The sequence below is a fragment of the Homo sapiens genome, chromosome 8 (genome assembly GCF_000001405.40).
Source record: "Homo sapiens chromosome 8, GRCh38.p14 Primary Assembly".
Lineage (NCBI taxonomy): Eukaryota > Metazoa > Chordata > Mammalia > Primates > Hominidae > Homo > Homo sapiens.
In genome coordinates, this window is record NC_000008.11 from 54,246,571 (window position 1) to 54,318,659 (window position 72,089).

Below are 72,089 nucleotides of genomic sequence, written 5' to 3' on the forward strand. Positions count from 1 at the left end.
AAGTTCATCCTAAAATTCATATAAGAGCTCAAGGGACCCTAAATACCCAAAATAATTTTGAAAAATAAGAACAAAGGAGGTGAATGCTTCCTGATTTCGTATTACATATTACAAAGCTACAGTAATCAAAACTGTGTGGTACTGGCAAAAGAATAGACCTATAGACCAATGCAATAGAATAGAGAGCCCAGAAATAAACTCTTGTGTATATAGCCAAATGATCTTCAACAAGGGTTCCAAGACCACTTAATGGGGGAAAGAAAGGTCTCTTCAATAAATGGTGTTGGGAAAACAGGATATTCATGTGGAAAAGAATGAAGTTGGACCCTTATTTTACACCATATGCAAAAATGAGCTCAAAATGGATTAAAGACCTAAGTATTAGACTTGAAATCATAAAACTCCTAGAAGAAAACATAGGAAAAAACTTCATCACATTGGATATGGCAATGAGTTATTGGATCTGATACCAAAAGCATAGGCAATAAAAAGCAAAAATAGATGACAGGGCACAGTGGCTCATGCCTGTAATCCCAGCACTTTGGGAGGCCGAGGCAGGAGGATTGCTTGAGCCTAGGAGTTTGAGAACAGCCTGGACAACATGACAAACCTTGTCTCTACCAAAAATACAAAAAATTATCTGGGTATAGTGACAGGTCCCAGTTACTCGGGAGGCTGAGGTGGGAGGATTGCTTAAGCCCAAGAGGCAGAGGTTACAGTGAGCTGAGTTCACTTCACTGCAATCCAGCCTGGGTGACAGAGTGAACCCTGCCTCAAAAAAAAAAAAAAAAAAGTGCAAAAATAGATAAATGACACTACATCAAACTTAAAACCTTTTGTGCATCAAGAGATGCTATTACTAGAGAGAAAAGGCAGCTTATAGAATCATAGAAAATTTTTGCAAATCATGTATCTCATAAGGGGTTTATATCCAGAATATATAAAGGAATCCTACAACTCAACCACAATTAAAAAAAAAAACTCAATTAAAAAATGGGCAGAGAGAGGACTTCTGGACACTGACATCAGGGCTGCACGGGGAAGGGGAGACGTGGAGCAAAGAGTGACCATGATGAAATTAGCACAGTGGCTTTGGGGACTGGCACTCCTGGGCTCCACCTGGGTGGACCGGACCATGGGACCCCTAGGCCTGGAGCTGCCCTCATCCTGCTGGGAGGTCCTGTGGCAACTGCCTGCCTGCTTGCTGGTGTCTGCCAGCTGCTGTACCCTGGGTGCTGGGTGCTATCATGTGACCACTTTCCACAATTGCTGAGAAGGCTGCATTCAAACTGCAGAACAGATCCAGGAGGCCCCAGATGACTCAGCCCTCAGGGGGCTGTGCTTCTGATACCCTAACCTCATTCCCAGCCTGGACAGTCCTTCCCAGTCCCCGTTAAAGAACAAGTTTATTTTCTTAAAAAAAAAAAAAAAGAGAAAAAGACTTGCATAGAAATTTCTCCAAAGAAGAATACAGATGGCCGATAAGCATATGAAAAGATGTTCAACATCATTAATCATCAGGGAAATGCAAATCAAAACCAGCGAGATATCACCTCAAACCCATTAGAATGGCTACTTTAAAAAACAACAACAGAGAATAAGTGTTGGCAATAATGTGGAGAAACTGGAACCCTTACACACCGTTGATGGATTGTGAAATGGTGAAAAACAGCTATGGAAAACGGTGCAGCGGTTCCTCAAAAAATTGAAAATAAAACCACTGTGTGATCCCACAATCCTGCCTCTGGGTATATATCCAAACGAACTGAAAGCAGAGTCTTGAAGAGATCTTTGCCGTGGTCACAGCAGCACTGTTCACAATCGCCAAGAGCTGGGTGGAAGTTACCCAAGTGTCTGTAGATGGATGAATGGATCAGCAACATTTGGTATAGACATACAAAGGAATGTGATTCAGTCTTAAAAAGGAAGAAAATTCTGACATGTGCTGCAACCTGGAAGAACCTTGAGGACATTATGCAAAGTGAAATAAGCCAAACATGAAAAGACAAATACTGTATGATTCCATGTATGTGAGGTTCCTAGAGCAGTCAATTCCACAGGTACAGAAACTGGAATCCTGGTTACCAGGGGCTGGGGGAAGGGGAACAGGGAGTCATTGTTTAATGGGTACAGAGCTTCAGTTTTGCAAGATGAAAAAGTTCTGGAAATGGATAGAGGTGACGGTTGCTTAATAACGTGAGTGTACTAAACCATTGAACTACACGCTTAAAAATGACTAAGATAATAACAGGATTGAGAGGATAACAGGACTAATTCTTTGACAAGACTGAGCACCCAGGTTGCTCTGAAAGCACTCAAAGTGCATCTGAATCAATCCTAGGGATGCCAGAAAACTTCCCAAAGTAGGTGACTGAAGCTGACTCAAAAGTACAAGTATTGTATTTTTTTCAATGCTAATATGTATGCTTTTCTACCTTTTTACATCTCTGACATCGGGATGTGTCTTACAGTGCATGGTAAGTCATTGTGTGGCTGGGTGCATTTTTTCTTTGTCAGTAGTGCATAAAATAATGATGCATCTTGGGCTTGTTCAAATGTGGTGCCCAAGCCAGAGCCTGCCCTTTCCAGAAATCTGCACAGCCCTAATAGTCACCAAATCTTACAGATTCCACCTGCATAACACACTCCTCTGCATTTCTACAACCACTATTCCCTACTGCAAGCGATTTCAGCAGCCTTGTTCTTTTCCCTCTGCTCCAAAGCTTGTCTTCTGCTAGCATAATCCACCCTTCAACCAGGCTGATCTTTTCAGAAACAAAATTTGGTTACATTACTTTCCTTCAAGACAAAGTCTGAGCTCAACTGAGCAGCATCCAAGGCCTTTTACAATCTAGTCTGTATTGGCTGCTGTGATCTAGTCTCTACTGGCTGCTCCAGGCTGTTTCCCCACCTCCTGACCCTTGCTCTTGGCTAACTCCTGGCTTATTCTATGGAATCTGATGGTGTGTCACACCTTTCTTTTAGGGAAAATTAAGAAAGAAAAATGGACTCCCAATCAAACTGTGACATGCTGACTTAAGCCGGTTCCTCTGATTAGGTGATCTGAGTGCAGGTTGATAGGGAAGAGCACCCCAGAACAATGCCTGGATGGGAGTGAGGGCAGAGGGCGGGGCAGCGGGAGGAGTGAGCTGCGCTGAACAGGGAGGGGCCTCAGCAGAGCCACGGGGACGCTGCAGTCGGAGCGCTTCAAAGACGTCTGCCACGAGGGCTCGGGAGCCAGAACTTTGTGCCCGTGCACAGACTTGTCACTGGATGTGGGGTGCGGCTTTCTCCAACAGCAGGCAACTCTCTGAAAGGGTCACCCAGCTAAGAGCTGTCCTCTGTCAACACTCCAGGAAGACGGACTTGGAGGGGGATCAGGGCAGCATCCACCTCCACCTTATCCACTGTAAATGTCATCAGCTGGGAGATGAAGTCTAGTACTAGACATGCTAGGGTGTGAAAAGGTGTACATCTTATCATCAATAAAATATGATCTATCTGTGACTGGTTCCTCTTCTGCTCCTGCTGCTTGTGGTGACGGCCAATGGCCCCGACTTGACCTTCTGCATCTGCAGGAAGTGGGCCCACTAGCCAGGGAAGTCAAAGAGGACCAAGGTAGGCTAGCAGGAGAAGGCCACCACGTGGGAATCGCGTCTGTCCCTACCTTTGGCACTCGAGCCACACCAGGCGGGGCAAGGGTCCGCCTCCTCCCTTGGCTCTGCATGCTGCTGTTCCTTGAAGGATTCGTTGTGTATATTACATTTCAATTGTAGTGGGCTCCCGTATGCCCTTTTTTCTTGGTTCGTCCCCTTGTTTTACTGCATAACACACCCTCTGATAGCACCCAAGAGGGCTTACATGAGAGCTCAGTTTTCTGATTCTTTGTACATTTTTATTCTATCCTCACAATTCACTAATTGCTTGACTGGGTATAAAATTCTGTTTGAATTTCAAAGTTCTGTAACATCCAGCTTGGCTGTTAAGAAATTTGATGGCATTTGGATTCCTTTTCCTTTGTTTGTCACCTGGCTTACTTTTCTTCCTTCTGTTCACATATAGGGAGACAAAATTTTCAACGATATGTCTTTGCATGAATTAAAAAAAAATTGTGGAGGGTATTTGGTGGATTTTTTCAAACTGCTAAATATTACCTAATTCCACTTATTGTGGAAATTATTCAGATATTATTTGTTATGATCGAACTCCCTCATTTTTTCTGGTTTCTTTATATGGAATGCTATTTATCAGATGTTACAACTTTTGGATCCACCTATTAAATATTTTACTTATTTCCTATTTATAATCTACATTTATTTGATTTTAATATTCAACATTCCATTGATTTTTAAAATTTCAAATCTGATATTCATGCGACCCATGGTCTTTTTCTTCTTTAATCCTTTCCATATCTCAGATATGTATATGTGCATATATATATATATATACACACACACACACACACACACACACACACACACACACTTCCCATCATCTTTCTTTGAAGGTGTTATGGTTCCTTCTATTCTCTGCACTGTCTTTGCTTCTTCTGGTCCCCCCCTTCCTGTGCTTCTCTGTTTGTTTTGGTCTGCTGATGAATATCTTCCATTTGTCCTCCCAGTCTACACTCCAGCCCCGCCGGCCCCACCCTTCTGCTTTTTGCTATGGTGACTTTTGCCTCTAGCAGCTTCTTTTGCCTCTAGTGTGTTTGGGTTGTGCTTGTGGCAGAGTGGGACGGGGAGAGGGGATCAGAGTATGGGTTCCCCCAGGCTCCTCCTAGCCAGGGAAGCTAGATTCTTCCCTGACAGTCCAGTGTTCCAGGTGAGTGGCCTCTCCACAGTGACATTCTGCAGATGTTGGCAGCTGCTCCTTGTGGCTCAGCAGACTTTGTTGCTAGCCTCTGAGCACTGCTTGCTTTTGTGGACTGTTCCTCCAGTAAACTGACTTTAAATTTCCAAGTTTTAGTATGCCGGCCATTTTTCTCAGAACCTTAGCTCATACTCTTTTTCATGTAAGAAGCTTTCTTCAAATGTAGAATGATCTGCAGCTGTGTCTTTGCATCTAAGAGTGAGGCAGTCAAATGCTCACTGGGACCCTGGCATGTTGCAGGGGCTTGCTACCTGGCAAGCTTCACGGTAAGACATGCAGGACAGACAATCGCTTCACTGGGGAACTCTCAGATGTCACCATCTGGATATATTTTCTCTGGGACTTTCTTGGGTGAACAATAATGCTCTATTTTCTACCTGATGGGGGAGGAGGTAGAGGTGGCTGCTGGTACCTCTGAGCAGGACAGAGAGCCAGACTCCAAAGGTGCATAGGTGGACCAGTAGGGAAGTATCCTGTGTGAGTTGTCCTCTCAATCCTGCCCTCTTCTGGCTCTGGTCTTGGAAAAGAGGGAGGGGATGAGAATGGGGATAGAAAGGAAGTTGCTGCCAGCTGTGGGTGATGTCAGGGCCGACCTAGGATCTAGGTCTTCTTTGTCCGGTTTCACACGATTCTCTGGTTTGTATGGCACCTCCTCCTTCCTTCCAGGATACGCTGTCCTTGAGAGTCTGGGAATGAATTGCTGGCCTCTCAGCTCCCTCAGGCACATGCTTAGATTGGGCTAAGTCAGCTACCATGCCTCCTTCTACTTTGTGTCTACGCAATTTACTGAATTTTTTTTTTTAACTTTGATTGTCTCCTCTTCCCTTCTTTTTATAATTTTGAGTCAATATCTTATGTTATTCCTTTACTGTCACTTTGGCAGGGTTTTTGAATAAAGAAGAGATGAATGTGGCCAGATGCCATGGCTCACACCTGTAATGCCAGCACTTTGGGAAGGATTAGTGAGGGAGGCTGAGACAGGAGGATCGCTTGAACCTAGGAGTTCAAGACCAGCCTGGACAACATGATGAAACCCCGTCTCTACAAAAAATACAAAAATTAGCCAGGCATGGTTGTGTGTGCTTGTAGTTTCAGCTACTCGGGAGGCTGAGGTGGGAGGATCGCTTGAGCCCAGGAGGTTGAGGCTGCTGTGAGCTGTGATCACACCACTGCACTCCAGCCTGGGCAACAGAGCAAGACCCTGTCTCAAAAAAAAAAAAAAAGGAAAAGAAAAAGAAGAGATGAATATGTGTACATGTTACTTTTAGGAACAAAGGAAAAGAAGAAGAAACTTTTTCTTAGTAAGCAAAAGTAAGAGATAGTCTATCCTTGGATTCTGAGCCATTTTGTGACTTTATTTCCTTCCTGGTAAATAGCAGAAGAGTGTAAGAATAACACTTTCTTTAAAGAATTTCCAGGAAGATTGAATTAGTTACTATAAAGTGCTGAAAACAACATGGGTTACATAGTTAGCACTACCTGTAAAGGACAGTACAACACATTTGATTTTAAAATGTTCTGTTGTGGCCGGGCATAGTGGCCCGCGCCTATAATCTCAGCACTTTGGGAGGCCAAGGCAGAAAGATTGCTTGAGCCCAGGAGTTCAAGACCAGCCCAGGCAACAGAGTGAGACCTCTCTAGAAAATATAATAATAATGATAATAATAAATTACCCGGGTACAGTGGCATGCATCTGTAGTCCCAGCTACTCGGGAGACAGTTTGAGGTTGCAATGAGGTATGATAGTGCCACAGCACTCCAGCCTGGGTAACAGAATGAGATGCTGTCTCAAATAAATAATAAATAAATAAATAAAATCTCTGTTGAGAGCAATAGAACTCTGGTATAGGGTCCTGAGATTCCTTGGCATGAGTCCACCAGAAGCTGATTCTACCAGGAGCTGGGGCTTGGCTGGCCCAAGGACTGAGATCATCTGGGGTCACAGTGTGAAGCTTGCAAGGGATTTGGGGAGCCAGAAGAGGGAGATGGCAGAAGATGGAGGAGGGGCATTGGGAATGTGCAGCCCTCTTTGACCCACCAGCCACTCCCATCCTGCTGGGTTGGGCTCAGGCTGGGATATGCAATTTATGCACCGTTACAACCTGGAAGAATAGGAATCTGCCCAGAATACCTTGGAAGAACTCATCAGGAGACTGACTGCAGGAATAGGAAATAATGATGCACTTGAAAGACATACTGCTGTAAGCAATACTGTGAAAAACACGGAAAAAGGATTTAGAGAAAATCAATCAACACATGTGTAGGCTGTACCAAGCATTTGAAATAAATCAGGGAAGTCTTTTATTAATTTTAATTTTTAATATTTCATGTATTTATTTATTTACATATATATTTTTTAATAAGATGAGGTCTTGCCATATTGTCCATACTGGTCTCGAACTCCTAGGCTGAGGCAATCCTCCCGCCTCGGCCTCTCATGGTGCTGGGATTACAGGCGTGAGACACCACTCTTGGCCCAGGGAACTCTTAATAGAAGACAAAACCTAGTGTTCTTATAAAATCCTGATCTAATTGTCTTATTTGCCCATTCATTCAGTATTTATTGAGCACCAACTCTATGAAAGATGGCATTAAAATATTACAAAGAAAAATCGAGCACCACCCTTTTCCTCTAGAGTTTTCCATCTAAGTGAGACATTGTAAAAATCACTACATTAAAGTAGCATGTGATGAGAAGTAAAGTTTGATCCTATTATGAGGGTCAAGGAAGGCTACACACTTCCAGTTCCCCCTCGTCATTCTCCTGCCATCTCTTTAATAGGTGTTCTAGAATTCAGTGGAAGAAGAAACAACCATAAGCTGAAGATGGCCAGTGAAAATATGGGAGGGAGGCTCCGAGCTTGGGTCTTGGTCTTTCTGCTTCTGGAGCCTGGTTGCTGGTTCATCCTCACCCTAGACTCTGCATAGCAGTGCTGAAATACATGTGTCCTCATGCAGGTCACACTGTATCTCCCAGCAGCCTGATAGCAGCAAATCATTTCCTTGGAATGCTCTTCCTCAACCAAGAGAAAGGTCTCTGGGTGGCTAATGGCTGGTTGCTCTGCAACCTTTAAACATCTTTGATGCCAACTTTTCTGGGGGCCTCTGTGACCACCTGTGACTTAGTCAGGGGCGTTTTCCCCATTTTGTAAAATAATTTAACATATGCCAGCCAAATAGAGTATTTGTATCTTTATTCAATTCAATTCAAACATATCAGGCTGAGCGCGGTGGCTCATGCCTGCAATCCCAGCATTTTGGGAGGCCAGGGCAGGTGGATTGCTTGAGGCCAAGGGTTTGAGACCAGCCTGACCAACATGGCGAAACCCCATCTCCACTAAAAACACAAAATTAACCGAGTGTGGTGGAGCGCACCTATAATCCCAGCTACTCGGGAGGCTGAGGCACGAGACTCGCTTGAACTCAGGGCGGTGGAGGTTGCAGTGTGCCGAGATCGTGCCACTGCAATCCAGCCTGGGTGAAAGAGCAAGACTCTGACTCAAAACCAACCAACCAACCAACCAACCAACCATATCTGCCAGTGTACTATGGAACTACAGTCCCACAACTGAGGCAATGCAAGGGAAGGCTCGATATGCTGATTCCTCAGCTCTTAGTAAACCATGCGTGGTGTAAGGGGTGTCCAGAACCCCTATCTACCGTGGGTGACTGCATCTCCATGGTGTAGCTGAAGGGACAGCTCTGAGCCATGACATGAAATGGATTTCCAGTAAACCTTTGTGAGAGAAGGTGAGAAATGACATCTAGCATAGATTAACACTCTCTGAAATGTCAGGGGAGTTTTGTACGGAGTCTTCTAGAGCCCCTGCTTGTCCCACTGCGTGGCTCAGCATCCTGCCTTGTAATCAGCCCTCATTACTGTATCTCCTTGTGGCAGGTCTTGCAGACAGTTGTGTTCCCAGCACCTGGTACTGAACACTTACACTTTTGTAGATGGAGTGTGGCTGGGGAGGCAAGAAGAATAGCGAAAGGAACTTGCAGAAGGGATTTGCAAGTGTGTGCATGTCTGTGGGGAGAGGAAAAAGTTTGCTTCTTGTTCACTGGGAATGACTACTCCAGTGAGCTTTACTGGGCTCCCGCAGACACAGGCAAGAGGGCAGACAATGCACGGTCTCAGCCTGCAGACTAAGGGGGCGCTCCTTTGCTTTAAAATTCCTCTACCTCCATCCTTGCTGAGAAAAGTGTAGTCTGAGGACCCGTGGCATCAGCATTAGCTGGGAGGTTGTTAGAACTGAAGACTCTCAGCCCCACCAAGGTCCACTGGATGAGCCAACATCTTCCCAAGATTCCCCAGGTGATTCAAGAGCACCTTAAATTGTAAGAAGCACGCTTCATTTGATGCCAAGATTTTCCCAATTTTACTAACTTTACTTGAAATTTTGTCCAGTAACTCCTTACTTCAATACTCAATACCTTTTCATTGATTGAATTTCTTCTTTTTTTTTTTTTTTGAGATAGGGTCTCACTCTGTCACCCAGGCTGGAGTGCAGTGGTGCAATCTCAGTTCACTTCCACCTCTGCCTCCTGGGCTCAAATGATCCTTCCACCTGTTTCCCAAGTAGCTGGGACCACAGGTCTGCGCCACCACACCTGGCTAATTTTTGTATTTTGTGTAGAGACAGGGTTTTGTCATGTTGCCCAGGCTGGTCTTGAACTCTTGGGCTCAAGTGATCTGTCACCTTGGCCTCCCAAGATGCTGTGCGAGCCACTGTGCCAGGCCCAATATTGAATTTCTAATAGCCTCTTGTGAATTGTTGAAAAAATGTTGAAAACGAGAAAATAATTTCCACACAGAAAGCAAAGCCTCTTCTCAACACCACACCTTGAGTCCTTGCGAAGGACTGCATGGTATAACCACAGGATGGTCAAGGTCCACTGGCAGGATCTGGACACACATCGATTGGTGACATGAAAGCTTGTTGACTTCTAGCTCCATGAATTTCCTGCAATAGCATCAGTCCATGTCTTTCATCTTTCCTCACGAAGATGAAATAGAATTTATTGAGGGATAAGCATATTAACTTATTCTTTAATAAACTTTTATTTTTATTTTTATTTTTATTTTTTTGAGATGGAGTCTTGCTCTGTCGCCAGGCTGGAGTGCAGTGGCACCATCTCGGCTCACTGTAACCTCCACCTCCTGGGTTCAAGTGATTCTCCTGCCTCAGCTTCCCGAGTAGCTGGGATTATAGGCACCTGCCACCATGCCCAGCTAATTTTTGTATTTTTAGTAGAGACTGTATTTCACCATGTTGGCCAGGATGGTCTTGAACTCCTGACCTCCCGTGATCCACCCACCTCAGCCTCCTAAAGTGCTGGGATTACAGGCATGAGCTACTGCGCCTGGCCTCTTTAAGAAAATTTAAATCTTAGAATAGTTTTAAATTTACAGAAATGTTGTGAAGATAATGCAGAGAGTTCCCATATACACCTACCCCAGTTTCCTCATTGTTAGCATCTTACATTAGTAGAGTGCATTTGTCACAATGAATGAACTAATATTGACACATTATCACAAACTGAAGTCTATACTTTCTTCAGATTTCCTTAGTTTTTCCTCATATCCTTTCTTGGTTCCAGGATCATGCAGGATCTCACACTATGTTTAGTTGTCATGTCCCCTTAGGCTCCCTTTGGCTGTAACGATTTCTCAGACTTTTCTTGTTTTTCAATATATTAATTTTAAAAACTCTTTTTTATTTTGGAATGCTCTTCCTTCCCCTAGCAGAGCAGAATCCTACTAAATGAGTTCCTATCACACTTTAAATCAGATTTAAGAAAATAAATATCCACTTAAGAGCTCCTGGAGGGTGGGGCTGGATTATTTTAATCAATCTGCTGCTCCAGAATCCAGCACTGGTCCTGTTTCTGGCACAAATAGGTGTTCAGTAAATTATGTAGTCGGTTTCTTGGTTGATTCTTTACTGTTCCCTTGCTGGCATAGTTGGTTGATCTTTACTGGGCTTATAATGATCAATGGGATAAGATTTCTGCTTTTTGTTGTGTTTTTAAGACAGGGTCTTGCTCTGTTGCCCAGGCTGGAGTGCAAGTGGCACGATCTTGGCTCATTGCAGCCTCAACCTCTTGGGATCAAGTGATCCTCCTGCCTCAGCCTCCCAAGTGGCTAAGACTACAGGCACACACCACCATACCCAGCTAATATTTGTACTTAAGATCCCTGTTCTTAAAGATCTTAGAGGCTGGATGACAGAGACAGCTGTAGAGAAAACTAAGTAGAATGAAACATTGTTTATGTTGTTTATTGTTTATCTGGGGAGCTCTGCTGGACCCATATACAGAGTTGGGAGAGAGGGTAATCCTTTTCCTGGAGACCATTCCCAAATGTCAGTTGCACAGTATTAATCCATACCTGTGTTAATTGCAAACCTCTTATTGGGAAGCCTTTGGTGCAGACAGATAATCATAACTGTGCAGTGTATACAATGCCTTCCAAAATGATCTCCAGTGTGTTCACAGAACAATTTCTACACAACTACCTTTGCAGGCAGGAGTCAACCAGGCTGGCAGTATTCCAGGCACTTAAGCAAAATGCCTTGAAAAACATTTTTAAAAAGAAGTTTTTCCAGGGTCATATTCCCCTTGATACTAAAGACCTTCAATATTTCAAGGAAATTATATCTCATCTGTTCTTAAGCCATTTTTTCCTCCACTGAAACCAGTTGTCTTGTTAAACTGTAATGCCCAGTAGCTCTTTCTTAGCACTCTAAGGCTGCATGGTCCAGGATGATAGACACTAGTCATATATGGCTTTCTAAATGTAAATAATTAAATTTTAATAAAATTTACAAGTCAGTTCCTCAGTCATGCTCGCCACATTGAAAGTGCCCAGTAGCTGTACATGGCTAGTGGCTACCATGTTAGACATCACAGGCATAGTACACACTGTCATCAAGGAAATGTCTGTTACGCAGCTCTGCTTAAAAGACAATTTTCTTTTTTTCTTTTTTTTTTGGGACACTCTCTTGCCCAGACTGGAGTGCAGTGGCGTGATGTCGGCTCACCACAACCTCCGCCTCCCAGGCTCAAGTGGTTCTCCTGCCTCAGCCTCCTGAGCAGCTGGGAATATAGGCGTGTGCCACCACACCCGGCTAATTTTTGCATTTCTAGTAGAGATGGGGTTTCATCATGTTGGCCAGGCTGGTCTTGAACTCCTGACCTCAAATGATCCACCTGACGCGGCCTCCCAAAGTACTGGGATTACAGGCCTGAGCCACCGCACCCAGCTGACAACTTTCTTTTTATTTTTCCTTCTTCTTTTAATCAGAAAGCTACATTTTTCCATTTTAAAAGAATGCAATTTAAAGGAATACAATGAATACAATTGGGGGTGAACAAAATTCTTACAAAAATGCATATATCATAGGGAATAAGGAAAATGTCACAAAAACCTGATTTTTGAAGGCTTAAGGGGTCCAAAAGTTTTTTTTACCAGGAGAGTAAGGGTTTTCAGGCCTCCCAGCCTTTAAAAATAGAGTCTACAATTTTCAGTCTTATTCTCCTTCCATGGGCGACCTGATTTTGGATTAAATCTTAGGACCTGTGAAGAAATTAGTCATGGTGTATTTTACGTACTATGCGCATTATCCCTAGCCCTTTTCTTACTTCAACAAATGTTGGCACCTTCCTTAATTTATCTCAGTGGGTCTCAGTACGCTGGAGAGGAGCCAGAGGGAGCTTCAGTTGAGACGCACTCACTAGGGCAGGTGTTGGGGAGGAGGAGGGAGAGGGAGAAAGGAAGGGAGAGAGAGGATCTTAGGCAGACAGATAGGGCCCGAGGGAGGAGGAGAGGGCAAGGATGTATAAGGGCAATTTCCTTAACTTTACAAAGGACTTACAAAGATGTAAACATATTTTTGCCTTCCTAGCCGTGTGAACTGTGGGTTTGGATAGGTGAAAGAAGAAAGAAACAGCTGGGTGTGGTGGCTCACGCCTGTAACCCAGCACTTTGGGAGATCAAGGTGGGTGGATCACCTGAAGTCAGGAGTTCGTGACCAGCCTGGCCTACATGGCAAAACCCTTTCTCCGCTAAAAATACAAAAATTAGCTGGGTGTGGTGGTGGGCCCCTGTAATCCCAGCTACTGGGGAGGCTGAGGCAGGAGAATCACTTGAACCCTGGAGGTGGAGGTTGCAGTGAGCTGAGATCGTGCCATTGCACTCCAGCCTGGGTGAAAAGAGCGAAACTCCCTGTCTCAATGAAAAAAAAAAAAAAAAAAGGAAAGAAACTGACTTTTCGCAGTTTATCTTGCTCTTTCTTTCAAACTTTGTTCTATGTGCAAGTATTACCTATTAAAATAATTGCATTTAAAATCATTAAATTTAAAACAGAGGGCATGAAAAGCCATTCCACTGTTAGCAACTCTTGAATTACTCAAAGTAAGTATAGACTTACTTCAAAAAATAAGCCATCTTATTTCTCCCCAGAGCTAGAAATCATCTCTCTTTCTTTCTGATGTATTCCTGTGACTTTTCCTATCTTCACAGCTATTGTGCACTTGATTTCATTTCCAAAGCTCTCTGATCCTGCTGTTTGCTTCTCCACTGTGTTACAGCTGGGGCTGAACAATGGACCTGCCCAGTGCTGTTAGCATTACATTTTCATACAATGTCTCCCTGCCAGCATTGAGCAACACTTGGCTTGGTAAATCTTGTGGTATGATACTTATCAGGTGTTCCTTAACTGTAGCTGCCAGAATACCAGCAAAGTCTAACAGCAACACACCTTCTATATGTTAAATTTCTAATTTCTAAAGTTTTAATTTCTTGGAACTATGGTTGATGCAACAGTGCCCCAATAAAGTAAAAGAATTTATACAGTACTCTAGCTTCTATGCCTCTTTTGGGAGCACTTCAAGTAGTCTTTTGATCCATTTTTCACTTTACATTTCCTAAAAGTAAGCCAGACTTATTTAGTGAAGGACTTCAAGATTTTCTAATCTTGTAAATGAACCAATTGCTATTGTAGACATAATAATGACTGAGTAACATCAAAATAAGAAAGCTCAACTTTGGCAAATAAATCCATTATTTTCCAAACTATGGGAAATTTCTGATGAATAGCTTGTGAGAAACCAAAGCCATGAACTTATATATAAAGATGCTACTTGAATTAATCCCAGCTATACATAAATATGCCATTACCGAAATTTTACTTCTCACAAGGGACAGGAAATTAGAAAGAAAGAGAAGTGCTTAGATGTTTAGACTTAACTAGAGATTTACTCAAGACAAACCATGGGTAGAATGGTTGAAGGACGCAAACCTTGGGATGACAGTTTCTACAAATTATTACTATTATTATTATTATTTTTTGAGACGGAGCTTGCTCTGTCACCCAGGCTGGAGTGCAGTGGCTCAATCTCGGCTCACTGCAACCTCTGCCTCCTGGATTCAAGCGATTCTCCTGCCTCAGCCTCCTGAGGAGCTGGGATTACAGGCGCAAGCCACCATGCCCAGCTAAGTTTTGTATTTTTAGTAGAGCTGGGGTTTCGCCATGTTGGTCAGGCTGGTCTCGAACTTGTGACCTTGTGATCCTCCTGCCTCAGCCTCCCAAAGTGCTGGGATTACAGGCATGAGCCACCGTGCCTGGCCAGTTTCTACAAATTAATTTTGAAAGCCATAAATTACATGAAAGTTTTCATGAGTGATACAATGAACATCCGTATACCCCTTACACAGATTCGCCAGTTGTTAATGCCCTGTTACATTTGCTCTCTCTCCCTCTCCCATACTCCTAAATGTTTCAGCATTCGTGTCCTAGAAATGAGTCCATTTCCTGCAAATCCCAATACCATTTTTTTTTTGAGACGGAGTCTTGCTCTGTTGCCCAGGCTGGAGTGCAGTGGCACGATCTTGGCTCACTGCAACCTCTACCTCCTGGGTTCAAGCGATTCTCCTGCCTCAGCCTCCTGAGTAGCTAGGATTACAGGCGCCCGCCACCGCGCCTGGCTGATTTTTGTATTTTTAGTAGAGACGAGGTTTCACCATGTTGGCCAGGCTGGCCTCAAACTCCTGACCTCAGGCGATCTGCCTGCCTTGGCCTCCCAAAGTGCTGGGATTACATGGGTGAGCCACCGCGCCCATCCCCAATATCATTACATCTGAGAGAAGAAACATTCATTCCACAATCTTATCTAATCTATGATTCATATTTTAAATTCTTCACTTGTCTTCCAAATGTCCTTTCAAGCTGCTATTTTTTTCCAATTCAGAACCCAATCAAAGTTTACCCATTACCTGTGGCTGTACCTTCTCTTAAGTCATGTTGCCTGGAAAATTTACTAATGAGACTGTAGTGACCACCTACATGAGCCAAGTTCTCTGTGATTTTGCAACAGAAAGGCTCACAGCCAATGTAAGATGCTCGAGTCACCTGGTTTAGTCAATTAAAACATACCACAAACAACAAGGTGACACACCACCTGAGTCCTGGGTCAGGCTTCACCTTTCTGGCTGATGGTGTGGATCAGAAATGGGGTTTCAGCCAGCAGGCACCACAGTGGGAGATTTCCAGAGAGACCTGGGCCAAACTGCTCTGGCAACAGCGGAGGCTGGCCAGTTAGCCAGATGCGCAGTTAGCCTAGGGATGAACATCACCAATGAAGGGCCGAATTTAAGACCTGATGGATATTGGGTGCCTGATGTACCCCTTCTGTATATTTAGCAGGAACATCCAGTGCTTTTGGGGTTTCCATCTTTTTCTATCTGTGCACATTTGGGCTGCATTTAGTCTTCAGGCATGTTCTCAGAGGTTACTAACTTATTTATCTTACTTGGCATCTCTTATGGATTCTTCCTGGGCTGCACAAGCTTCTTCCTTCTTCAGTTACTTTCTCTACCCTCCTTAGGTGCTTTCTTGTGTCTATAATAGATCAACATTCTCAAGTAATACGGCATACACACATGACAATTATTTATTATTATTATTATTATTTTATTTTTGAGACAGAATCCTGCTCTGTCACCCAGGCTGGAGTGCAGTGGTGCCATCTCAGCTCACTGCAACCTCCGCCTCCTGGGTTCAAGTGATTCTCCTGCCTCAGCCTCCCAAGTAGCTGGGACTACAGGTGCCCATCACCAGGCCTGGCTAATGTTTGTATTTTTAGTAGAGACGGGGTTTCGCCATGTTGGCCAGGCTGGTCTTAAACTCCTGACCTCAGGTTATCTGCCCACCTCAGCCTCCCAAAGTGCTGGGATTACAAGCATGAGCCACCGTGCCCAGCCGACAACTATTTTTTAATCTAGAGCAGTTCCCTCTCCCTTGGGTTTTCCTTGCGTTGAATTTTTGAGGGTCTAGAGCAGCTATCCTGTAGAATATTCCATATTCTGGATTTTTGATTTGTCTGATCATTTCTTTTTGAATAAATTCAGGGTTAAATATTTTGGCAAGTATTCTTCATAGGTGCATCACACCAAGTGGCACATAATGTGAAGCTGTCCCATGACAGTGAATTTTTTTCACTTCGTTAAAGCTGTCACTGTCAATCACTCTATAGTGAAGACAAAATTTCCCTATTGCATTAATAGGGAGATTTGTAGGGTGCCCCACCCTTTTTTTTTGAGACAGGGTCACACTCTGTCACCCAGGCTGGAGTGCAGTGGCTCCATCTCAGCTCACTGCAACCTCTGCCTCCCGGGTTCAAGTGATTCTCCTCTCTCAGCCTCCCAAGTAGCTGGGATTACAGGCACCTGCCACTACGCCTGGCTAATTTTTGTATTTTTAGTAGAGATGGGGTTTCACCATGTTAGCCAGAGTGGTCTTGAACTCCTGACCTCAGGTGATCTGCCCACCTCACTTCCTAAAGTGCTGGGATTACAGGCGTGAGCCACTGCTCCCGGCCAGGGTGCCACTTTTAAGCTTTATAAATAACCTATTAATGGAATTGGGCGTGCTGGTCAAAGTGTATAATTTTGTTAGATATTGCAAAATTCCCTTTTATATGGTTAGTGCTGTTTTCTACTCCCACCCTCAATTTAATAGCAGGCTTATCTTTCCGTATGCTTACAAAGACAGTGCATTTTCAAACTTAAAGTTTTTAGGAATGTGATAGGTTAGACATGGAATCTCAGGGTGCATTTTACTTATGAATTAAGTTGAGCATGTTTTATTTTTATTTTTTTGAGACAGAGTCTTGCTGTGTCACTCAGGCTGTAATGCAGCCGTGCAATATTGGCTCACTGCAGCCTCGACCTCCTGGGCTCAAGTGATCCTCCCATCTCAGCCTCTCTAGTAGCTGGGACTATAGGTGTGCGCCACCACACCCGGCTAATTTTTGTACTTTTTGTAGAGACGGGGTTTTGCCATGTTAGCTAGGCTGGTCTCAAACTCTGAGCCTCAAGTGATCTGCTTGCCTTGGCCTCCCAGAGTGCTGTGATTACAGGCATGAGCCACTGCACCCAGCTTGAGCGTATTTTAATATGGTCAAGTGCCATTATCTTTCTCTGTGAACTGCTATTCTTGTCTTTTTTCTATAAACTTTTAACTTTTCCCCTCGATATTTAAAGTGCATTGTAAATCAGAGAGATTATCCCTTTATCTGGGATATAAACTGCACATACTCTCTCCTAGGTTGTCATTGCCTGGTAATATTCCTTGTGGGGATTTGTTGTCATCATTATTATGGAAAAGTTTTAAAATTTTTACGACGTCAAATTCATGAAACTTTACTGTTATTGCTTTTTGATTTTTTTATGAGACATGGTTTAAAGGCTGCCCTACATCTAGTTTATAAAGGAATTCACCAGTTTAAGTGTTTTGTATTATTGCATTTCCTACATTTGTATTTCTTATCCATTTGGAGCTTATTTTGGTGTAAGGCCTGAGGAAATTTAATTTCTAAATGAAATCATACTATATTACCTCCCCAAGAAAGCCAATTTTAAAGTGAAATTTAACAGACAAAGCAGTATGTTTAAGACATGTAAAGAACAATAAATCAGGCCAGGTGTGGTGGCTCACGCCTATAATCCCAGCACTTTGGGAGGCCGAGGTGGGCAGATCACCTGAGATCAGGAGTTTGAGACCAGCCTGGCCAACAGGGTGAAACCCTCTCTCTACTAAAACTATAAAAATTAGCCAGGTATGGTGTCACACTCCTGTAATCCCAGCTGCTCAGGAGGCTGAGGCAGGAGAAATGCTTGAACCTGGGAGGTGGAGGTTGCAGTGAGCCGAGATCATGCCACTGCACTCCAGCCTGGGCTACAGAGTGAAACTCTGTCTCAAAAAAAAAAAAAAAAAAGAACAATAAATCAACAAAATAGGGAAGACAACTCAGTGTCATAGGCAAGAGAAGTTGAAAAGGTATTTCACAAAAGAGGGAGTCCAGCTGTCCAATAAGCATATGAAGCAGTGCCTGCCAATCACACCACAGTGGTGAGATACTCTACACCCTCACCAGAGAGAGGGGAAAAAAAACCCAGCAACATCAAGTTTTGGCAAGGACAATGGACACTGTCTGAGAATGTGCTGTGGAAGACTCTGTGGCAGGAATTATTACACTTCAGGATGCGCCTTCCTCATGACCCAGGAATTCTGCTGCTGGGTGTGTAATCAAAGGAACTGAGTGGTGTGTTCCCCAGGTGATGTGTGCATGTTCATTGCAGCATTACTTTTTTTTTCGTTTTTTTTTTTGAGACGGAGTCTCACTCTGTCACCCAGGCTGGAGTGCAATGGTGTGATCTTGGTTCACGGCAACCTCCACCTACTGAGTTCAAGCGATTTTCCTTTCTCAGCCTCCTGAGTAGCTGTAACAACAGGCACGCACCACCACACCTGGCTAATTTTTTGTATTTTTCGTAGAAATGGGGTTTCACCACGTTGGCCAGGCTGGTCTCGTACTCCTGAGCTCAGGCAATCTGCCTGCCTCAGCCTCCCAAAGTGCTGGGATTACAGGTGTGAGCCACCTCGCCTGGCCACAGCATTACTTTTATAATTGCCTAGTTAGAAACAACCCAAATGCCTTTCAACACTAGAATGGATGAATAAATTTATAAGATGGGATATGTTATATTTATAAGATGGAATATGCTCTTGAAATGAGAATGAATAGGGCTACATCCAACAGCCTGAACGAACCTCACACAGGCAATGTTGAGCAAAAGATGTCAGATACAAGACTATTTGTCATACGACTTCATTCATATAAAGTTTCATGGCAGTTGTAACTAAGCTATAATGCTAGGTTGAAGACTTTGCTGGTAAAACTACAAAGAAATGCTACGAAGTCATTACCATTAAAGTCAAAATATTGGTTATTTTGGAGGGCAAGGAGGGGTTTGTGATTGGGAAGAGGCAGACAAAGAGCTTCTGAGATGGGTGCAAGATTCTGTCTACTGACCTAAATGGTAGTTTCAGGGTTTTTGTTTTCTAAAAAATGGTTAAGTTGCTCATTTATATTTTAGACACTTGTGTATCCAGATAGCTCCTGCCTTTCCTTCAAGCCCCTGCCTGGAAATTGTTGGATTATCTAAAAGGGTGCCTCCTACTCTTAAGAAAAACATTTTTATTCTCGGATATTGTAAGGTTCCTGAAAAAGTGTGAGTTGGCTATCCGGTTCTTTTCTTTTTCAGTAGGTAGAAATGAGCAGATGCAGTTTATATGGTATCTTGGATTTTTGCTTTCGTAAGCTAAATAGATTTGCAATCTAAGAGATTTCAGGATAGCAGAATACTATTAACAATTATAGCTGCTGGGGAGAGGGGAGGGTAGGACAACATTCCAAATAGGATGCTGGAAAAACATCCTATTTTAAAAGTTCTGTTTTGCTTGAAATTTTGCAAAAGCATGATTATTTTTCTATGAGAATAACTAAAAAGGGTGACTGAGGCCAGATGTGACGGCTCATGCCTGTAATCTCCCAGCACTTTGGGAGGCTAAGGCGGCGGATCACTTGAGCCCAGGAGTTCGAGACCAGCTTGGGCAACATGGCGAAATCCTGTCTCTACAAAAAATACAAATTAGCCAGGTGTGGTGGTGCATACCTGTGGTTCCAGTTACTTGGGAGGCTGAGGTGGGAGAATCACGAGCACAGGAGGTCAAGGCTGCAGTGAGCCGTAATCACACCATTGCACTCCAGTCTGGGTGACAGAGGGAGATGCAGGTCTCAAAAAAAAAAAGTGACCGAATCTGTTTTATTAGTGGAGAATAACATAATGACATGTCTTATGGTCACTTAAACCTTTAATTTTTACAACCATTTAACCATTTTTAAATTCTCAGAATTACTTAACCATATGTGTTTCATCCCCATTTGATAGATGGAGAGATTGACACACAAAACAGCCAGTAACTTGTCTTAAGACATCAAATTAGTGATGAAGCCAGAACTAGAACTTGGGTCTTCTGTATTCTAGCTGAATTACACATTTTCCTAGATCCCACTGATCTTCAGGTGTTCATTAAATTCTTCACCTAAGAAGAAAACAATCGCAGGAATTTTAAAGTTCCTGGAAGTTATTTGGAATGAACACCTTCCCTCCTCCACAGTGTCCTGTCCAAATTTAGACTATATGAGTAAAATTTATTAACATATTTTTACTCTGTGCTTTAATGCAATTGTTAAAATTTTCCTGTACTTTCAAAAGTGATTTCTGGTTTGCCATTTATCATCACCAAGATGTAAAAGTAAAAAGATTTTTAGACCGGGCGTGGTGGCTCACTCCTGTAATCCCAGCAATTTGGAAGGCCGAGGCGGGCGAATCACCTGAGGTCAGGAGTTCAAGACCAGCCAGTCCAACATGGCAAAACCCCGTCTCTACTAAAAATCCCCAAATTAGCTGAGTGTGGTGGTGCACGTCTGTAATCCCAACTACACCGGAGGGTGAGGCAGGAGAATTGCTTGAACCTGGGAGGCAGAGGTTGGAGTGAGCCGAGATGGTGCCACTGCACTCCAGCCTGGGCGACAGAGGGAGACGCAGTCTCAAAAAAAAAAAAAAAAAAAAGATTTTTAGGTCTGCATGATTTATTACAGAATTAAATAGCCAAACCAAAATATAAAAGGTTATAAAAATCCTATATAATCTGTATGCATTTTTGAATAGAGAATCGGAGGCAGATATACATTTCATGCTGATTTGTTGGATGTAGATTTCTGGTTCCAGGTATGTGTTAGCCTGAGTCCTGGGCTGGCTGAGAACACAGGCATAAGGTGTGTTGTGTACCTGTCATAGATTGATTTCTTAGGTAGTCAAAAGCCACACGCTGAGAAACCGGAAATAATACCTCACATACAGAATGCCAGGCTTGCTTCTAAGCGCTTAGTATATAGTCACCTAATTCATCTTCCAACAAAGCTAGGCACTATTATTATTCTTATTTGATAGATGGGGAACTGTGGCCTAGAGTGAGGAAGTGACATGTCACTGCACACAGCCTGGGAGTCCTGCTCTCAATCACCTCACTCTATCACCTCCACAAGGTTGACACAAATTTCTGTTATTTTGGATAGTTCTCTCATAATTAATTTCAAGCTTTTGTTTGGCTTCACAGTTTGGGCAGTGTCGCCTGCATCTCGGGGGTCAGTGCACAGTTGAGCATTCCAAAGCGATGCTGACTCTGTGTTGTTGCCTCTCTTGGTAATCAGTGACTTTTAGTGCCTGGTTTATTTTCATTCACTCAGAAGTCAAATTTCAAATATGCTAAGTTGATAAGATGCTACATGAAAGGAGGCTGTTTGGATGGTTTCAAATCTGCAAGCTATGAGTCCTGCCACCGCCCCCAACTCCAAAAATGTCCCCAACACTGGGAAGGTGCTCCCAGTGAGGGCCCACTCAGATGCAAATTTCTGGCTTCTAGTTAGTTTGTTTTGCATCTATCACCCAGCCTTGAGTCTCCGGAAGGACCCTCCACTGCCAAAGACAAAGCACTTCACATTCACACCCATGAGCTAGTGATGAAGGCAGGATAAGAGGCCCTTTCAGGATGAGATATGGGGCAGGGTCTCAGACCACACATTTCTGGAGGCCTTGTTTTGTATAAGGCAATTGCAAAGAGCAGTCTCCTCTCAGTAAAGGGTGGCAGACTTCTTAAATCCTGCTAATGGAGTTTGACAATGAGGGGATTAGGCTTGAATCTGGGCAAAGTGGAAGAGGCTGGCTAGAGAGGACACTGGGTTTTCCTTGATTCCAAGCAGGTGTAGAATGCCTAAGAGGAAACCTGTTTGTTTCCTCAACCAAGATGTCCCTAACCTGGTTCCCTCTATTTTGGGTTGAGGAAACACCAGGTCTATTTTGGGTCACCCAGACTAATATTAATCATTTAAGACTTCTGTTCAAAGCCTCCAAGGTCACTTTGCTAAATTTCAAGTCTCTGCCTGATTTCACTGCCTAAGGTGTTTGACCATAGGGGAAGAACTGAAATTTTTTTTCTGGCTCTGCCTTTAGAGAAATCCAAATTCATCATTCTTAGGGATTGTGGCACCAATGTCCAGGACGACAGCCCACAGGGGCCCTGGTTTCTCCCACTCTCAGTCCTCAATGCCTGGCAAACTGGCGAACTCAGAATGTTAAGAAATGTGAGCTACTGAAATACAGAACTTGAGAAATGATCCCAGGGAACATGACTCACTGTGTGACTGGTTTCAGCGGTTGCTCTGTGGAAACTGCTCCATCTGTTCCAGCTACAGTGGTTTCCTGCTGTGTCCCGTTGCCTGGCACTCAACACTCTGTGAGGCATGGTCACCACTGCTGGCCAGAGAGGGAGCCCGGGCCTCCCACCCCACACAGAGTGGACCTCCGCCATCTTGGAAGTTGGGTGTTTGCTTTTGGCCTGATTTAGTTGGCCTCAGTGAGATGTTTCTTAGCAGTGTAGGGATTGGGCATTTGCTATAAGAATTGCTGTCATGTTGAGTGTGTGTATGTGTAGGAAATGGGGAGAAAGTTTCATTTTTCAGAGCCTTTGTACTTCTCATCAACTCCATCTTATCCACACTTAGATGTCATTTGTTTTGCTAGCTGAGCCCCTAGAAGCTGATGGGCCTCCTAAACTCAGTTGTAAGTCAAAAGTTGTTATTTTGAAACTAAGTCCTGAAATTACTCTTAAATAGAGGTATTTCACATTTCCCACAAATGTTAATAGGACTGGTTTAAGTGGAGAAGAAATGCAGTTACATTTGTCTGCCAAATAACTCTTGGGAATCACTGAATAGTGCAACTCCCCCTGCTTCTATTATTATTATCATTATCATTATTATTATTGAGACAGGTTCTTGCTCTGTTTCCCAGGCTGGAGTGCATTGGTGCAATCATGGCTCACTGCAACCTTGACCTCCCTGGCTCAAGCAATCCTCCTACCTCAGCTTCCCGAGTAGCTGAGACTGCAGGTGCAGGCCACCACGCCTGGCTAATTTTTGTATGTTTTGTAGAGATGGGGTTATACCATGTTGCCCAGGCTAGTCTCAAATTCCTGAGCTCACGTGATCCTCCTGCCTCAGCCTCCCAAAGTGCTGGGATTACCAGGCCCAGCCTCTGCTTCTATAATTTAGTAAAAATAGAAAGAAAATTTTTACTGACAGTGAATTTTAGAGATATCTTATCCATTTTTGAATAAATTGTTCACGTTTGATTTTTCTCTTTGGAAACTCTTTTCACTTCTTGGGAGACAGGGAGTTGGCTGGGTGCAGTGGCTCAAGCCTGTAATCCCAGCACTTTGAAAGGCCATGGCAGGTGGATCACTCGAGTCCAGGAGTTTGAGACCAGCCTGGGCAACATAGTAGAACTTGTCTCTAAATAAATACATGAAATCAAAGTTAAGTCTCCTAGAAAACATTCTTGTAACTGGAGCCATACATTATAAAATTAGTAGGTTTTAAAATTTTAATTATGGATTTACAGAGATAGAAGAGAAGACAGGTGAGCAGGGGGCAGTGAGCAGGTCACCACTGTGCATGATGACACTCTGGCTGCCTCCACCTGCTGCCCATCTTGAAGCGCCTACCTCGTGAGACTCTCCAGCCTTTCGTCTTTGCCAGTCCAAATCCTCCTCAAAGGCTTCCTCTAGTTTGTATCTTTTAAAATGCAAATTGTTTTCATGCTGCAGTCTCTTGAGTTCTTTTACTCTTCTCCTTTCTTGGTCCATAATAGGAGAAGCTTTCTATCATAAGTAAAATTAGATTTTAGTCTTGTAAAAGTTATATTTGTTTGAGTGTGGTAGCTCATGCCTGTAATCCCAGCACTTTCAGAGGCCCAGACATGAGGATTGCTTGAGCCCAGGAGTTCAAGACCAGCCTGGGCAACATACCAAGACCACATCTCTACAAAAAATTAGCTGGGCGTGGTGGCATGCAGCTGTAGTCCCAGCTACTCAGGAGGCTGAGGTGGGAGGATCGCTTGAGGTTGCCATGAGCTATGATCATGCCACTGCCCTCCAGCCTGGGTGATAGAGTGAGATCCTGTCTCTCTCTGTCTCTCTTTTTTGTTTAAAAGAAGTTGGCCTGGCACGGTGGCTCATGCCTGTAATCCCAGCACTTTGGGAGGCCGAGGCGAGAGGATCACCTGAGGTTGGGAGTTCGAGACCAGCCTGACCAACATGGAGAAACCCTGTCTCTACTAAAAATACAAAATTAGCAGGGCATGGTGGCGCATGCCTGTAATCCCAGCTACTCGGGAGGCTGAGGCAGGTGAATCGCTTGAACCCAGGAGGCAGAGGTTGCAGTGAGCCGAGATTGTGCCATTGCGCTCCAGCCTGGGCAACAAGAGTGAAACTCTGTCACAAAAAAAAAAAAAAAAAAAAGAAGAAGTTATATTTTGCTATAATGTCAATTGCCCCCTCTATCCATTAGGATTTAAGCATGATTAAGTTTTTCCCAACTTAAAAAAAAAACAACAAGAATCCCTCTCCTGTTCCTCTCTACCCCTGCTGCATGCTGTCTTCACTTCTCTTATCTAAGCCTCAACTCAGAGGCTTCTCCACTCCTTGGAATTGAATAATGACCTCTTTCTTGCCAAATTCATGGTACACTTTTCCTTCTTCCCTTGCTACACTCCTGTGGCATTTAACTTGGGTATTAATTCACTCCTTTTTGGCTGAATCTCTCTCTCAGTGGCCCCTGAACACTGCTGGTCCTCTGAACTCTCAATAAACTCTTTTCAGCCTCCTCAGAAGCCTGTCTTCCACTGCACATCCCTGCAAACTTTCTCTTCTGCCCTTCCTGGGGTCTCTGCAGGCTACACAGTCTCTGGGAGCGGGGAGGGTCATCTACTTCAAGCCCAAGCTCTTTAAATTGTCTCTGTGATGGACAGTGCCGGGGGAAAAGAGTCTGTAGGAACCCCTCTCAGTTGAGTCCCTTTCTGGCTCTCAGTGTAAGACAAACTCCTGGCCCAAGGTCATGGCCCTTCCCAAGGGAAGCCACATCCCATGACCTGTTTGAAGGCCCAATTTCTCACCTCAATTCAGGTCAATTCTGAAGGGCCATCTCCACCCACAAAGCTCCCTTTGAGATCAGGGGAAGCCTTTGTTGTGACTGGATCATGGTTCAGCTTCTTCACGTGCCTGAGCTGGCTTCCTTCATTTTCCCACGTGTTGACCCTAAGAGCTTCTCCATGGACAACAACCTCCATCTCGGAATCTTCTTCCCAGAAACTACCTGTGGCCTCTATATGCTGAAGGTCTCCATCTTTACATTTGCAGCCTGAATTTCTTTCCTGAAACCCAGATCCCAACCTCTGTTGTTTGTTGGATATCATTATTTGGGTGTTAAATAGGTTCTTCAAACTCCACAGGTCCCAACCTATGTTCATGTCTTCCTTTCCAGTCCATTCTCTTCTCGGTGGGCTCCTTCTCTCTTTTTTTCAATTTTTTTATTTTTGAGACGGAGTTTTGCTCTTGTCGCCCAGGCTGGAGTGCAGTGGTGCAATCTCGGCTCACTGCAACCTCTGCCTCCCGGGTTCAAGCAATTCTCCTGCCTCAGTCTCCTGATTAGCTAGGATTACAGGTGCCTGCCACCACGCCTGGCTAATTTTTGTATTTTTAGTAGAGACGGGGTTGCACCATGTTGGCCAGGCTGGTCTCGAACTCCTGACCTCAGGTTATCCATCTGCCTCGGCCTCCCAAAGTGCTGGGATTACAGGTGTGAGCCACGGTGCCCGGCCTTTCTCTTAATAAAGTGGTTCAAGCCAGATACCTAGAAGTTACCCTTGGTCTTTTCCTCGCTGTTCCCATTCAATCCATCACCAAGTCTTGTTGATTCCTCATTTCCACTTCCTTGTGATAAATATTTCCCAGATGTATCTAGTCTTCCATTCTCTTTGCTGTTACCTTATCTCATGTCTCCACCATCACTTATTCCAATTTTCTCCTTTGCCTCCAACTGCCTCCTGAGTAATTTCCTTGGAATGTAAGTATTTTCATGCCGTTGCTCTGCTTAAACCTTTCAAGGGATTCCTATCGCCCTTCTGTCAAGTCCAAAGTTCTTGGCCAGGCATGGAGATTCGTGATTTGTCATTAGGCCCTTGCTAACCTGCATGGCCTCCCTCCTATCTTGCCATTGCAGCGCTGGTCCCCAGGACTAGCCATGTAAGTCTTTGAGGAGTGATCAAAAAAGTCATTAGCTGCAAAAGCCTTTTTTTATAGATGTTTTTTCTTTCTATCTGTTACTTTCTTCTCTCTCTCTCTCTTTTTTTTTTTTTTTGGTTATCCTTCCTACTAAACTGTATGTTCCCTGAAGGGTATAGAAAGCATACTGAGTGAGTGCTTGTAGAATGGATAAAAAAAAGTGTGAAAAGTGAGATTTGAATCAGTGAAAAATGAATGGAATTTGTAAGCAATAGAATACACTGAAAACATCCCAGGGGTCTAATGAGTGGGCTTAAATCCTGTGTAGGGATTTGGATTGCAGAAGAGAAAGAAAGTATACATGTGACTCTAAGAAGCCAGTGCATTTGGGAACCAGGCAAAAAAAAGATCTTGCTTCCCCCATGATGAGGACAGTTCTAGTTTGGATGGGAGTGTTGGGGGTGGGTTGATAGGAGCTAGAGATGGACACCAAGCTAATTTGTGAATGGACCTGTGCCAAGCAGAGCTGAGGAGTTTCAATTTGTGATTATTTCAGTTGTAGATGGTTGTACTTCAAGAAACTTCCACAATGTGTTAGAAAATGTTTTCACTTTGAACACTAGCAGATAAATATTCTGCTAATGGGTAAATATTCTAAAAATGATGTAGTAGAAGATGAATGGAGAAAAAGACGCGATTTCAGAAGCTTTATCTTAAGCAGATAGTTCTGTCCCTCTAACTGGTAACAGAAGTATACTACCGAAGTGGCAGGATGAATTAGGGCTCAGAGAGGAGAAGAAAGGGAGAGAAAAGAGAGAGTCCAAGGACGTTGCGAATAAAATTCCAAATGCCCTGCTCCCAGAGCTCTGGAAGGAAAGCTGTTCTTGCCCTCTGGCTAATGCAGGATTTAAGCTGATCTGGGTCAGTGCTGGTAAGCGCCATCATTTTGGGGGTCTCCTTTGGGAGACTTACTAAAAGTATCCTCTCTTGCATTCTAGACGGTCTTCTGAGGGTTATGTCCTCTGTATCTGTGATGTCGTCGGAGCCTGAACTCTGGATCCATATTTTAACATAGAGCTAACAAAGCCCTTTACCTCTGATGACTTGTTTTGTTTTGTGTTTAGCAGGTGTCAAAAATTTCCAAAACAAAAGATATATTATTTGTTACTTCAGTAAACAAACAACACCCCCTATGATCACTTGATTTTTTGACTTGTTTTTGTGCTTACCAATAACCCTCTTCACAGCAATTTTAATATGCCTTCTGCTTTCCTACTTTAAAGGAAGGGCAGAGATGTTTAGATTAGCCTTGGGGTAAAATTCTAAGGTGTCCGATAACTTGAGGGATCTTCTTTTTTTTTTTTTTCTTCTGGGTAACAGAGGTGTTGTTTTACCTTTTTTGGGTTATGGTCCAGTATTGCTTGAACTATTTTTTAAAACAAAATTTCTTAGGCCGGGCGCAGTGGCTCACACCTGTAATCTCCAGCACTTTGGAAGGCTGAGGTGGGTGGATCACCTGAGGTTGGGAGTTCGACACCAGCCTGGCCAACATGGGAAAACCCCGTCTTTACTAAAAATACAAAAAATTAGCCAGGTGTGGTGGCATGCGCCTGTAATCCTAGCTACTTGGGAGGCTGAGGCAGGAGAATCACTTGAACCGGGGAGGCAGAGGTTGCAGTGAGCTAAGATTGCGCCATTGCACTCCAGCCTGGGCAACAAGAGCCAAACTCAGTCTCAAGAAAACAAAACAAAACAAAATAAAACTTCTTTTCTGAATGGTCTTAGATTTATAGAACACTGTGAAAAGAGCACAGAGAGTTCCTATATGCCCTATATCTAGTTTCCTTTCATATTGACATCTTATATTAGTATGGGATTTTTATTATAATTAATGAACTACTACATTACTATTAAATGAAGTTCATATTTTATTCAGATTTCCTTAATTTGTTATTTTTTATTTTTTTTGAGACAGAGTGTCACTCTTCTCACTCAGGCTGGAGTGCAGTGGCATGATCTTGGCTCACTGCAACCTCCGACTCCTGGGTTCAAGGGATTCTCCTGCCTCAGCCTCGCAAGTAGCTGGGATTACAGGCACTCGCCACTACACCTGGCTAATTATTGTATTTTTAGTAGAGACAGGGTTTCACCATGTTGGCCAGGCTGGTCTCGAACTCCTGACCTCAGGTGATCTGCCCACCTTGGCCTCCCAAGGAGGTGGGATTACAGGTGTGAGACACTGCGCCCGACCTTTAGTTTGTTGTTGTTTTTGCTTTGTTACCTAACATCCTTTTTCATTTCCAGGATTTCATCCAAAATACCACATGACATTTAGTCGTCGTGTCTCTTTAGGCTCCTCCTGGCTCTGACAGTTTCTCAGACCTTCTTTGTTTTTGATGACCTTGACAGTTTTGAGGAGTACTGTCAAGTACATTTTGTAGAATACCCCTCAGATGTGTTTATTCTGATGTTTTTCTCAGTTTAACATGAGGTTATGGGTTTACAGGATGAAGACCACAGAAGTCAAGGGCTATTTTCATCACATTGTATCAAGGGTACATACTCTCAACATGATTTATCACTGGCGATACTGACTTTGACCACCTGGCTGAAGTAGTGTTTGTCAGTTTTCTCCACTGTAAAGTTCCTTTTCCCTACCTTCCAAACTGTACTTTTGGAATGAAGTTGTTACATGTAGTGAACACTCAAGGAGTTGTGCTGCATCCCTCTAAGGGCGGAGTAGCTCCAAAAATTATTTGCATAGGAGATTGGTCTCTTCTTCCCATTTTTTTCTTCAATAATTTATTTGTACCATGAATTTGTACTCATGGATATATATTTTATCCTTTGAACGTAATCTAATACGAATTTATTTTGTAGTTCTAGTTGTTCCAGCTTTGTTAGGAGCTTGTTAGTTGGCCTCTATGTTCCTTTGACATATACTCCAGTCAATGTAGGTTTTTGTTTTATTTTATTTTATTTAGCATTTCTGTATTTCCTGGCTCTATAAAATACCTCCACTCATCTTCTATATTCCCTGTCCTGTCACAGAATCAGCCATTTCACCAAGAAGTTCTGGTTCCTTTTATTGGCAAATAGTATTAGAAAACAAGAGCTAGGTGTGCTTGTTGCTACTGGTGTGTCATCGCTTCAAGACCCTTTTAGCTGACAAAATGTGGAAATATATGTGTGTACACTAACCTGTGTGTATACACATATCTACATATTTTTCCATATGTGACTATTGTGTCTATATTAAGCTAAACATGAGTTCATGCTGACGTCCCCAACTCTAATCTGTTATCATGTGGATTGCTCTAGACTCTTCCTCTCGCTTATTTGTAAACTCCTGTTCCAGCTGTGAGGAATTCGACTTCCATCAACTGCCATCCATTTACTTAATTGTTCAATTGCAGTGTACATGTATGGTAGCATTAGAATTGTTAACCTGTACTCCCATGGGAAACAACTTTCATCAACTAGAGTAGAGTCTGTCCAATTTCATTTGCTTTTAGTCCTGTAGGCTTCACTCATTTCCAAAGGTGCTTAAGTCAGCACCCTTTCTTCCCATCCCACTAATGAGACTATTTCACACATTTGTAATACAGTTAGATCCTCTTATCTCATTCTGGGATTCCCGACCTCCTAAACAATTTTTTTTTATTTGCACACATTAAGGATCACTCTTTGTGCTGTAAAGTTCTATGGGTTTTAACAAATGCTTAAACTTATGTATACATAATTATGATATCTTGCAGAATAAATTCACTGCCCATGAGCAGAGATCGCTCCCCTGCAATCCAGCCTGGGCAACAGAGCAAGACTCCATCTCAAAAAAATAATAATAAAATAAAATAAAATAAAATAAAGAATAGATTCACTGCACTAAGAAATCTGTGCTTCACCTCTTCAATCCTCTCCCACAAGTCCTTGTAATCACCCATCTTTACCATTTGTGTTGCCTTTCCCAACATGTCGCATAACTGGAAGCTTACAGTATGTAATATTTTCAGACAGGATTCTTTCATTTAGCAACATGTATTCAAGATTCATCCGTGTCTTGTTATGACTTACAGATCATTTATTTTTTATCTCTAAATAATATTTCATTGTATTTGTATATCACAGCATATTTATCCATTCACCTATTGGAGCATATATTGAATGTTTCTAGTATTTTGCAATTACGAATAAAGCTGCTGTAAACATTCACATGCAGGTGTTTATTATGGACATAAATTTTCAGAGAAGTTGAATACATACCTAGGAACATGATTGTGGAATCCTATAAGACTACGTTTAGCTTTGTAAGAAACAGCCAAACTGTCTTCCAAATTGCTGTACCATTTTGAATTGCCATCAGAAATGAATGAGTGTTCCTATTGCTCTTCATCCTCAGCAGCAAGTGGTATTGTCAGGTTTGGGAGTCTGGGCCGTTTTCATAGGTGTATTGTGGCATCTCATTGTTGTGTGTTTTCTACTTTTAACTTTCCATTGTATAACTAGCTAAATTACTTCACAGAATGGATTGAAAGCTGATATATGGCTGTCTTTTTTTGTTAGAGGTTTTAGAGAGTTATTTTTGAAAGTGTTCTAAAATATAAATTTAATCACTATGCTATGTAAGCATACAGTAAGATCTCAAAGTCATCAATAGGTTCTTGGAACCTGCAACTTTAAGTGAAATGATGTATAATGAGATCAGTGTTACTTGATATAAAATTTTAATTTTAGTATCAATATAAATTTTAATTGATATAACCAAGAGTTAAGTTCCTATGGCATATTTCTAGCCACAAGAACATCACCAAACTTCTAAAGAAAGACCCCAAGCACTTTTAATATTAAACAATGAAATAAATGTGAGCTATAAGTAAATTTAAGAAAGATTAATAAAAACAAGAAAGATAATTATTTACCCAATTATTGGTGAATCAGTGAGTGATAGTCGTCATAGTTATGGTGAGTTAAATCAAGGAATAAATGTTTGCAAAGTGAAATTATAAGAAGCACCTCCTCCCACCACACAGTTCAAAAACCATCACAAACATGGCGGGCTTGTTGAATGATTTCGTTTCACATCGTTTGTGTGATTATTGTAGACTTTACACATTTTTATTTTATAATCATTTGGATTCATTCATTCATTCATTTATTCCAGCTCACGGTGCAGCCAGAGCTTGGCCTGGCAGCTCATGGTTCAAGACAGAAACCAGCCCAGGTCAGGATGCCATCCCTTCTCAGGGAGAACTCACACACTCCCAGGCGCACACCCACTCACTCCCCACACACTCTCACACTCTAACCCACACACACTCCCACACAATCCCACAGTCACCCTCCCACACACACTGCAACACACTCATTCATACTTACATCCACACTCATTCCCACACCCACATGCACATTCACACACACTTCTACCCTCCCACACTCCTACTCTCACACTCACTCCCATACTCACTCCCACACTCCCACACTCACACTCACTCCCACACCCACATACACACTCCCACATTCACACACACTTCTCCACTCCCACACTCTTACTCCCACACTCACTCCCATACTCACTCCCACACTCACACTCACTCCCACACCCACATGCACACTCCCACATTCGCACACTTCTACACTCCCACACACTCATTCCCACACCCACACTCACTCCCACGCTCACACTCCCACAATCACACTCCCACACGCACACTCACTCCCACACACTCCCACACTCACCTCACTCCCACAATCACAGTTCCACACCTACAATCACTTCCACACTCTCACTCCCACACACTCTCACCCTCACTCCCACACTCACACTCACTCCCACACACTCACACACTCCCACACCCACACTCACTCCCACACTCACACTCACTCACACACTCCCACACTCACACTCCCACATTAACACACTCCTACACTCCCACACACTTCCACACTCACACACCCCCACACTCACACTCACACTCATACTGGGACCGTTTAGACACGCCAATGAACCTTTGGGACATGGTAGGAAACTAGAGAACCCAAAAACTCCCCGCAGATGTGGGGAGACCGTGCAACCTTCACACAGACAGCGGCCCCTGCAGGAATAGATTATTTTTTCTCATCAACGATATAACAAAATGGCATTACTCGAGGACCTGCTGTATATGGTTTGATGAGTCAAGTCTTTACAATGCAAGTTTGTTCAGTTGGTGTGTAACTTCTTTACGATCTGAAAATTCTAAAGAATAAATTTTTAGGGATGCAATCAAATGTGATTAATTTACTATCTATTGGACACTTGCTATGGAAATGGAGTAGAAAAAAATAATATACAAATTATTGTCATCCAAGTTTTAAACTAATATGCCTATATATTACTTTTATTGTAAGTTTAAAGAACCGTAAAATAATGATCCCGAATAAAGCTAATAGAGAAAGTATCTTCTTATAGAAATTTAGGTGGAAAGCTTTTTATTTAACCATGTAGGTTTTTTTTTTAAAACACAACTGCCATGAAAGGACAGCAATTCATTTTATATTCTAATTCTAATTTGTATTCTTAAAATAAGAATATTAAATTCAAGGAAAAGTTTCTTTTCCTGAGCCGTTTTTGGATGGTCCTGAACTCCTGCCGTCTCTGCCCTCTGGCATTGCCTGAGTTTCCGTGGTAAGGCAGGTTAATCTTTGCAGCTACTGCAAAGAGCGCAGGGAACTCATCTGTCTTTCATTGTCAAGTAGGTCGTTCCTTAGTCCTCTCTGGGATTTGGGCTGGGTAAGAATGATTTATGCGAGTAGGTAATTTTATTCACATCTCTTTATTGTTTTAGAAAGCTGAAGTTGAGTAATGATGTAACCTTTAACATCAGCAGGCTTATTTAACCCTACATTTGGTTTATTTAAGTTAATACCATCCGGTAGTTGCCTATTTTGATTTTCCCGAATCTTTGAACTTTGCACCCTCTTTATTCTTGATAAACCCAGGGTCTGCCCTTACCATCCTGCTTGGTCTCTTTTGGGACTTGCCAATTACACGTCTGCTTTGGTTTAGAAAAATCGTTCCTGTGCATTTAAAAAAACCTCCACCCAGCGATTCCTGATATAATCACAGAGTAGACTGCTTGAAACGGCCAGTTGCAGGATAAAGGAAAGATAAATCAGTGGGAGTTGTGTCTCCCTGTCATGAAATCTGGTTTTTGACCCTAAGGGTTAGGAAGCCTGATAATCACCTCCTGCTTTGGGCTTGGTCCTGAGCTCCCCTCGGAGGACGTCGGTGCCCAGGCTGTTCCGTTTGGGTGGCCAGCTTGCTTTGGCCCAGGGGGTTCTCATGGCAACAGTGAGCTTCCAGGTATTCATGTGGGTGGTGTGAAGAATGGGAAATGTTGCCAAAATTCCCTGAGTGTTCCATAATCACCTTGAGATCTGACTCACTTGGGGCTGTCACGTGGGGAGATGAGGGCTGTGGATTCGAGGCAACCATCCATCGGTTATCAGGACTCAAGTTGTGATTTCTCTCTGTAAGCCACAGTTCTGAATCTGGAAACCAATATAATCTCAAAACACATTTCAACTTTAAATCGTAGGGGGAGAAGAAATGAGCTCCTTTACACCGCATCAGTCTAAAATAATAACTTTTTATTACTACAGAAACAGCACATGATCATTGTAGAAAATTAATAAGTAAAGCAAAAATAAAAATGAAAACATATCACCTTCCTTTCACCTAAACTCACTACTGTAACACGTGTGCATATCCTTTTTTTTTTTTTTTTTTTTTTTTTTTTTTTGTGTTGGAGTTTCGCTCTTGTTGCCCTGGCTGGAGTGCAATGGTGCGATCTCGGCTCACCACAGCCTCCGCCTCCTGGGTTCAAGCGATTCTGCTGCCTCAGCCTCCTGAGTAGCTGGGATTACAGGCATGCACCACCATGCCCAGCTAATTTTGTATTTTTAGTAAGAGACAGGGTTTCTCAATGTTGGTCAGGCTGGTCTCGAACTCCCGACCTCAGGTGATCTGCCTGCCTTGGCCTCCCAAAGTGCTGAGATTACAGGCTAGAGCTATTGCCCCTGGCCATGTGTGTATATCCTTCTGGATATTTTTCTTCATGTACATATAGGAGCATTGTTATTATTATCAAAACGACACCACATGATATACACTGTATTGTGACCTATTTTGTCAACCAAACATTTCCATTTCAATAAATTTTCCTCTCTTGTGTATACCATCCAAATCACATTCAGATTCCCCCAATGTCTTTACTGCTGGCTCTCACAAGGAAATATCCACTTTGATGTCATCATGCATTACACGAGGTTGTTATAATCTATGTATAAGGGAAATTTTTCTATTTATATCAGCATTTGCTCAGGAGATACAAAAACTGAATACTGTGTTTCATGAAAACAGATTCTAGTGAAAGCATGCTGACAAAGCAGCAGGAGCTTTGCATGACCCTTGTACAACAGCTCCTAACTGGGCCGAACTGAAGACTTTTTCTTGGCTGACAAACAATCGTACTTTTTAGCCAACAGTTTACAGAGATTGGTGGACTCTGTCCTATCCAGGATGCTAGTTTTCATTCCTAGCTAATATCAGCACCATACGTACACTGCCACCACCTTCAACCTTTGACTTTTCCCTGGGTGAAGCATTCACTGAATTTCTGTATTGATGCATATTTTCTCATCTGGCCAGGAATTAATAATTTGACTTTATGGCTGGGTGTGGTGGCTCGTGCCTGTAATCCCAGCACTTTGGGAGGCTGAGGCGGGCGGATTGCCTGAACTCAGGAGTTGGAGACCAGCCTGGGCAACGTGGTGAAACCCCGTCTCTACTAAAAATACAAAAAAAAAAAAAAAAAAAAGAAAAAAAAATTAGCTGGGCATGGTGGTGTGTGCCTGTAATCCCAGCTACTTGGGAGGTTGAGGCAGGAGAATCGCTTAAACCCGGGAGGCTGACGTCGCGGTAAGCCAAGATCACACCATTGCACACCAGCCTGGGCGACAGAGCAAGACTCTGTCTCGAAAACAAAACCAAAACAGAACAAAAGACTTTGTATTTTTTCTTTTTTCTCTGGTACTCTTTGTTTTATTTTTCTTAAATGTACACTATTAAAGGGATTTATTGGTAGTATTGGAATTATTAGGCAAGTTGAGTTGATCGTTGCAAAGGTATATTTAGTTGGGTCATTTGGAGACTCACTCTGGATAAGGCGGTCAGGCTGTCTGCCTGGCTTCCCCATTCCAGGGCTCACCTGGTACCAGCTTACCTGTTGGCTCCTCCCCCAGGGCTGCATGTTTCTGGGGGTCCATTTCATCACATTTTCAACATGGGGATTCTACAGCTGTCTTCTTCAGATTTGAGGTTGGATGTGTTTCTTTGAAGTTGGATGGAGTTATCTTAGGAACAGTTCTTCTGAAGTATGTTTATTTCCCCGGTCTGCAGGTTTGCCCCAGTTTCTTAGACAAACAACTGGACTTTTGACTCATCCATGTCAATGAGTAGAATTCACAGGCTTCTCAGGCTGGGCCCCACAAAGTGTATAATTCTCAGAACTCACCTAAATCTAGGGTCTCAAATTTTGTAATCATTTCATTTTAGTTTGACAAATCAATGTCTGCAGTTCCTTTAGCTTTGATGTTATAAAGTGGATTTATTTCCAGTTTTTGTAGTGTGTGTTGTAACTAGCAGAGCTATGAGTCAGAGGGTTGGGTGTTCTCTATTTTGCATGGAACACGCCGTAAAACACTGCACAAAATGCTTACTGCTCCCAGGTTTAGTTTCCTCACCGGAAAATGGAGCTAACACTCCCTTCACTGAATTCTCCTTAAGGCTGAAGAATAGATAAGTGCTAGAAATCATTTATCTGTAGTTACTGAATAATGTTTTAGGGATTAAGGATAACTTATTATTTTAACTTGCATTTTGTTATCTTTTAAAGTGGGTTATTCTTATTATTTTTTGAGACAGAGTCTCACTCTGTTATCCAGGCTGGAGTGCAGTGGCGCAATTTTGGCTCACTGCAACCTCCTTCTCCAGGTTCAAGGGATTCTCCTGCCTCAGCCTCCTGAGTACCTAGGAACATGATTATGGAATCCAGGCGCCCACCATCACTCCCAGCTAATTTTTGTATTTTTAGTAGAAACGGGGTTTCGCCATGTTGGCCAGGCTGGTCTTGAATTCCTGACCTCAGGTGATCCACCCGCCTCGGCCTCCCAAAGTGCCGGGATTACAGGTGTGAGCCACCGTGCCCAGCCACGAAGTGAGTTATTCTTAAGGATCCTAAGAAATCGTTGGCGTGACTCCAGATGTGTGGGGTAGACTAAGAGTTGATGAAGAACTTGCTCTGGTTCAGGGCCCCTTTAGTTCAAGGTTTACAGGGCTTTGAAAAACCTTGGAGTCTGCCCTCTAACCAGGGCAGGGCCTGCTTTGGAAAAGGCTGCAATCAAATTCCCCTTGACAAAGGTAAAAGTGCTAGAGGGAGCCACCTACTGAGATCACGTTTCATTACACCAGGAAAATTTTCTTTTTAAAATAGTAAAACTATAGGATCAAACATGTTGATAGGAGATAATAATATTAAGAATAATAATGATTGTAATGGTGATGGCTAGTTTTTTTTTTTTTTTTTTTTTTTTTTTGAGATGGAGTTTTGCTCTTGTTGCCCAGGCTGGAGTCCAATGGCACAATCTCAGCTCACTGCTTGAACCTCCACCTCCTGGGTTCAAGCGATTCTCCTGCCTCAGCCTCCTGAGTGGCTGGCATTACAGGCACCTGCCACCATGCCAGGCTAATTTTTGTATTTTCAGTAGAGACAGGGTTTCACCATGTTGACCAGGCTAGTCTTGAACTCCTGACCTGGTGATCTGCCCGCTTCAGCCTCCCAAAGTACTGGGATTACAGGAGTGAGCCACCATGTCTGGCTGGTGACGGCTAGTTTTTTTATGCATTAACTCTAGCATCAGGCATGGTTCCAAGTACTATGCATGTATTGTTATATTATTAATTCTTACACCACTCTCATTAGGACAACATTATTATCGTCATCTAGGCTGGTATAGTTTTTTTTTAACTTTATCTTTTTCTATTATAAAATACACATTACATGAAATGTACTGTCTTAGCAATTTTTAAGAGGCATTAAATATATTCACATTGTTGTGCAGCCATCACCACCGTCCATCTCCACAATATGATCATCTTCCCAAATTGAAACTCAGTACCCATTAAACACTCACTCTCCTTTCCCTCCATACCCCCAGCCCCTGGCAACAACCACTCTACTTTTTGTCCCTGTGAATTTGACTACTCTAGGTACCTCATATAAGTGGAATCACACAGTATTTGTCTTTTTGTGTCTGGCTAATTTCACTTAGCATAGTATCCTCATGGTTCAACCATATTATAGTGCGTATCAGAATTCCTTTTCTTTTTAATACTGAACAATATTCAATTGCAGGTCTTCATCATGTTTTGTTTATCCATTCATCTATTAATGGACACTTGGGTTGCTTCTACCTTTTGGCTGTGTGACTAATGCTGCTATGTACATTGCTGTGCAAATAGTCTTTTCTTTTTTTTTTTTTTTGAGACAGAGTCTCACTCATCTCTCCTAGGCTGGAGTGCAGTGACGCTATCTCAGTGGCCAGGAGACCATCCTAGCCAACATGGTGAAACCCCGTCTCTACTAAAAATACAAAAATTAGCTGGGCGTGGTAGTGCACGCCTGTAGTCCCAGCTACTTGGGAGGCTGAGGCAGGAGAATCACTTGAACCCATGAGGCGGAGGTTGCAGTGAGCTGAGATCACACTACTGGACTCCAGCCTGGTGACAGAGCGAGACTCCGTCTCAAAAAAAAAAAAAAGAATCACCTTATTGTTCTTCACAAGAGCTGCACCCTTTTATATTCTCATCAGCAATGCACAAGGGTTCCAATTTCCCTACATCCTCTCCAAAACTTATTTTCTAGGCAGGTGCAGCTTGATAAATGCCTAGAAACTTGGAAATGGAACAGAATTGAAGCAATTTATGATATTCACAAATAAAAATCCTTACAGTACCAACTTTGGCAAAACATAACTTTGATGACAGATTCTTATGAAAAATTTTAATTTAAGTATTTGATTATTGCTATAAACATTGTTTTTAATTAATTAAAAGCTTTCAGTATGCTCGGGGAAAATGCGTGAGAGTTTTATGCTAAAAATGGCTAGGATTAATTTAAACCATTCCTCCTACGCAGGGCTGAGAAGCAGCCCATCGCCTCAAGCAGGGAGCCCATATCATCTGATATAGTTTGTGAGAAGCAAACTATTGTAAAGTCAGAGTTGAACAGAGCTTTATAAAATGAAAGTTTTGACAAAAAAGACATTAAAAGATAGAAAAAAAAAAAAGATCCAGCTGGGCGCAGCAGCTCACGCCTGTAATCTCAGCACTTTGGAGGCAGAGGTAGAAGGATTGCTTGAGCCCAGGAGTTTGAGACCAGCCTGGGCAACTTGGTGAGACTCCTTCACTACAAAATGTAAAAATTAGCTGGGCGTAGAGGTGTGCCTGTGGTCCCAGCTACTTGGGAGGCTGAGGTGGAAGGACGGCTTGAGCCCAGGAGGTCAAGGCTGTAGTAAGTGGTTTCGTGCCACAGCACTCCATCCTGGGCAACAGAGTGAGACCCTGTCTCAAATAAATAAATAAATAAATAATAATAGTAATAAAAGAGTTGTGGGAGTGAAATCGTCTTTGTTTAGAGAAGCTTTTTTTTCTTTTTTTCTTTTTTTTTTTTTTGAGACGGAGTCTTGCTCTGTCACCCAGGCTGAAGCGCAGTGGCGCAATCTTGGCTCACTACAAGTCCGTCTCCTGGGTTCACGCCATTCTCCTGCCTCAGCCTCCTGAGTAGCTGGGACTATGGGTGCACACCACCACGCCTGGCTAATTTTTGTTGTATTTTTTAGTAGAGATAGGGTTTCACCATGTTAGCCAGGATGGTCTCTATCTCCTGACCTCGTGATCTGCCCACTCGGCCTCCCAAAGTGCTGGGATTACAGGTGTGAGCCACTGCGCCCGGCCTAGAAGTTTTCAAGATCTGAAACAGCACAAGTCAAAACGGTTTCATTTCTTTCTGAAAAGTTTATTGGTGCAATATAGGCAGGCTCTTTGTTTTTTACATCCAGCCATATGAGTTAGTGGCCTGCTTTGTCCTCAACCTGTGAAACCAGCCTCTCAGAAATGCTCTAAAATCTTCAGAAAAAATAGATCTGCAAAATTCCTAATGCAATTGTCCTAGGCCTCACTTTAAAGCTGAGGTCTGAGGATGGCGACATGTTGCTAGGTGAATCCTCCTGGACCTGGCACACACTGGAGAAGGTTTCACCATGATAAAAGAAAAACTTCAGCTGAATTAAATTTAAAGCTGAGGCAGGAGTATCACTTGAACCCAGAAGGCAGAGGTTGTAGTGAGCCGAGATCGTCCCACTGCACTCCAGCCTGGGGGAAAAAAAGGAAAGAAAAGAAAAGAAAGGAAAAAAGAAAAAAGGAATTTAATTGAGCAATGAACAATTCGCAAATCAGGCAGTCCCCAGAATCACAGCAGATTCACAGAGACTCCAGGGGTGCCTCGTGGTCAGAACAAACTTATAGACAAAAAAGTTAAAGTGATGTACAGGAATCTGAAGTGAGGTACAGAAACAGTGAGATTGGTTACAGCTCTGTGTTTGCCTTATATGAATATAGTTTGAACACTCAGCAGTCTATGAGTGGTCGAAGTATGGCTGCTGAGATTGGCCAAGACTCAGCTACTGTTTTGGGTGCATACTATCAAGTTAGGTTTTCAATTTTGTCTGACTGTTAAGCTAGGTTACAGTTCATCCACAAGGACTTAAATATAGAAGTACAGGGTCCTTTTCAGGCCATATTTAGTTTGCTTTAACAAGCATTATTTAGTATTTTCTCTCCTTCAGCCAGGACTGAATAATGATTTGTTTTTTAAAAAATTAAGGTAAAATACACATAAATAAAATTTACCACCTTAACCATTTTTAAGCATACAGTTCAGTGCCCTTACGTGCACTCACGTTCTGTACAACCATCACCACCCACCATCTCCAGAAAGTGATCATCTTCCCAAACGGAAACTGTAACCATTAAACATTCTCTCCTTTCCCCAGCCCTTGATAACACCATTCTCCTTCCTATCTCCATGGATGTGACCTCTCTAGGTACCTCATGTAAGTGGACTCATATAACATTTGTCCTTCTGTGCCTGGCATGTTTCCCCTAGCATGCTGTCTTTGAGGTTTATCCATGTCGTAGCATGTGTCAGAATCCCTTTCCTTTTTAGGGCTGGGTAATAGTCCATTGCACGTACGTATCATATTTTGTTTCTCCAATTCATCTGTCAATGGCCAGCCCCTTAGGTCGCTTCTTTCTTTTGGCTATTGTGAATAATACTGCTCTGAACACAAGTGTAGAAGTATCTTTTGGAGTTTCTACTTATAGTTTGTTTGGGTATATATAACTATTGATTATTGTAGCCTAGAAAATGTTATTTTCAGTTTAATTCACCCCACTATTTCATTGAACAGCATCGTTTGTGTACCATGTTCATGTAAAAAATAGTGAAAAAGAGAACAGAGTCTAGCTTATGGAAGGCTTTCAAATTGACGAAGAAACATTATTTAAAATAATAATGGTAATATTTCATGTTATTGTTTTATTATATATGCCAGTGGTTTTATTATATATGCCAGTGGTTTTAAAGACTTTTAGCGTATTATCTAGGAAGCAAGCCCAACAAGAGCATTCATTCTGAATTCTCATTTTTCGAATATAGCTAAAACTTAAAAGTAGAAACTCTAGAGTTAGATGCTGTTGTGAGTGAAGGTAGCTCTGTCGCTTAATCAGGATGTTACCCAAAGCCACAGACTAACCTCTCCGTAAAATGGGTTTGTTACCTTGTGGTGTCATTGTGGGGCCAGGAAAGGGCCTGTCAAGGGGGCTTTCCCAGGCGACCTCAGAAGAAATGACCTGGTTGCCCTGGACAGTATGTCGCCATGGAGGACCCCACGTCAGAGGAGGACCCCACGTCAGAGGAGGACCCTGGTCCTGCCCTCAGCAGGGGCTGGCTCGCGGGTGGGGAGACCAGCCATTTTCAGTATCAGCCCTCAACAAGGGTTGTTATTTTTCCTGTCATGTTTGTTGGGGTCCAGCTCAAGTTTGTTTTTCTTGCAGAAAGGCAGGAAGGCCAATTTGGAACACACACAACTCACATGTCATCGGCGATGACTTGGCCCAGCGCTTGGCATTGGCTCCCTGACAGTTAAAAGGCCCAGGGTAGGCGAGCCCCATAGGCAGGGCCGAGGAACAAGGAAATGGAGGGAGAATACAAGATTCTTATCTGCTCAGCCCCTCCATTCTTTTCCCTGCTCACTCCCCCCCAGGGGACCTCTGGCTTCGGCTCACACTGGCTCCAGCCTGCAGGTCCCCTGTTCTGCAGCCGCCTCCACTTTCTGTCCACCTCTTCCTCTTACTGAATGTGTGAGGAAACAGCCCACCCTCAGGGAGGGAAAGCCTGATCCGCAGAGATCCATGCGTAGCCCTGTGGGAGGCAAAGGCAGGAAGAGGGAGAAACGGCATTTTCCAATTTGGACCCAAGACAACCCATGGTTATTTGAGAAAAGCTGGGTGTTTTTCCATCCAGACTTCAGTAGTGTTGGGAGTTGCCATGTAGAAGTTTCCACTGGCTTGAACTATACGGCTGTTCTGTGATGGAATGATGGGATCCTGCAGGTGTGTGCAGATGCTTCAGTAATGTTTTCCGGTCTTCCCGCGTAAAGACACTGGGCATTAGGAAGACTGAACCATAGCCTCACATCTTAGAGAAGAATTACTCCAAGTCCAGGGAGCCTTGTATGGGTAAAATTGGAAATTAAAAATACATATATAAGCAAAAATACTTCTAAAATATGTTCCAATATTCTCAGTAACTAAGTCTCCTTCAGTCAATCTACTAATATTTCAGGAGTCAGTGTTACTTTGAGAGCATTTAACCCCTCAAAGCATCAGTTTTCTCTCCAGTACAATGACTAATGGTGGAGCTTTTGCAGGGTTCTGAGAGAATTCAGAGAGACCATGCTTGGCATAGTTCCTAACACCTGGCAGCCTCCCCCCAAAAGACAGCTGCTTTTGTATTCCTATGTGCACATGGCTTCTGAAATAAAAGTATTGGCCGGAAAGCTGTCTTTAAAAAGTTATACTTTACCTGGGGGTATAAGACTAGCTCATTAAACATTCAAAACTATTTGTTGAGTGAACTAATACCTTTACAGTTCCTCTTTTGTGTATTTTATCTCTCAACTACACAATAAGGCAGAAACTGTTTTCCATTTCCTCGAGGTGAACTATGTCTTTCATGTAAGATGCTTGTTGTCAAGAAGTTTCCTTTTAGGATGATTAAACATGATCCCTGCTGCCCTGTGACATATCTCATTTGTTTATCAAGCTTTTCACAAATCATATAGCAGTCGTGGTAGACGATATTCCTAGAGACACTGCAGCAATGCCTCCTACCCCACAGGCTCTTTGCAGGGCGGCCTGGTCCGTCCTTGTCAAGAGCTGATGTCTCTTTCTCATCACCTTGAATCTGGACTGCTCTGTGATTGCTTTAGGTAATAAGCAGTAGAAGTCATGGTCTGGGACTGCCAGGGCTGAGGAAGGGCTGACAACTGTTCCTGTGTTCTTGGAAGTCGTGAGTCCCCATGGAAGCAGTCTGGCCACCGGATAAACCGTATAGGGAGGCCACATGCAGAGGGAGAGGGCTTGAGACTATGTAAGGAGTTCTGCTGTTCCTCGTCTCCGCTGAGCCCCGACCCTAGCTAACCTGCCTGCCAAACACATCCGTGTGGCGTAGCCACTGGCAAGACCAGAAGCAGCAGCACTCAGTCCAGGCCATGTTGCAGAATCGGGAACAAATAAATAAATGGTTATTGTTTAAGCTGCTGGGTCTTGGGGTGTTTTCTTATGCAGCAGTAGATAACCAAAACACTAGATAAACTGATGTTGATTGTAATTGAACTATTTTCTTTTCTTTTTTTTTTTTTCAAGATGGAGTTTCCTTCTTGTTGCCCAGGCTGGAGTGCAATGGCGCAATCTCGGCTCACTGCAACCTCCGCCTCTCGGGTTCAAGCGGTTCTCCTGCCTCAGCCTCCTGAGTAGCTGGGATTACAGGCACCCACCACCACGCCTGGCTAATTTTTGTATTTTTAGTAGAGACGGGGTTTTACCATGTTGGCCAGGCTGGTCTCGAACTCCTGACCTCAGGTGATCCACCCACCTCGGACTTCCAAAGTGCTGGGATTACAGGCGTGAGTCACTGCGCCTGGCCAATTGAACTATTTTCAAATGTTTAGTGAGAATAATATATAATAATATTTTTGCTTCATATATCTTTAGTTTATAAGTCAGATCTTAGTTTGACTCATACAACTTTATCAGCAAGATCTTGTGAAGACAATACACTTGACAACTTTATTAGTATTGTGTTTTTTTAGATTTACCAATTATATCTATCTTTTTTGTATTTTAATTCTCCCTTTCCTTTTCCTGGTTATTTTTATCACAGAATACAAGATATTTTCAAAGTGTTAATCCTAACTGGTCACAGTAAATGTTGGTCATTTTGACAGTTTTTAATGATCATTTTCTCTGTTCAAATTATTCAGGATATTTAGTACCTTTAAGCTCCCTTTTTAAAATTATTTTTTATTATTTTATTATTATTATTTTTTGAGATGGAGTCTCGCTCTGTCACCCAGGCTGGAGTGCAGTAGCACCATTTCGGCTCACTGCAACCTCTGCCTCCTGGGTTCAAGCAATCCTCCTGCCTCAGCCTCTTGAGTAGCTGGGATTACAGGCACCCGCCACCGCGCCCGGCTAATTTTTATATTGTTAGTAGAGATGGGGTTTGGCCATGTTGGCCAGGTTGGTCTCGAACTCCTAACCTCAGGTGATCCGCCCATCTCAGCCTCCCAGTGTGCTAGAATTACAGGTATGAGCCACCGTGCCCCACCTGGTTTCTTTTTTCTATTGAATTCTCGCTAAATTTTGATTTTTAAAATCATACTTTCATTCCTTTATAATTTTCACTAAGTCCAGAAATGCCATTTAAGTTCACTTGCAGTTCACAAGAGGGTTTTCCTTATCTTTATTAATTAGTTTCTATTTAGTTTATCAACAGTCTATTTCCTCTTCCTTATTGCTAAAATCATGATCCTTTTCTCTCTCTCTCTCTCTTTTTTTTTTTCTGAGACAAGGCCTTGCTGGAGTGCAGTGGTGTGATCATAGCTCACTGTAGCCTCCAACTCCTGGCCTCAAGCAATCCTCCCACTTTAGCCTCCCAAAGTGCAGGGATTACAGGCATGAGCCACTTTGCCTTCTCTTAATTTTAATAGTTTCCTTCTCTCCTGTAAAAAGTTTATCGTGAGCCGGGCGTGGTGGCTCATGCCTGTAATCCCAGCACTTTGAGAGGCCCGGGGGGTGGATCACTTGAGGTCAGGAGTTTGAGACCAGCCTGGCCAACATGGTGAAACTCCGTTTCTACTAAAAAAAAAAATACAAAATTAGCCAGATGTGGTGGCTTATGCCTGAAATCCCAGCTACTTGGGAGGCTGAGGCAGGAGAATTGCTTGAACCCAGGAGGTGGAGGTTGCAGTGAGCTGAGATTGTGCCATTGCCCTCCAGCCTGGGAGACAAGAGCAAAACTCCATCTCAAAAAAAAAAAAAAAAGTTGATTGTGAAATTGAGAATAGTAATGCAGAGGTGGATACTAGATAATACTTAATGCAAAAAACAAAAATCTGTGGTAGTGATAGTGAAGTCAATTATCCTTCAAACCATCATTTTAGCAAATTATTTTTGTTTTGGAGAATGCCAGGTAATGTCCCTATGGGGCGGGTGGAAGATGGGGTCAGTGGGGGCAGGCGGCTCCCAGGTGGGAGTGGAGTGGGTTGGTGCAGCATTACGACGATCCAACAGCTGGCAGTGAGGACTCAGCTCTGGGGGTCCTTGTCTTTGCCCAGTGGCATCATCATCCCTGGAACCTTCCGCTCCTACGTCCAAAAACTCCTGGCTTTCCCATTGTTCATGCCTCTAGCACCTCATCCTGTGGCGTGCTCCACAAGTCAGACAGACAGCCATCCAGACATCAGACCTATTCCACCATAAATGATGTCAACTTGCACAGTTCACAAACCACGTTTTATGATCATGCCTCTTATTTAGAAGTCTTAGCAAACAAGTTGTTATGGAGACAGAGGAAAAAAACCCTAGAACATTAAAAACTTACATTTATATCAAAGTTACTACTTCCTAAATAAGATACAATTAGTTTAAATTCATAAATGATTGTAGAGTTAGAATATTTTAGCATCTCTTTAAAATCGTAATTAATAGGTAGCATATAGCATTTACTATATATAATTTTATATACATATTAATTTTTTGGTAGGTTATTACAAATTGTTTCTAGATCAGGAGGCACACTGGCTATTTTGTGATCTCAGATATCTTTTTTTTTTTCTAGAATAGATACACATGTGGATAATGTAGAATTTCTAGATTATAGGTCACATTTTCCTGCTTTCGGCACGTCCAGTGACTTTTTATGGTATGCTGGGCATTAAGGATGAGACGTGGAGGTGTGTACATTAAGTTGTCTTCTTTTTTTTTTTTTTGAGATGGAGTCTCGCGCTGTCGCCCAGGCTGGAGTGCAGTGGCGCAATCTCGGCTCACTGCAAGCTCCGCCTCCCAGGTTCACGCCATTCTCCTGCCTCAGCCTCCCGAGTAGCTGGGACTACAGGCGCCCGCCACCATGCCCGGCTAATTTTTTGTATTTTTAGTAGAGACGGGGTTTCACCGTGTTAGCCAGGATGGTCTCGATCTCCTGACCTCGTGATCCACCCGCCTCGGCCTCCCAAAGTGCTGGGATTACAGGTGTGAGCCACTGCGCCTGGCCAAGTTGTCTCCTTTTAAAGGGTGTTGAATTTTGTCCTAGCCAGCAGTTAAATTATTAGTGGGTTTTCTCAGTCCTATCAGGCGGGTCAATTTCTGTTTTGTGCTTAGCCCCGCGATCTGGCTCTTACTCTAGGATGTGTTCTTTACCCAGAAGGCCTGGTCTTCCTGGGGTCTGAGTTGGATGCCTGCCATGGGCAGCAGCATCTTCACTCCGACTGCGCATGGATCAGACGTCTCCCTGCCTGATTGGCCTTCGGGGCCTCTGTGGAGCTCTCAGTCTGCAGCGGCTCCTCTCTGCAGGGCCCCCTAGAATTCGCTCTGTACTTGTGCAGTTCAGTTTTTTTGTGTGGAATGCTCACACAGACTTCAGCTACCTTCTCCTCCCCAGTCCTTTTCCTCACCATTCCAGCGGCTTCAGCTGCCCAGAATACCACTATCAACCTCCCCAGTCGTAGAGATCGGAGTTCTCTGCTTGGGCTCACCTCCCTGTGCTGAAGACTGGAGGGCGAGTCCCCCAGACTGAGTAAATTGGGCTCATTTTGAGTGGTTTCATCCTTTTCTTTAGGACTACCATCCTCTTCTTCCTCTTGTCCAGTGTTGCTTTATACACTGAGTAGTCCAAATGCTTTATACCTTGAGTAGTTGTATGCTGTTTACAGTAGGAGGCTGAGGCAGGAGCACATTTCTCCATCAGGGCTGGGAGCTGAAGTTTGAATTTCTAAATCACGGCAGTTGATGTTTGGGAGAAGTAGTGGAGGTTTCAGAATGGGACTACTCAAATTTAATTCAATTCTTTGGTATATATAATTTTTACAATATTTTCTGTAGTTTTATGGTCTTCAGTTTACATGAAATGGCAGCCTTTTATAGCCTGAAAGAATCTTAAAAATCTTTTCAGTTCCTACTTTTAGAGATAAGAAAACTGGGACCCCAAAGGGTAGAGATTTGTCAAGGTGAAAAGCTGGAGGAGTGGCAGAACTGACTTATTCTCTTCTCTTTGTTTACGAATTTAGTACCTCTCATGGAAGACAGAATTGCTTCTCTCCTTCTCTCATACACATACCCATTGTCTCTTATTTTCTTTTCATTTCCTCCTTTTCTTTCTCTTTGTTTCTGTTCACAAAAGGAAACATTTTCCCCCCTTTGGAAGACAAATACTAACATAGATTCTGGATGGCAGTGCAGTCTTTGAAAAAATGGATTGGTTTTAAGTAACAACAGAGAGGAATCTTCTATTAAACAATCAAACTTTGGAAACAGAAAAGGGAGGCAGCAACGATGACAGCCTTATTCTACAGGCTGTGTGAACATTTTCATATTTAGACTATTCAGGTTCAAATGGTGAACATATTTCTAGAGGTTAAAGAATAAATACTAGGTTTCTCTGCTGGTTAGAAACAGAAGCCATGCCAGGTATTTCAACCAGAGGGATTTAATCCAGGAAATCAGTTACAAGAGTGTTGGGAGGTTGAGAGAACAAATAGGCAATGTTGAGGTGGCTCAGATATTAGAAGCTGCAGCAAGCAGCTATTATCCTTAGAACTTGGGGAGCATAAGGGAAGAGGTGGTGTTGTCAGAACTTTGGAACTTAGAGAAAGGGTACCTTATGGCTGACCCTTGTGCCTTTGAGACAGATGCTGGGGGGCTAGTGCTTGGCCTCAGAGTCTGCTTCTGGGAGCATGGAGAAGCTGCTGCTGGGAGTGCCAAGAGGACTGGAGTCTTAGCTTCCCTCACTGCTAGGCATTTGGTAAGAGCTAGAAACAGAAAGGAAGTCCCTTCGGCTCTCTTCTTACCTAGGAGTTGGTGGGAAATGATGACAATCCAGCTGGTGAGGGGGTCTGGGGAATGTGGTTCGCTGAGTCCCAGCCTGCCTCAGAGTCACAGGGCAGTGTGGTGGTTCCTCAAAAAATGAAATAGAATTACCATGTGCCATAGACTACATGCTTGTGTCCCTGCACTTTCCGATGCTGAGCTCCAAATCCTCAGTGTGATGGCCTGTGGAGATGGGGCTTTTGGGAGGTAATTAGGTCATGAAGGTGGAGCTCTCATGAATAGGATTAGTGTCCTTATAAGAAGAGATATGAGAGAAATTATGTCTTTCTCCCCCTCCCTTGCAACCCACCCCATGAGAATACAACAAGAAGGCAGCACGGTGACTCAAGCCTGTAATTCCAGCACTTTGGGAGGCTGAGGGGGGGGTGGATCACCTGAGGTGAAGAGTTCGAGACCAGCCTGGCCAACATGGTGAAACCCCATCTCTACTAAAAATACAAAAATTAGCTGGGTGTGGTGGTGGGTGCCTGTAATCCCAGCTACTCAGGAGGCTGAGGCAGGAGAATTGCTTGAACCAGGCGGAGGTTGCAGTGAGCCGAGATTGTGCCATTGCACTCCAGCCTGGGCGACAGAACAAAAACTCCGTCTCAAAAAAAAAAAAAAAAAAAAAGAAGAAGGCAGCAGTGTGCAAACCAGGAGGAGTGTGCCAGCACCATATTTCTGTTGTTTAAGCCACCCAGTCTATGATATTGTGTTACAGTAGCCAAAATGGACTAAGACAGCATATAATCCAGTAATTACACTTCTGGGTTATGTGACACCAAAAAACAGAAACTATTAAACTGATACATGTACCCCCATGTTGATAGCAGCATTATTCACAACAGCCAAAAGGCAGAAGCAACCCAAGTGTCTATGCATGGATGGATGGGTAAACTACATATGGTATATACATACAACGAAACATCATTCAGCCTCAAAAGTAAGGAAGTTCCAACAAACACTGTGCCATGGAGAAACCTTGAGGACATTATGCTAAGTGAAGTAAGCAAGGCACACGAGGAAAAATATTGCATGATTTCACTTATATGAAGTACCTAACAGGGTCAAATTCACAGAGACAGAAAGGAGAACGGTGGGTACTGTGGCCTGGGGGAGAGGAAAATGGAGAATTGTTGTTTAATGGGTACAATGTTGTACAACAATCATCAGTATTCATCATCAGAATTTTCACTGTGAATGTACCTAATACCACTGAACACTATACTTAAAAATGGTTAAATGACAAATTGTATGTTAATATTTTACCACAAATGAAAGAAATCACAGACCTTAGTCGTGGAGTGGGGAGCTGAGAGAATTTGGTCAGTAACAAGCACAGTTGCTAATGACTCTTATCCTTACTAAAGCCCACTGTAGCTTAGGATGAAGTTGCCTTCTGCAATGGTAATTTCACTATCCTGTCAGAGTTTCCTGGTTCTAAGGCCTTTGCATTTGAGACATGGTATCACACTATAAATCAGGACACATTTTCATGTGCCAGGGAGTGTGCCCAACTTGTAAAGAATAAAGCACCACATCCTTTACATGTCACCATGTGTGTTTTTACAGACATGCCAGGCCTCAGGCACATTCCTCTGTCTTGTATGAGATTTATAACAGCAAACTTCATGTAAACACACAGGAGTAAGGTCATGCAAATATATTCATCTTTTCATTCAACAAATATTTCATTCAATAAATATTTACTGCTTGCCATGCACCAGAAACTTTTCCAGGGAAGCAGTGAACGGGAGAGCAAAACGGTGAACAATTTGCGTCTCCTGAGTACTTCCATTTTAGGGTGTTTGTGTATGTGTGTGTGTGCACACGCATGGATGTGTGCAGGGGATGGTAGGGGATGGTGGGTGGTCGTGGAGCGAATTATCTAGGCAGAGTGGATAACAAGAATCTGCACTCAGTGCTAAGTGGGGAAATAAAGCCAACAAGGGGCAGAGAGAGGGCGAGCAGGGCTGATGGGCTTTTCAGGGGAGTCTTAATGAGGGCCCTTCCAGCCAAGACTGGGACATGAGGGCATGTCTGGTGGAAGAGCACCCGGGCAGAGTGGTAGAGTGAGGAGCGGGGCAGAGTCCCCAGCACCCCTGGTGCAGTTGAGGAACAGCAGGGAGGCTGGTGAGACTAGAGTATGGGCATGGGGTTAGAGAGCAGGGCCCAAGTGGGTGTGGGGCCTCTTCCAGAGCCACGGAAGGATCTTTGCTTTTGCTGAGCGAGCGGGGAGCACTTGGGGCAATGGGGCAATGGGAAGAGCTAGGCAGAGGCAGGAGAATAGCTAGGACAGGTGGGTGAGGTCTGCAGGGCAGGGCAGGGCAGGGCAGTGGAGGGGGGGATGTAATTGGATTCAGGATATAGTTCGAACACAGAACCAACAGGATTTTCTCCTTGGATCAAAGATACTGAGTGTGATAAAGAGGCATCAAAGATGACTGGGAGATTCCTGGCCTGTTCTCTAGAAGAATGGGACTGCTGTTTCTGAGAGTGGAAACCCTTTGGGAGGGTTTGCTTCTGGCCAAGTGAGCACACCAGACCCCTGAGTGGAGGTGGAGGTGGGCAGTGAGGATAGTGATTGAGTCCCGAGTTAGGCATGATGGTGTTTGCAGCCTGGGGTTGGATGAGATCTTGGAGGGAATGGGGAGAGTTGGGGAAAAAATGAGGTTTAAGGTTTAGCCCTTTCTATTGGGCTCCAAGGAGTTTCAAGACCTTAGACTCATTGCTGAGCCTCTTGAGAATCTCTGCTTCTGTTTGTAAGAGAGGATAACAGCAGCCACCCCACCTCGCAGGGATACTATTATGATTACTGAGGTGATGAATGCATGGAAGCTGCTTACATGAGTTCCCAGTTCTGTCTCTCCTCTCCTAGCAAGAGAGCGGCAACAGGGTCCACAGAGCTACTCCAAAGCCATCTGATTGCAAACAGCCTCTAAAAGAAGTCTGGGAAAATTACCAGGGAGATGTTTCCCACCAGCTCTGCTGCTTCCCTTTCAAACCTTGCGTTTGGCCACTCTCTAGAGGTTGGTCCCTTTCGCCCATCTTTCAGAGACTTTCCTTTGCTGGTTTCCTACACACCCCCTCCCCCTTTCCAAAACCTAGCTGGGTTTCTGCTCCAGTTTTGCAAACACCATTCTCACCTAGGTGCCAAGATAAACTGGCCGGAGGTTACTGTTGATGGTGCTAGTGGGTATTTGGTTAACTTTCTCAATCAACTGGAGGTCACAGGGCCCACCCCGAAAAGTAGCTGCCCTAAAAACCTGCTATTCTCCATCAGTGGGTGGGAGGTGGGGAGGGGGTGGGAGATGAGAAACCAGGAAGTAGAGATTTCTGAGAGGATCTAGAAAAAGAGAGATCATCTACACTCTGTCAGGCGGTTTTCATGCATAACTGATAAAACCATGCTGTTCTTGAAATTAAGATAATGGCACTAAATAAGAGCACATGTAGACTAAATATACTAAATATACGATTGTCTCATCCTGATCAACCTGATAGACCTAACAATAGGTTCAGCACAGTGAGAAGGATGATAGTGTGCTTGGTCTTGCATTGCTTGTCTAGAATATTGTGAGAAAAAGTACATTAGTGCCAGAAAAATAACTTGAAGGTGAAGTGCTTTCTGACAGTACTTCCAAAATACACAGATTTAATGAAAAGAGGAAAAATTTAGTGAAGATAACACCAGCATTGAAAAACAAAGCCTGTTTCCAGGGAAACAGCAATTTTTTAAAATATTTTTCTTTTTAATGGAAACAGAATGTGACAGTGGACTTGAGAATCCCAATCCTTAAACTCAAGAGTCAGGAGTTGAGTAAATTCCCTTATTTTTATAGATTTCACAAATTAATTCAGAAGTCTGTTCTTGGCAAAGTTTACGCATTCTGAAATAATGATTTTTACAGTTTAAAATTTTGAATTTCCTAAGTTACTTTTCTATAAATGTCTTCTTTGTTTTTTATGATTATTAAAGCAAAAAAGGTGCCCATGTTCCCCCTGCCCCCCCATTTCAGAAAGCACTGAAAAAACAAAACCAAGAAAAGACTGATAACTTCACTGCATTACTAAGTGGGTTGACTATGTGCTTGTGACAATTTTAGTCATCACGCTGGTTATTTGTCCTTCGAAAATGTTTTCCTGGCTGGGTGCGGTGGCTCAAGCCTGTAATCCCGGCACTTTAGGAGGCCAAGGCGGGTGGGCCATCTGAGGTCAGGGGTTCGAAACCAGCCTGGCCAACATGGTGAAACCCCGTCTCTATTGAAAATACAAAATTAGCCAGGCGTGGTGGCACATGCCTGTAATCTCAGCTACTCAGGAGGCTGAAGCAGGAGAATCGCTTGAACCTGGGAGGCAGAGTTTACAGTGAGCCAAAATCGCACCATTGCACTCCAGCCTGGGCAACAAGAGTGAAACTCCGTCTTAAAAAAAAAAGAAAGAAAGAAAGAAAATGTTTTCCTCTGCCAGTTGGGATAATACCATAACTCTGTCTGGGAAGCTGCTTTTCTCACTGAGCAATGTGTTCCGAGCGTGTTTCCAGGCCAGCCCTCACCTGTGTTCTGGCCTCCAAGCCGAGGGCTGGGCTTCTGGGCTGGCTTGTCAATATTAACGAGGTTGGTAGAGTCCCTTGCCATGACAAGCTGATCGTGTAGTGAAGGATAAAGAAGAAGGAACCCAGAATACACTCCACAATGATGTAGCCAGGTGTCTGATAGAAGTCTGGCTTTGGGAAAAGGGATTTTCCAGGTAGGACTTGAAAGGTAAGTTAGAATTAGCCAGGCCAAGAGCAGAGGGTGCTCTGGGCAGAGAGGAAGGCTCTGGGAGGAGAGACCTCGGGGTTGAAGAGCTGGGTGGAGGTCGGCCTGGCCTGGGCAAGGGCTGAGTCAAGGTCAGAGGAGAGATAAGCGCCGAGGAGTATGTTGGGGAGTTCAGACGATCCTGAGTACCTTGAGAAACTCTGAAAGGGGGAGTCTGAGCGAGGGAATGACAATCAGATTTGGAGTTTGGAAAGATTATTCTGGAGTGTGGAGGGTGTTTGGGGACACCAGGGAGAGACAGTGACACCAGGGAGGGGGCCTTGGCAGAGTTTTAGGAGGTAGAAAGAGAGCAGGAGAGAGATTGATGCCAGCAACATTGAGGCAGTAGAAAGGAAAGGGCTTAGTGTTTGCGGTGGTGTGTAGCCTTTGAGGAAGGGCACGTTCCGCGGGGGGTGGGCTGTCAGCCACTTCAGACCACCTCTTGCCCCCCTGCTAAAGACTGACTGAAGCGGGGCAAGCCTTACAGACCAGGCGGCCCTGTGTTCCTGTGGCCTTTGGTGAGGCTGCTACTGGGCCTGTGTGGCAGCTCAACTTCACTCTGCCAGGTCTGCCTCGACCTTCCCCGAACTCCAGGAGCCCACCCAGGGGTACGCCGGAATAAAGCTCCGGTGCAGTAACCTCCATCTCGAGGCTGCTTCGTGGGGAGCCTGACCTGTGGCAGTGACTGCGAGCCACGCGGAGAGTTACTCACTGTAATCAAGAACTAATGGGGTGGGGATGGGGGGAAACCGGGAGGTAGGTGGCTTAGCGTGGGGCATGGGGACTTGGGGGCCAGGGGAGACATCCGGGAGGCGGGTCAACGAGGTCCATGGTTTTGCGGTGGAGTCTGGTTTGAAGTCTCCTGGGCAAAAAGGTATTCCTTGCCAGCCTTTCCTCCCAAATACTTCCAGTTTCTTAAATATACTTTGTTTTCATTTACCTCAGAGTCTTTATACAAGCTATTCCGCTGCCTGGAACATTCTTTTTTCCCTTGATTTCTTCTATTAATACTTTCTTCTCATTCTAAGGAAGTGACTTCCTCCAGGAAGTCATCCTGGACTCACCCGGCTCTAGTTCAGGGGCCTGACGAGCATCATGCGCCCGGCATTTCCCACATCACAGCCCTTGTCATGTGATGTTATAATTGCCTATTTTCTTCTTTGTGTTCCTCCCCAAAGTTTATAAACTTTGAGATAAGAGACTTTGTCGAAGTTGTTAAAGGCTTTATCAGCAGCACCTAGTGTGGTTCCCGATACAGGAGGTGTCAGGAAATAATTGTGGAGTGAACCAATGGTAATTAAAACAGACACTTGGAAAGAAGAGGAGGAATACATAGATTAAAGGTGAAGTCAGGAGCAGAAGAGGAAACAAAGATAGCAGGGGAGGGTGGCCAGGAGGTAAGGGTCATTTGTTCACTAAATTTAACCAGAATTTATTATCCAAACGTTGTTGGACATTTAAGTCCTCCCAACATTTTCTTAATAATTTGCTATGACAAACAATATCTTCATAAGCACCCTCCTACATGTAGATTTTGTGGATGTTTTTATATAATACCCATAGGATAAATGTATCGAAGTGGAAATTTCAGTGTCAAAGGATTTCCTGTTAAATTTTTGATATTTTTAGTGCCAATTTATCCTCCAGAAACATATCATTTTCTGCTTATTCCCAGCCCTGAATTATTTAACATTTTAAATATGAAGCTCTTGTTTATTTTGAAAACTGTGATAAAATATGTATAACATAAATCTACCGTTTTCACTGTTTTTAAGTGTGCAAGTCAGGGGCACTGATTACATTCATAATGTTGTACAGTCGTCACCACTATTCATTTTGAGAACCTTTTTTTTAAATCATCTCAAACAGAAACTCTGCGCCCATTATACAGTAACTCCCTTTCTCCCCTTCTCATTTGTTCCTGAGAATCATTTGCATTTTTTAGGAAGGAAGCTTGAGTTCATTGCATTTTCATCCAACGAGAGGAATGGCAAGTGACTTAAAAACTTCTGATTCTGCATTAGGCCAGCAACCTTGAACATGGGCAAGTAAGCATGTCTTTATGCCAAGGCATGGGGCATAATAATATACAGACTCACAATGCCATGGAATAGATAGCCTTTGGGGTTTCATAGACCCAGAAGAACATCTGTTGGTAACACTTAGGAGCTCCTCAGCCAATCTGGGGATATTTAATTATCTAATTATTTCAAATAAGCCAAGAATCACATGTTTAGGATTTTGGAAGCCTATCCCAAACTAGAAATAAGATACAGAAAGGTTCTCATTGTTTTTGCAGGTGAAACACTTAACCCTGAGTATCAATGATGTTGTAGCTCATCCAAGCACTTTTAAGGAGTGCTTACAATTTTTTCAGAAGTTTGTAAAGACAAGTTTAGTTTTTGCTCTGAAATGGTTTCCTACATTCGTGTTAAAGATTGCATTTAATGCTTATATTTCCACAATACCTTCTGGAGAGCGCTCATGGGAAGGCAGAATAACCTAAGGCTGAGACACTGTGGGAACCAGATGAGAATCTATTTGGGCCTTGATAGGGATCCTGAAGTTAAGATATGTGGAGACCCTTCAAACAATAGCAGTTTGCAGCTCTGCTAATTATTGGCTCTTGCCTATCTGTTACTGTTAGAATTACTGAGCAAAAAGGTATTGTATTGAAACCCTGGCTGAAACAAGAGGGAGAATTTATGGAGGATTAACTTTCTTTTATCTTTTTACCTTTTAAATAGGGTAATAGTCTCACAAACTGAATTAAAGGGAGGTGCTTTCTTAAAGGCTTTGAAGTTTTTCTTTACAAACAGAGTTGAATTTATTTGAGCCCTTTCCCTTCAAAGTAAAAGCCCCACAAGGAAATGATTTCCTTCATGCATTTCTTGCCCTTTGTGAATTAACAGGAGTTATACAGTAAAAGAGAGGGCCTAATAGGGAGTGGGGGCAAGTCAATCCCTCTAGAATATAAAATAAATGCTGATGGGCTCTTAAAATGACAGAACCATTTTTGTAATGATGAAAAGGTTTTCCTTCTGCATCTTGGAAGCATGAAACCCTGAGGATGAGGATAAAGCTAACAGAGAAAAAAATTCCAAAAATTGTATGCCCCTGAGGTGTGTGCATCTTCATCTTGTACTATTTATTTGTTATTTTAAAAGTAAATTTTATTGCATATATTTGGTGCTATTTAAATTCAGCCAAATGCTGTCCGATGGTGGGGCTTTCTGTATTTCAGCCTCTGAAAAAAATAAACAAGAAAATCGTGTGTAAATGTTTTAAGATAGCCAAAACTGATGTCTTACAAGTTACCAATTTTCATGGCCACCCTATCCCCAGAATAATTTTCCATTAAGAGTGTCCTCTGCAGCAGCCTCAGCTCCCCAGCCAGTTCTACCCCGCTGAGCTCTCCAACTGCACCTCCTTTCCAGGACTATTTCTTCATTTGCACAATGGGAATATAAATGTGGGGTAAGTCAGGAAGCTATAATACTACTGGGGCTAGAGGCATGGGAATAGAGAAGATGTTCACTTTATGCACTTTTGAAACATTTTGCATCATTTTATTTTATTAAAAAGAAAAAGTTGGGTGAGATGAAGCCATGTGTGTAGGTGTGCTGGCTCAACTTTTGTAGGTGACAGTGGGCGTGTCCTGGCTTGGGTCTGTTGTCAGCATGACATCGGGTGAGTGATGACATGAGTCTGGCTTCACCTTCTCTGATGGTAGAATGAGGGGTGTTGAGGGGCAGACGTCTCTTGGAATTTTGAAAGCAAGCATTACTTTCTTTGGAGTTGGGCTCTGGAGAGCAGGAAAGGATTGGGAACGTTTGTAGTGGCAGACAAGTTGCAAAGATAGTACAAAATGTTCCCATATACTCCTCACCCAGTTTTCCCCATTCTTAATCTCTCTATATATGTATGTGCATATTTTTCCTTTTGACTTAATTTCTTAAGTACTTAAGAGTATCTCAAGCCTAGACACTTTGCCAACTATCTAAAGCTCACCTCTGGATGTTCAGACACAAGTAACCTATTAATGTAACATTCTGAGGAAGTCCCTCTGGATCCTACTCCAATCTTGACTGGCTGCCCTTCCTGTCTGAGGATTCCCACTCCCTCCTCTGTGCTAGGTTTCCTGTTCCTAAAAGCCATATTTCTCTCTTCCTTGGTTTACTCATACATAAGCTTTTAAAATAGCTTTCTGAGAAAAAATACATGGGAAATAAAATTTTGCATGTCTAAAAATGTCTTTATTCTAGCTTCGTACTTGACTGATAAATTGGCTGCATACAGACTTTTCCTTTCAATTCCCACGCTGCTGTTGGGACATCTATAGCCATTATGATTATGAGCCTTTGAAGGGGATCTGTTTGTTTTGTTTATTTTTCCTTTGTGGAAGCATATGTCATGTTATCTTTGTTCTCAGTCTTTTCTTCCCGTGTGTATATGTATTCCTTGTTTTATACTACCTGTTCATGTTTCATGGTTGCAATATCGTCTCTTAGTTAATATTAGTTTTGGGGGAGAAATTTCTTCCCCCTGCACAGTCCCTTATTTCTTCCAAGTTGGTTTTTCTACTTGTTTTGGTCTCTGTTTCTGTCTCTGTCTCTATCTCTCTCTCTTTCTCTTTCTCTTTCTCTCCTTCTTTAATGATAAACCATTTCCTCGGGTGTTTGATAATCCTGGACAGGCAAAAAACAGTGGATTGGAAACTCCGACACACAAAGTTGTTACTGTCAGGAGATAGTCTGGACCCATAAGTTGAGCAACGTCTAATATAATTTTTAAAAAAGTGTTTCCTCCTGAGAAGGCCATATTCTCTAGCGAAGGCTGTTCTCATCTCCTGGCAGAAAGAGGAAGCCATCCTGCCAGTATTTTGGAAGCTGCACAGAGGAAGAGGAACCCGAGCTTCAGCAAGCAGTTCCCTTGTTTCACTATTGTAACCCACCTTTACATGTGGGGTGGCCCAAGCCAGAGACTTGGGTTAGCTCTCTTCAGGGAATAAACCTCCATTTTTTTTCCCATCTGGTAGGGGAGGGTAATTGGTTAATTGGAGATCTGATAGTTGCTTACGTAGACTTTCAATCAGTCACCTAGTTTCCTAAATATATCTAGGTCATCCATTTACCCTTCTTTCAGGTATCTGATATGGTATTTCCAGAGGCTGTGGAGGATTCATATTAATCAGTTTGATTGTCACCTCTCTCCATAGGACTATGCTGTCTTGGGTCTGCTGATTCATTTGTGACTCTCCGTCTACTTTCTAGCATCCAAAGTTATTGCTCTTAGCTCCTTTTTGTTCTCTCCTTTTCTGTAGATTTCTGTCTTAAAATTTATTTCTTCATTTTAGTGGAATTGCAGTAGAAATGATAATAGGTGCATGTATTCCACCTGCTATCTTTTTATTAGTGGTCTCTGTTATTATCATTTTCTCCCCTTGATGTCTTCACTTTTCATCCTATTACTTATCCACCTCATGATTAAGCGTTAGAAAAGAGTTCGCCAAATAATTTTACACTTCAATGACACAGAGACCAAGAAAAAGAAAGATTATTTGACTTAGAGCAGAGCTGAGAAAGTGGCAAGTCAAATGTCTTAATTATTCTTTTATTTTACTTTTTAAATTGAGACAGAATCTCGTTCTGTCACCCAGGCTGGAATGCAGTGGCAATCTGATCTTGGCTCATAGCAACTTCTGCCTCCCGGGTTCAAGCAATTCTCTTGCCTCCAGCCTCCCAGCTAGCTGGGACTACAGGTGCACACCACCACACCAGGATAATTTTTGTAATTTTTTTAAGTAGAGCCAGGGTTTTGCCATGTTGGTCAGACTGGTCTCGAACTCCTGACCCCAAGTAATCCACCCACCTCGGCCTCCCAAAGTGCTGGGATTACAGGCATGAGCCACTGTGCCCAGCCTTAATTATACTATTCAATGAATCTCCAGTCCAACAGCTAATGTCCTGTCTTATTTACATACTAAAGGTGTGGTGGTTGCTATCAACAGGCTCAAAAGTCCTCTAATAAGACAATTTCACAGAAAAAAAATTTTTAGGCAATTGTTTGCCTAGTGGAATAATACAGCATACATTCTATACAGGCAAAAGTTCGCTAGAATTTGTTGACTTGTATTTTCAACAGTGCCCTACCACTGAAAGTGGCAGTGGAGTTGCAATAAAAATAGTATTTAAAACACATTATAAAAGATAAAACCACTTTATAGTCTTAACTACTATAGTGTGATTTTAATCTGCTTAATGCTTCTCTCGAAAATAAACTGAAATAAAAGTTTTTGTATTTTTTGACATTTGGAACTATTTTTTTTTCATTAAAAATCAATTTATGTGAAATTGTGGTTTTCTTTTTCTTTTTTTTTTCTTTTATTTTTTGAGATGGAGTCTCATTCTGCCACCGTGGCTGGACTGCAGTGGCACAATCTAGGCTCACCACAACCTCTGCCTCCCAGGTTCAAGTGATTCTCCTGCCCCAGCCTCCGGAGTAGCTGGGACTACATGTGCACACCACCACGCCTGGCTAGTTTTTGCATTTTAAGTAGAGGTGGGTTTCACCATGTTGGCCCGGCTGGTCTTGAACTCCTGACCTCAGGTGATCCGCCTGCCTCGGCCTCCCAAAGTGCTGGGACTACAGGCATGAGCCACCACGCCCGGCCTATGGTTTTCTTTTATTTCCTCTTGATGCTTAAAAACCTTTTGAGACTCTGGGGAAAATTGTAGAAGACATGACTGCAAATACAGGGTGGTATGTCTTCAGTGATGGTGTGCCAGCCTCATATATTGAAAGTGAAGTTCCTGCTTCTGCATTTATTCATATGCTGGGTAATTTAAGCTACTAAAATGAAAGCAAATAAGAAAAATAAGGGAGAACAAGAATCAGGAAACAATGAAAAGTACTGAACATTTATTGAGTGCCAGTTATGTGCTAGGCATTTTCATGCATGTTGAAGTCTTTGCCTAGAGTTTTCTTTGTTGAACAAAAACCTCAGTGGGCTTATAACTGAGAACTTTGTATATAGGTAATGTGCTCTACCAGAAATTTAGTGTGAAGACTACTATTATTATAAGATAGCAACTATCTTCAAAGGAAAGATATCTGTAATTTGCTGTTAGAATGGCAATGTATTCTTTTAGGAACTTGCTGTGCAGAAATATATATATATTCATATATAAAGTCAACTCTTTGGCCAGGTGAGGTGGCTCACACCTGTAATCCTAGCACTTTGGGAGGCCCAGGCAGGCGGATCATTTGAGCTCACGAGTTCGAGACCAGCCTGGGCAACATGGTGAAACCCCGTCTCTACCAAAAATAGCTGGGGGTGGTGGCATGCACCTGTAGTCCCAGTTACTTGGGAGACTGAAGTTGGAGGATCGTTTGAGCCCGGGAGGCCCAGGATGCAGTGAGATGAGATTGCACCACTGCACTCTAGCCTGGGTGGCAGAGTGAGACCCTGTGTAAAAAAAAGAGTATAGTCAACCCCATTATTCATGGATTCTGCATTTGTGAATTCACATGCTTTCTAAAATTTATTTGTAACCCCAGGACCAATGCTTCTGGTTGCTTCCATGGCCATTTGCAGATGTGCTGAGGGGAACTTGAGCTGCCTGCCCATAAGGCAGAGCCAGGCAGTGCTCTGCATTCTTGCTTCAGCCCTCACACTGTGAGCACATGTCATTTTGGTAGTTTATTTTTTGGCATATTTTTTGCATGTTTGCACTTTTTGTTTTGGTGATTTCTCTGTTTAAGATGGCTCCCAAGCATAGTGCTGGACTGCTGTTCAGCATTCCTAAGCCCAAGAAGGCTGGGATGTGTCCTACAGAGAAAACACATGTGGTAGATAAGCTTCCCTCAGGCATGAGTTACAGTGCTGGTGGCGGTGAGTTCAATGTTAATGAATCAACAATATACAGTCATGCACCACATAATGACGTTTTGGTCAATGACAGACTGCATATATGATGATGGTCCCATAAGATTATAATAGAGCTGAAAATTCTTATCACCTAGTACTTAGTGCATGCCTTAAATCATTATTTTAGAGTATATTCTTTCTATTTGAAAAGTTGACTGTAAATCAGCCTCAGGCAGGTCCCTGGGGAGGTATCCAGAAGAAGGCATTGTTATCATAGAGATGACAGCTCCAAGCCTGTTGTTGCCCCTGAGGACAAGATGTGAAGGTGGAAGGCAGTGATAGTGATGATCCTGATCTTCGTAGGCCTAGGCTAATGTGTGTGTTTGTGTCTTAGTTTTCAACAAAAAAATTAAAACAAAAAAAACCTTTAAAAATTCAAAATAAAAAAGCTTGTAGAATAAGCATGTAAAGAGGAAAATACTTCTGTACAGCTGTATAATATATTTGTGTTTTACGCTATTACGAAAAGTCAAAACTTAAAAACATAAACTAAAAAGTTACAGTAAACTAAGTTTATTATTGAAGAAAAATATTTTATAAATTTAGTGTAGTCTAAGTGTGCAATGTTTATAAAGTCTATAGTAGTGCACAGTAATGTCTTAGGCCTTCACATTCACTCCCCACCCACTCATTCAGTCACCCAGAACAACCTGCAGTCCTGCAAGCTCCATTCATGGTGAGTGCTCCATACATGTGTACCATTTTTTATCTTTTTTTTTTTTTTGAGATGGAGTCTTGCTCTGTCTCCCAGGCTGGAGTGCACTGGCATGATCTAGGCTCACTGCAACCTCCGTCTCCTGGATTCAAGCGATTCTCATGCCTCACCCTCCAGAGTAGCTGGGATTACAGGTGTCCACCATCACACCAGGCTAATTTTTGCATTTTTAGTAGAGGTGGGGTTTTGCCATGTTGGCCAGGCTGCTCTCGAATTCCTGACCTCAGGCGATCCACCCACCGTGGCCTCCCAAAGTGCTGGGATTACAGACGTTAGCCACTACGCCCGGTTCATTTTTTGATCTTTTATGCTGTATTTTTACTGTACCTTTTCAATGTTTGAATACACATTGTGTTACAATTGCCTACAGCATTCAGTACAGTAACATGCTGTGCAGGTTTGTAGCCTAGGAGCAATAGGCTATACCACACAACCTAGGTGTGTAGTAGGTGCTACTGTCTAGGTTTATGTAAGTGCACTCTGTGATGCTTGCATGATGATGAAATCATCAAACCATACACTTCTCAGAACATATCCCCATTGTTAAGTGATACATGACTGTATATTATATAATGAGTCAATAAACTAAAAAACACATGACACTAGGTTATGTATATTAATCAACTGACAAAAATCTTGTGACCAGAGGCTCACAGAAACCTAACCTTTTATTTCCCCCAGGAGCAATGCTTCAATATTTTCTAATTCAGTGTTCCAAGTAACTTTATAAGACACAACTACTGTGAATAATAAGAATTGACATGTACACACATCCAACACTGTCTTCAAGAAAAAAAAATCAATTTGGGGAGATATAAAAATAAAGATAATGCAAATGGAAGCATCTGAGTGACACTCAAAGAAAACAACTCAAACACATTGGCAGCTGAATGGAGAATGAGTCCATCTATTGAACTAATTTTTGGTATTCAAGTAAAACTCTTTCCTGCCAATAAAATGGAGGGGTGGCACCTACTGCTTGGCTGCTTTCTGCCTTTTTTTTTTTTTTTAGTACAAACAAGGCTGTACTCAAAATATGGATAAACATATCCATGTGAATTTTATATAAGGTTCTCCCTTGTAGAATAATTTTTCCTCATTTTCCTCACGTAGCAAAGAGAATGTTTCTTTGATCTCTTCCTGCCATCTAGGCAGTGCAATTCAAACTGCTGTTTAATATCCTTTGCCCTGGTTTATGTTCCCTGAAAGTGACAGATCGTTCTGTTTGTAATCTGCATATAATCTGTATTTCTGCCAAGTTTCAGCTCTTGTTTTTCCTATTTAGCAGTGGACCAAAGTTTCAAGTGAAGCATTTAAAGCTGGAGTTTGCAATTCACAAATGAAAAAAAATTAACTTAAAAACGTCGTTCTTGGAGGAGTGAGACTTGGATTAATTTGACTTTTTCTATCATTTAACATGATATCAAATGCTTGAAGGAACTTCAGAAATTCTGGCAGAATATCAGCCAAGGCCTGGTTTTCTCCTGCTGCCTCTCTCCACTGTCCTCCTCTTCTTCTCCCTCCTGAGGTTCACAGAAGAGTCCATCTATAGCATAGATGTCATGATATTGAGTTCATTAATTCACGGTTTCTAAGACTTGATCAGTGATTTTTTTTCCTTTCTTCTTCTTTTTATTTCATATCTGGGGCCCTTCCATCGTCTCTCCAGGAGCACCCGTTAGCTCCCTTTGGCTGGCTCTCTCCCCTTCTCTCCCTCCCTTCCTTCTCTTCCCCTCACAGCGGGCTCATTAATCCAGTGCCTTTACCCCAAAACAATTAATCCCAGGTTTTCTTCAGATTTTCTGTGTGCCTCTGATTTCTCTACTCAGACTCTTCACTTTTTCCAATCAATTCCCAGTCATTTGTCTTCATGAGAGTCCATTTCCTATCTAGGATCACCTGGGTTTAGCTTTTGCCAGAGCATTTTTTTTCTACCAGACCCACAGGTGGTTTAAGGAGAATTTAGAACAGCGTATCTAAGTGCAGTTACTGCTGAATGATCTTGGGGTCAGTAGGCATGACTGAGAGGAGGAAGTCCATCAGCCCAGGACAATGAGCAGGTGGCTTTGGGCACAAGCAACCCACACAATTGTATATTTTCTTTGAGGTTGGCTGCCATTATATGATCTCAGTGTTATAACAGTAGACTGATTCAGTTACTCTTAAAAGCACCAAAATCTATTAAAAATAGTTTATAGAAGAAAAAAAGAAGGATCCTTAAACATATAATATTGAAAGCACTAAATCCAACTGTTGCAATTTATGAATAAGTTATTTACAAGTTTTACTAGAAGTAGGACCATAACTCAGGCCTATAGAGTTCTAGTTCAGTGCTATTTAATTTTTAAGTAATTAATCAATGATTGGCAAGTGTAGCAAAGTAATTAATGACTGGCAAATATTTGGGCTTGTTTCATTATTAAAATCAATCCTTTTATTAATCAGTATTGTGAATTAGTATAATCATTAGTTTTTGGTGAATATTTTCAGTTGCCTTGCAGATAGACATTTTTAACAACTTTATAGAGGTATAACTGGCTTACAATAAACTGCATATATTTAAAGTACCCAGTTTGACAAAATTTGACATATGTGTATGCTCTTGGAACCATCACCACAAAGCAAAATAATGAACGTATCTGTTACCATCACACATTTCCTTGAGACCTTTTGTAATTCCTCCCTCCCACTCCTTTTCGTTCCATCCATGCCTCCCAGGTTTGGCAACCACTGATTTGTCTTATGTCACCATACGTCAGGGTGTATTTCCTAGGATCTTATCTAAACGGAATTGTACAGCGTGTACTTATTTTTGTCTTTATTTTCTTTTTGACTCAGCATAGTTTTTTCAGATTCGTCCATGCCATTGCCTGAATCAATAGTTTGGTTCACTTCATTGCTGAGTAGAATCCTGTTGTGTGGATCTACCATACTTGTCTTTATCCATTCACCTGTTGATGGGCATTTGGGTTGCCCCCTTTTGGGGTTGTAGACATAGTTTTCCAACTTTGGAAGGGTTAACATTTGGGGCTGGCCAATTCTTTGTCACAGGAGCTGTTCTGTGCACTGTAGAATGTTCAGCAGAATTCTTGATCTCTACCCATTATATGCCAATTGCACCCCTGCAATGTGACAACCAAAAACGTCTCCAGACGTTGGCAGATATCCTCTGGGAAGCAAAGTCACCTCAAATTGCAAACTATTGGGCAAAAAACAGAGCTGCTCTGAATATTCAAGTAGAAGATTTTGTATTGAAAATACGCCTTCATTTCTCTTGGGTAAATACAGCAGTGGAATGGCTAGGTCATATAGGTGCTTATTTAACTTAAAAAAAAATCAAATGGTATTCAAAAGTGATTAAAAGTTTCCTCCAGCTGGGCGCGTTGGCTCACACCTGTAATCCCAACACTTTGGGAGGCCGAGGTGGGCTGATCACCTGAGGTTGGGAGTTGGAGACCAGCCTGGCCAACATGGAGAAACCCCCGTCTCTACTAAAGATACAAAATTAGCCGGGTGTGGTGGCGCATGCCTGTAATCCCAGCTACTTGGGAGGCTGAGGCAGGAGAATTGCTTAAACCCGGGAGGCGGAGGTTGCGGTGAGCCTAGATGGCACCGTTGCACTCTAGCCTGGGCAACAAGAGCATAACTCTGTCTCAAAAAAAAAAAAAAAAGTTCCCTCCAGCAGCGTGTGAGAGTTCAAGTTCCTCAACATCCTTGCCAACACTAGATGTGGTCAGTGTTTTCAATTTTACACATTCTAATAGGAGTGAAGTGGTATCTCACTGTGTTTTTACTTTTCATTTATCTGATGACTAACAATATTGAGCATCTTCATATGCTTATCTTCTTTGGTGGAGTTCTTGGAGATCATAATCTTTCATCACTTGATGACCCATATCTTTAAAACTGTTGTTTCATATATTTTGTCCATGTATTTAGTAGTTGCAGGTTGGAGGGTAGACCCAATCCCTGAGAGTTGGTCTTGGCTGAAAGCAGGACTCTGGACACCTGCCCACACATGTTTTCCTAGCAGTTACTCACAGCCACGTAACTCCCTGCTGTATGTCCCCTCTTTCTTCAATTTCCAGTCCTTAGACTTTTGCTTTTCTTGTTTTTGGCTTTTAACATTAGTTTGCTTAATGAAAAGTTTATATCATGTGTTTTCTCTTCTTGTTCTGATTTGCTGACTTCTGTTGCATCTTTAAAAATTGCCAAGGAGCTTATGCACAGTGGCTTACGCCTGTAATACCAGCACTTTGGGAAGAGTGTTAGAGGCCAGGAGTTCAAGACCAGCCTAGCAACAAAGTGAGATTGCTTCTCCTCATGGGGTCTCTACAGATTTTTTTTTTTTTTTTAATCAGCCAAACATGATCCTAGCTACTTGGGAGATTGAAGTGGGAGAATTGTTTGAGCTCAGGAGTTCGAGGCTGCAATGAGCTATGATTGTGCCACTGCACTCCAGAATGGAGCAAAACCCTATCTCTAAGAAAAAAAATTGCCATGGTAGCTAAATGATGTTTACAAGTTTTAATTAAATAACCAGATACACAAAGGATTAAGAGGATAAATGGATGGAAGGGATGGATAAAGATTGAAAATATCACTTCATTCCACGTAGAGATTTACTTTTGGTGTCCTTACAAGTAAACTGGTAGAAAAGAAAACAAGTTATAAAATGGGTTTCATCAAAGTTAAACACTTTAAGAATAAAAGTTAATAAAGCAATAAAGTAAGCTACAGATTGGAAGCAAATATTTGCAACACATTCAACTTTATACAGCTTAAAAATAAAAGTGGTCAAAAGACATTAACATGCACTTCATAAAAGGAGGTATGCAAATGGCCAGTGAGTGTGCAAGGGTGGACATCATCCTTAGTCATTAGGGAAATGAAAATTGAAACTGCAGTGATACTACTACACATCCACTAGAATGACTATTACTAAAAGGACTAAAAGGACTGACTATGCCAAATACTGGAAAAGATATGGAGCAACTGGAACTCTCATACATTGCTTGTGGGAATGCAATATTGTACAGTCACTTTGGAAAATGGTTTGACAGTGTTTTATAATGTTAAATACTTATTTATCCTATGAATCATCAATCTGAGTCCTAGATATTTTTCTTTTGGAGATGAAAACATATGTCTGTGCAAAAAACTTTTATGTAATATTTATAGAAGAATTATTCATAATAGTTCAGAACTGGAAAGCCCAAATGTTCATCAATAGGTGAATGGATAAACTTGACATGGCCTTATATGGAATACTACTCAGCAATAACAAAGAGTGAAATGCTAATACATGTAACAATCTGGAAGAATCTCAAAAATATGCTTAATGAAAGAAAAAGACTACACATGTATGATCTAATTTATATGAAATCCTAGAAATGGCTAAAACTATAGTGACATAGGGCAGAACAGTCATTCTTGGGGTCGGGGAGAGAACCAGCTGCAAAAGGACAGGAAGAAACATTTTGGGTAATGGAAATGTTTTATATTTTGACTGCGTTGTAGTTATGCAACTGTTTACAATTGCCCAAATTCATCCAACTGTACACTTAACAGAGGGGAATTTTATTGTATGTAAATTATCCTTCAATACAGCTTGAGTAGGGGAGTAAATGGGTGATATTTAAATTGGAAAGATAAATGGGGAATAACTATTTTCTATAGTGAATGGTGCAGTTTCTGAGCTGACATCTCATTCTGTGTTTAGGCTCTTCCACACTTTGTGGACACGCTTTCTTCAGGGATGTTTTAAAGAAAATAATATAAAACTTTGACGTGTCTTCAATTTTTTACTGAAAACTGTAATACAAGTGCTGCACAAATCACTAGGAACATGCTACAAAACCAAACTAAACTTGCAAATATGTGATTAGCAATTTAGGCTGGGAAGTGAAGACACACTACTGGCTCCTTATATTTTACTATCTTTGCTTTAAAAATGTGTGCTGTTAGACTGTGATTAAGGTGTTTGGGTGAAACATAATGAAAGAAAGAAACAGAATGAAAGAAAGAGCACTACTGAAAACATGTACTTTCCTGACTGAGGAATATTAAAATCAAAGCCTAATTTGACAGCTTAAATGTTGTAGGTTCAGCAATAAATAGTGGTGTGTTCAATAGTGACCTTTTTCCCTTGGGTCTTTGAAACCTGAGATCCACTTTGATTTTCTGAGCTAAAGTGTCCTGAATGGAAATATTGCCAGAATTATGCTTTAAAAACACAGGCAGTAAAACCTTGGAAGCATATAGAGAAAAAGGTCTTCAAGTTGTAAATCCCAGTGGGTAAGGGGTTTTTCAAAACACAATTTCTGGAAAATCTCTTGCTTTTCTAATCTACAGTGTGGTGCATTAAACAGGGCTTACAGACTTGTGTCCAATAATGGTACCCTGTGGGAACAGGAGGGCGTGTGCTGCTGAGCACCAGGACACTCTTCTCTTGCTTTCTCCTTTGTTTGTTTGTTTGTTTGTTTTTGAGACAGAGTCTTGCTCTGTCGCCCAGGCTAGAATGCAGTGGCATGATTTTTCAGCTCACTGCAACTTCCACCTCCTGGATTCAAGCGATTCTCCTGCTTTAGCCTCCTGAGTAGCTGTGATTATAGGCACCCGCCACCACACCCGGCTAATTTTTTTGTATTTTTAGTAGAGACAGGGTTTCACCATGTTGGTCAGGCTGGTCTGGAACTCCTGACTGACCTCAGGTGATCCGACCCCTCAGCCTCCCAAAGTGCTGGGATTACAGGTGTGAGCCACAGTGCCTGGCCTCTACTTTCTCCTTTGATGCTTCGTTCGGCTTCCTGATTGGAGTTTAGAACTCATTTCTTTCTCTCTCTCTCTCTCGCTCTCTGTCTGTCTCTTTCTCTCTTTCTCTCTGTCTCTCTCTCCCTCTTTAGTAGATACATCAACTTCCTCCAAAATCAAATATCACAAATTCTCATTTGTGATAAAGAATTTTGTAAAAACCAGTGTTCTGACAAACTTATGTCACACTTGTGCCTGAAACATTTGTGTATTACAGATAAAAGGGGCCCATGGAAAGTGGGTTGCTGAGAACACTGGGCCTGGAAGTTGGACAGAGTTTGAATGTTGGCTCCACTATTGATTCTGTTTTTACTAGGTACATGATTTTGAGCCAGTGTCTTAAACTTTCTAGGCCTCAGTTTCCTTATCCATAAAGTGGAATTAATGCCTTGCAAAATTTTTGAGAGGAGATATTGTATCTCAAACCTGAATGTCCCTTACGTTTGCCACTAAATCTACAGCATCCTAGTCTCCCATCTGCCACATGAAAGGACCACCTCCCTGTCTTCTCTAGGTTCCCTAGGAGCGCTGTTTCACTTGCAGGCTGAGGAGCAGACTGAGTTTCTGCAGTCAGTTTGGCTCCACTGTTCTTTGGCTACGCTGCCTGTCTTGGTTGAGGCTGAGCTGGGCTCGGTGCCGGTGAAGTGGTGTCTCTGCCTGCATGGGTCTCTGCCTGGTGCCAAGAGCTTCTACTCCACGTGCCTACACTTCTCTGCTGCTCCTCTGAGTCTCTGTAAGAGGGAGGTGTCTTCTGTAAGAGGGAGGTGTCTTCTGTTTGCATCCCCTTCACTCTGCAAATTACCAGGAATGCTTGTTCCCTTGGTACGAGCCTGGCCTGGAGTAGCCCAGCTAATTTTTGCATTTTTTCATAGAGACGGGGTTTCACCCAGGTTGGAGTGCAGTGATGTGATCACAGTTCGCTGCAACCTCTAACTCCAGGGCTCCGTGGTTCCCATCATGGCTGCCTTCTTCTCCAGCTCCCCTGGTCCATGAGACAGACCTGCTTGTGCCCAGACCGAAAATGCAGACAGTATCCACGTAGGTGCTTTCCCGAGGGTCTTGTCCATGTAGGTGCTTTCCGGAGGGGATCGTGGGTCCTGTAAACTCAGGAGATGGATTGTGGGATCATAATGTCCATGTTTTTGTTTCTGTTTTTAAATACTTGTTTTTTTTTCTACCTATGGTGATATCTCTAAATATTACAGTTTAGTTTTACCTTTTTGAAATTTAAATAGTTTCTTTCTTTTCTTTTTTTGAGATGGAATCTCGCTCTGTCACCCAGGCTGGAGTGCAGTGGCGCAATCTCGGCTCACTGCAAGCTCCACCTCCCGGGTTCACGCCATTCTCCTGCCTCAGCCTCCCGAGTAGCTGGGACTACAGGCGACCGCTACCACGTACGGCTAATTTTTTGTATTTTTAGTAGAGACGGGGGTTTCACCGTGTTAGCCAGGATTGTCTTGATCTCCTGACCTCGTGATCAGCCACCCTCGGCCTCCCAAAGTGCTGGGATTACAGGCGTGAGCCACCGCGCCCGGCCTTTCTTTTCTTTTTTTTTTTGCTTTGGAGTTTCGCTCTTGTTCCCCAGGCTGGAGTGAAAAGGCGCCATCTTGGCTCCCTGCAACCTCCGCCTCCGGGGTTCGAGAGATTCTCCTGCCTCAGCCTCCCAAGTAGCTGGGATTATAGGCATGTGCCACCACACCTGGCTAATTTTGTATTTTTTAGTAGAGACGGAGTTTCACCATGTTGGTCAGGCTGGCCTTGAACTCCTGACCTCAGGTGATCCACCCACCTCACCCTCCCAAAGTTCTGGGATTACAGTTGTGAGCCACCGCGCCCGGCCTAAATAATAAAATTATTTTTCACGTATTCCTTTATGTCTTTGATTTTTTTGCTCACTTTTTTTTTTTCTTGATGGAGTTTCGCTCTTTAGCCCAGGCTGGAGTGCAGTGGTGCGATCTCGGCCCACTGCAACCTCTGCCTTCCTGTTTTAAGTGATTCTTCTGCCTTAGCCTCCTGAGTAGCTGGGATTACAGGCATCCGCCAACACGCCCAGCTAATTTTTGTATTTTTTCATAGAGAGGGGGTTTCACCCAAGTTGGAGTGCAATGATGTGATCATAGTTCGCTGCAGCCTCTAACTCCTGGGCTCAAGTGATCCTCCTGAGTAGCTAGGGGTACAGATGCATGCCGAGCTAATTTTTTAATTGTTTGTAGACAGGGTCTTGCTATGTTGCCCAGACTGGTCTTAAACTCCTGGCCTTAGCGATTCTCCTGATCCTCCCACCTCAGCATCCCAAAGTGTTGGAATTACAGATGTGAGCCACGGTGCCTGGCCCTCACTCTATGTTAATAGGATTCGTCAATGTTGGGAATAGCCATGGCTGTTCATTTTCATTACTATATGCTATTCTATTGTACATACACACCACAATTTGTCCATCTGCTCTAGTGCTGATGGTAGTTGGCTTATTTCCAGCTTCTCACTATTATAAACAAAACCGTGATGAACCCTCTTGTACATGGCTCTGTACACAGTGTATAGGAAATTCTCCAAGCTGCATGTGCAAGAGCGTCATAGAGGGGTCACCCTGTATGCATATCTCCTACTTTATAGGTTAATCCAAAGCTTTTTTCCAAAGAGATTATACCAACTTACATCCCTGTCAAATAAATCAACATTAGTTGATCACCAACTATGTTATTTAGGTCTTGGGGGAAGAAGCAATAAACAGAACAGACAAAATCCCTGCCAGCATTGAGTTTATATTAAAGTGGATGGTGACAAATTAAAAAAAATAATATTACAAATGTAAATGAAATGAAACAATAATGCATAGTAAGGGGGGAGAGGGTAAGAGTGGAGTGAAGTGCTCTTTCAAGCAAAGGTAATTGTGGTGGACTTTCTACCTCTTCAAGGAGGTCAAGGTCAGATTTAAAGATTTATGAACTTGGACTTCTTGTTTTCACTTCTGTAAGATGTAAGGAGCTTGGAAGTCATCTCTCTGTCCTAACAACAAGTAAAAACCTGAACAGACACAAACATCAGCAACTCTTTTTGGGTCTACAAGGAGGGAAGGACACAGAGTAAAGTGCTGCCTGCAAGATTGGAGAGACAAACAAGTGAATCCAGGGAGCCATGATTTACTGGAGCAGATACCCATAAGCAGAAACCTCTGCAGAAATTAATGCCAGGGAAGGAAAACCTGAACTGTAAATGACAAATTGGTGGAGCCTCAGAGTGGGCAAAGCTGAGAGTTAAAACTCCAGAGGGATCCACTGATAGGTGTGCTTCCACAATATTAGGGGATTTACCTCCGGAGCTTATCCAGGTTCCCACACTAAATATTGGAGGAAAATCCCCTCGTTCTTCTGACAGGGGAGGGGAAAATGAATCCCTTTGAAATACACCAGTGTATTCTGTTAATAAGGTCTGTCCTTAGGAGAAACAAGTTAGCTAGAGCCTGTCTTGCTGGGGTATTATCAGAGCCTAAAGACCTGGGGAAGGACTGGCTGGGCAGGTTGGCCCATGCCTGTAATCCTAGCACTCTGGGAGGGCGAGGCAGGGGGATCACTTGAGGTCAGGAGTTTGAGACCAGCCTGGCCAACATGGTGAAACCTCTTCTCTACTAAAA

General features: G+C 42.8%; 4 annotated features.

Annotated features, from left to right (window-relative positions):
• Positions 14,873–15,372: an enhancer, noted in NCBI's record as "H3K4me1 hESC enhancer chr8:55174003-55174502 (GRCh37/hg19 assembly coordinates)". NCBI's record gives its function as "activates a minimal SCP1, AML or CMV promoter by ChIP-STARR-seq in naive H9 embryonic stem cells {active_cell/tissue: H9 hESC(naive)}" and the evidence as "EXISTENCE:reporter gene assay evidence [ECO:0000049][PMID:30033119]".
• Positions 21,789–22,651: an enhancer, noted in NCBI's record as "NANOG-H3K27ac-H3K4me1 hESC enhancer chr8:55180919-55181781 (GRCh37/hg19 assembly coordinates)". NCBI's record gives its function as "activates a minimal SCP1, AML or CMV promoter by ChIP-STARR-seq in naive H9 embryonic stem cells {active_cell/tissue: H9 hESC(naive)}" and the evidence as "EXISTENCE:reporter gene assay evidence [ECO:0000049][PMID:30033119]".
• Positions 43,129–43,629: an enhancer, noted in NCBI's record as "H3K27ac hESC enhancer chr8:55202259-55202759 (GRCh37/hg19 assembly coordinates)". NCBI's record gives its function as "activates a minimal SCP1, AML or CMV promoter by ChIP-STARR-seq in primed H9 embryonic stem cells {active_cell/tissue: H9 hESC(primed)}" and the evidence as "EXISTENCE:reporter gene assay evidence [ECO:0000049][PMID:30033119]".
• Positions 69,794–69,973: a silencer, noted in NCBI's record as "fragment chr8:55228924-55229103 (GRCh37/hg19 assembly coordinates)". NCBI's record gives its function as "represses an EF-1alpha promoter that drives an FKBP-Casp9 reporter gene in an ReSE screen in phorbol 12-myristate 13-acetate-treated (for megakaryocytic differentiation) K562 erythroleukemia cells {active_cell/tissue: K562(+PMA)}" and the evidence as "EXISTENCE:reporter gene assay evidence [ECO:0000049][PMID:32094911]".